The sequence below is a fragment of the Corvus cornix genome, chromosome Z (genome assembly GCF_000738735.6).
Source record: "Corvus cornix cornix isolate S_Up_H32 chromosome Z, ASM73873v5, whole genome shotgun sequence".
Taxonomy (NCBI): Eukaryota; Metazoa; Chordata; class Aves; order Passeriformes; family Corvidae; genus Corvus; species Corvus cornix.
Window position 1 is genome coordinate 1,966,465 of NC_046357.1, and position 72,089 is coordinate 2,038,553.

The window sequence follows — 72,089 nt, forward strand, 5'->3', positions numbered from 1 at the left end:
CTCACTCTTTTGATTGTGTGTGCAACTCTCTTTAATAGTAATGGATCTTGTCTTTTGCATCTTGGGGGAAGAATAATTTCATATGTTGACTTAGTCAATCTTTTCCAGTCAAGATTTCTCTGAACTTCATTACTTTATTGATTTGCAATGTGTCAATTTCCTCAGTGGTCAGGACAATAAATAACCATTGAAAATCACTGACAGTGAACTATCCCAGAATTATTAGTAACTCCATTTTAGTGGGATTTACATATTTGGTTCCTTTAACTGAACCATTATTTTGTAAGTCTCTGGTGCCCTGAAATTATGGAAATGTCCACTTTGATACTGCCTCAGCCTATGTATCATAGCCTAATCATTTTCAAAAAAGACATTTTCCAGTCTTAATTAGTACTATATTATATCCAAATATTCTCAGTGGAGGTGGTAGCTTTTTTTTTTTCCACAATACTAATAAAAAAACAAACCTAGGCAACAGATTAGAGAAACTCCTTCATGTGAAATGAAAATACCTTTACAGGCTGACAAAAATTCTGTCACAGGAGGTCAAGAAGTCATTTATTTACTGTGAAGGTGGATTCATTCTGAGATCCAAACTATCTACACTCTACACTGCAGTAGCAAAATATCCCCATTTTTTTCTGCAGTCACTATCAAAGAAGGATACACTATTTTTCTTGTCTTCCAAATACAAAGACAATCATGACAGAAGCTCAAAATGCTTCAAGAAGCAAATGTAGCATGGTACCGTATTCTAAAGATATCTCTGAAACAGTATTGTTGGACTCAGTGATATTTTGTAATGTTCATATATTTTTTATTGAATAAAGCAGCTTTGAAGCTTATCAGGCACTGCCCAACAAAATATTTAGTCAAAAAAAAATTATGAAATTTTTAAACTTTGAGCTAGTAGCTCATTCTATACAAAGAAAATTGTAAAGTATTTCATAGTTTTAATTCTCAAGCCAACTGTTGCTGGCTCTCTGTACATTAAAACAAAACAAAACAAAACAAAACAAAAAAAACCCCAAAAACAAACCAAACAAGAAAATTATTAACAAAAAATAATCACCAGGAAAAATATCCTTAGGCAAAAGAAATTTTAAAAAAAGAAGACAAAAAACCCAAGAAAAACAAGCTTAATCTGTAGATATGCTTGAGAGAAGACTACAGCCTAAAGAAAATTCAGTATTGCATAGCATAGTCTAAGAATTCAGCTTTTAGCAAACAGAAAAGGAAAAAAACGAAGCAGTTTGGTATTGACAGTTTCCATCAATGATAGTTAGTCATCCAGTACTATGTACATTATTATACACTGTATGCCATTGAAAATCCTGTTTTCTTCAGTCTTAAATATATTCTTAAAACAGGATTTTTAATCATCCAAGCAAAACACTTCCTGGCACTTTGCTATTACAATTACTCTGAACAACATACTGTAACTGAAGTCCTTTTAAAGTGTCCCTTAGAAATGAAAGTGCCACTCTGCTACATATCATTCACCAGAAACCAAAATAGAACCACAATGCTGTATGTCTGGATCCACTGAGTACAGCAACACCATTCCAAGTCAGATTGTGACCACAAAATGCCAATAACTGAATGACACAGACCTCTTATACCTTGTGTCTGGATAATCCAATGTTCTAGCTGGTAAAGCTTCAGAAGTGGTCGTAAACAAGCACCATGCTTAAAGGCCTCTATGTCCCTGCAGGGAGATCAGGTTTGGATTTTTCTCTTGTGTTTTTTCTTTTATAATTAAAAAAAAAAAAAAGCACTTCAGATTACAAACATACATTCACAGCATAACACTGTGATCTCTCCCTCTGCAGTTGTGAAGGAAATCTCTAGTCCCATTTGAAGATAGATAGCTTTCATACTGCAAATTCTTGAGTAAAGCTGAAAGGAGCCTTTTCTCTCCAGAGGCCTCAATGTTGCCAAATCATTTATTTAAAAAAACCCCAAACAACCCAGAGTATTAAGATCTTCATCGCCTTTGCTGTGCATATACTGGGTAGGCGAGTGTGACATTGAGAGAGTCATTGTGCTGCACAAGTGACGTGTGTTGGTAATGTAGCACCAGTTCTTTGAGCGAGTTGTACAAGTTATATGGCTCTGCAAATCCATACCCAGTAGGTGTCTTGTTTATCACACAGTGCTTTACTTCGCCATCCACCCTAAAAAAAAACCGAACAACCAGTTTTTAGTTTGTGAGTACAGTAAAATTAAGACAGAAAATAAGGTATTAGCAATAAATCTTAAGATGCTACTCAGTACATAGAATTCTTCTCTTCTGTGGTGGGATAATGGTAAAAACCTAGGTTTAGTCCAAATTCATGATGTCATGCTATCTTAGGGAGACAGGAGATAGGCAGGACTTAGCAACTGCACAGAAAGGAGTGCACACATTTTGGTTTCTCTTCTGAGTGAGGCTCCTCTGTGGGAGTGGCACAGGTTGGAGCTGTGTAGGAAATGGAGCAGCAACAACAACGGCCTCAGGACTCTGTGACCTGCTTCTAAGCCCAAAGGTCAAAGAGGAATGGTGCATATGCAAGTGTCTATCTGCCCCAAGCTCACATGTTGGTTACATCATTCACAAATTAGGGTACATACACAACAGAGCAGGCATAGCAGCCTTGTTTGCTGCTCTCTCGAACAAGGAATGTTCCATCTCGTTTTCCCCGCAGCAGGTTTTCAGCTTGGCTTCTATTGATATTTCCCACATTCCATGTTCTCTCATCATGATGGGGCAAGTCCTCATCATCTTCTACCATAGAGTATTGGCTGTCGAAAAGAAAAAAATGTGTTTATGAAGCACAGAACAAAATCCACCAATTAAGTAGTCTTTATTCCATATTACATATTTCCCTGGTAAAATTAGGGATTTAAACCAAGTAATACTGCACCATTTAAATGACTGGATAAAAGTAAAATATAAGCCCTGTTTCTTGTTTCTTTGAAGAACACTCACGTAAATTTTAGGAAGAATATAAAAAGATGATGTGTTATTTTTCAGAATATGCTCTGAGCACTTCAGTACTTCTGCCATTGCTCACTGTTTTGGTAAATAGCAAGTCAAACAAAATCAGTACCCTCTGAGTCAGCTTCATTTCCAAAGATCAGAACACTTGGTCAGCAGTGAAAAATCATGCAATGTATCAAGTACAGCTGCTGCTTGGAGAACCTCCCAGCAGTTGCACAGGGAGATATTAATTATTTATGGGGGAGATGGCTTTGTGAAAAGGTGCAGTAGTACAATAGTGCAGTAGTGCTTTCTCTCTCTGTCTGTCTCTCTCTCTCCCCTTATAAGCAGATTATGAGAATAGCATGCAATATATGCTTCTCTGTTAAATCAGCCACCAACTATAAAGCTGATTCAGAATTACAAAGAACCATCTGAGCTAAAGCCCACCATGAAAAAAGAAGCATCTAGTTCAGCTGTGTGGACATCACTTCGGAATTCTGCAGCTCCAGAGCTCCCCACTCCCACAACGGCCTGCACTGGTTGGCCCTGCCTGTCCTGCTCAGCTTGCAATCAGTCTGTGTTACGCTAATGCACTTATTCTCTCTGCAATAGGCTTTTAATTAGTTTTCCTTGGTATAAGAAAAGATGACTTCTCACTCATCCATGGTTCTGTCTGAATATCCTCAAAGAAGTCTACAGAAATCAGCAATCTCATACAGAATTCAATTTTTCATAAAGAAAAAGGGTTCTTTTGTTTCAGATAACACTCTCTCTGGGTCCCTTATCCCATCACTCTTTTGACCTGCATGACATTCACATACATTCAGTAGTGGCTCTGTTTTCAACCAGCATCTAGAGAAAGCAATTCTTGTTTTTCATCCTGCTTATTATATTGGGGGATTTTTTTCTGCAATACAACTTCAGAAAAAAAGCCATATTCTAAAAGTTTAATTTTTCAGCAGTTACTAGACTTGCTGGCAAAGAGTGTCAGAGTGAGAGAAAATGAAGATTTTCTTTAAACAGTTTCACTTACTATTTTGATGCTACACTAAACCCACAGAGTGGCATTGTTCTTTGTCTACTGTTCAAGCGATAGAAACACTAGTGGGGACAGATGCCTATGTATTTTACAACGTATCATCTTTGAGTTGTGCTAAGACTGAGAGAATAACATGGCTTTAAAAAGTGTATGTCATTTTTATCTTCAGCTTCTACCACAGCGATAAGCACAATTTCCAGGATAACAGTAGGAGACTCAATAAACCAAGCCAAATTAAAATAAATGGGGACAAGGCCAGAACGCAAATCCACTAGAGTCATTGTCTATTCCGCTTTCACTGTATATTCGACCAGGCAGCATAAAAGGCATGCACAAGAAACTCCACAGGCAGAAAATGTTGATACAAATACTACTGAGACAATTTTGATTTTTCTATTTGTTCATTTTTCACTGTTACTAAGCTTCAGATACTATTTTGTGTCTTGCTTTTGTTTAAATTTGGTCTATGTTTGCACAAACCAAGCACTTTTTGCCTTTTTTCCCAGGAATGAAATGAAATGTATTCATCAGCCTAGCCCCTGTCAGAACCTGCAGTAAACTGTTTGAAATGACAGAATACTATCCATTTTCCAGAAAAATAAAATAGACTACAAAACCAGAGAAGGATATTCCTCAACATATACAGATTTATAATCTCCAACAGCAATATGACACAATGATGTGGGCACCACTATACTGGATAACATCATGGTACCCACAATTGAGATTTGGAAAACGCCTGCTCATGCCTAGAGATTTTCTGAACAATTTATCCATCCATATGACATCTCTCCAAGATACTAACACCTTATGAACTTAATTTTGCTGGTAAGAAAAAAGACACAGGTTACATTTCAGTGCTTTGCTACAGTAACTTGATTAGGCACTTCCCTAAAAAAAGGAAGAAAGTAGAGGGTGAGAGAACATCCTTTCTAATACTTGTATTATGTAGGCTGTCGTGTCTTAACAGTGTGCATTGTTACTGCAGATCTACTGCAGGCTTGAGATTTCCTTTGTGTGGTCCAAGACTTAAATATGCTTTATCTCACTTTTGTATTTAGATGATTTGAAACAGCAGAAATACCTAAATCTTCCAGTACTTACTCTTCTGCATTTTCATTTCCAAGCCATTCATTTAGCTTCTTTTGCCGAACACCTTTTTGAGTCAGCCACCTGGACAATAATTGCAAATAAAATTAATTTTTTGTCATGAAAGTTGGATACCATTAAAAAACCAAACAGCTTAAAATTTGTCAATTCATGATACTCACATCAAGTACTGATCTCTTGTCTTCCTCAGCTGTATGAGGTCTGGCTTAATGCTGTTCATACGCTTGTCTATCTCTCTATATTCAGCTGCTTGTTTCTTTAAGTCTTCTTCTAATCTACGCCTGCTGTCCACAATTTCACTTATCCGAGACTTCAGTTTTTCATAGTTGTGCATGATTCTAGATGGAACAATGTGGTAGGTTACACTCTGATCTCTTATTCATAATTTTATAATCTGTTATTCAGAGGTGTAGATACTTAAGAGAACAGATTATTTCCCTAGATGTAATTATACATTTTTCCAGTTCACATCTACCTTGTTTGAGGCTTCTCTGCTTACAACTGAACAACTTCAAACTTGTCATCTTTCTTCAGTTTTAGGCAGACCTATAGTTGGCATTGTTTGTTTTTTCAAAAATCATACAATTTGATATGCAAAATAAAATACTGACCTTTGTATTTCTTTTTCATTTCCTTCCCGTTTAAATTTTTCAATGTATTCCTTACTGTATCTTTCTTGTGTTTGGCACTGCTCTTCAAATATTTTTATCGTTTCATTAAATGCCTCAATGGCTGTTCTTTTCATTTGAATTTCCTGAAAATAAAATAATCATTATTACAGTTGTTATCAGACAAAGGGGAAGATTTATTGGCTTGTATCACAGAAACACTTCAGTATATTGTAGAATATCCTTTCAATATCCCTTTACCAAAACGTATTCTGTCTGCGGAGCCATATGGCATAGAGACAACAGGCCTGTGCAAAAGGCTACCTGGTAAGATTTCCATGATGAGGTTTATCAAGAAGTAGAACTGCTAAAAATGAACCAGTTACAATCTTTACTTTGTATAAATAAATTGATTATTAGAATCTTACAGCAGTGCACTTTGCCCTTTGTACCAACTTAGGTCCTTAGAGGCACACCTGGCTTTCTGAAATAAAGGTGTCCTGGACAGGTCTCAGGAGGTTATCTAGTTTATCCTCCTGCCTCTACATACCTAGTTGATAGCCAAGTCTTAAGTCATTAGTTCAAGTTGCCAGCAATTCTCCAATTTTCTTCAATTATTTTTAGGCATATTTCCTGCACACTTTAAGAAGCAGTCTTGATTCTGGGTCTGTAAAACTGCACTAATTTACTGGCACTTTAAGGTGTGGCTAATAACTGATTAGGCTGAAAGAAGGACAGAGGCAGCTTTTCATTCCTGCATTGTATCTACACACATCATCTCTTTGTCCTGCATAGGTAAACCAGACCCTTGAAAAACTCACAATAAAATGCAATGCTTCCCTGAAAATGTGCCTTGAAAACCATAACTCAGCTTGATGAGGTCAGTATGCAGAAGTGGTGGTAAATCAAGATAGTTATGTACTTGCTTTGGATGGAGCTCTCAGACTTGGGCACAGGGTGGCTTAGTTTACAGGTGGTGGCTGTTCAAACATGAGTAAGCAATTGCACTGTTCTGAGTGAGCACATCAGGGAAATGCAGTGGTGGTGGACGAGAGGAGTAGGAAAATAACAGTATGAATTCACAATAATATTTTCAATATCTACAAAGTCTTCCACTCTCCCTTTAGTTCAAATCCAGCTCACCTGAGATGTTCTTGTGTAGTCTTCATAGAGTCTGTCATATTCTCTGCTTTTTTCTTGGAACTGGGTATTATATTCATGTAATTTCTTTCCCACTGCTTCAATGCTGTCTTCTTTTACAACTTGATCCTGGAATGATGAGCAGAAAGAAAGACATTCTGTAAGGAGACAATTCCATTGCACAGATCTTCTGGATAAAATTACTTAAAAATGCTTAGATAATTACACGGAAATGTGAATCCTCTTTCACCAATATGGAGATATGCTAAATGCATAATATGCAAATGAGAAATTAATGCAAAAAGGAATTTTGCATTGCAAGTGTTTAGCTTTATACTGAAAATTACATATCTCACCATTGAGTGGGCTACTTACAAAGATGTTTATTTCTTAACAGTGTATCTGCAGTATTTAAAGTTCTAAATATTTACATGCATAGTGTGGAGTTGGCTTTACACAAAAATATCAGGTTTTGTACCCACTTGCTTTTTCAAACATTAACAGAGCTGAAGTTCTTCATGTTCTGGAAGTGCTGCAATAATTTCTCTGTATTTAAGTGAAATGCAAAGAAAATAAACTAAATTACCTGCTGGTACTTAGAAACTGGGTAGAGTAATTTTACATCCAGTTTAGGATTATACTGGGCCAGAGATTCATTCCGGTAGTGGTTTATTAGCTCGACCACAGAGTTGAAAGTTAATGGGTCAGAAAAACCGTATTTTCCATCCCGATGAAAAATTTTGATTAATTTGTTATTTCCTCCTTTCCTGCAAATAAAGTATATTGAAAAGTTAGGCATGCTTCAAGTACTATTTCTTAAAGAATACTCTACATTAAGTGCAGGTATTGCATTTTACTATCGAGTATTACAGACCCAATGTAAGTAGTTTTACCTCAGTGTAAGTGTGTAGTCCCCATGCATTTTGGTTGAAGCATCTCGTACCAAAAAGGTACCATCTGCTGTGTCTCGAAGCTTCTCATTTACTTCTTCCCTAAAATGAAAGCAAAAGTAACCAATAATTTCAATTAGTTCTCACACATTTATTCTGCCATGGTACTCTAAATTCAAATTCAAATATTTTTAATTAAGTGAGTTTTAGAAGCCTTCTATGTCTCCATATTAATACAACTATTTAATAGCTTATTTTAAATTGTTAGAGAACAAGTGGGATAAAAAATGGCATACTCTGCACTCTCACTGCTGGACAAAATTATTATTCATGCAAAGGTCTTTCTGCTTGTTCGTACAAGCCTGTACAATTGGAGCAGCCAGTGCTGGTCTAATATACCTATATATAGTGCAGATAAAAATGTTGTTAATACATGGCACTTGTTAGTCTGACTTGCTAACTATTGTGCCTACAGTTGAGGTTCTGAATGAAAGACAAGAAGAAAATGATTTCTTTCTTAGTGCTATCTTTTCATGCTAGCATTTCATATAACTGTGTTAAAGTAACAGAACAATCATTTTGCATACTACATTCTAACTGACTGCCAGTAACTTTTTAGTCATGTTTGGAATTAAACCAACTGTAATATGTTTGTGGTGGAAACTATCCTAAAAACGGCTCTTAACAACAGTGAATTTTCTACACTCAAAGCATAATACATATACACAGAATAGCACAGCAAGAATAACATAAAGCCAAACATAGGAAATACATGTCTTGAGGTGATTTACCTTGAGATATCCCCCCAGTACCATTCAGCGTCTTGTAATGACATGTTGTTATTCATGCTATTGTTAGTTACGGTATTAGGTTTCGGTGGCTTAGGAGGCAGTGCTGCAAATGAAAGGAGGGAAGAAAAGTTGTAACTCACTGAAAACATGACCATATATTCCTTGAAATTACACATTATTAAACAATTTTATAAATCTATGAGTGTATTAAAAAAAAGAACTGGTTGCCAAACAGAGTTGTCTACCATTAACAGTCTTTAAAAGACATTACAGGAATCAAGATACTTGAAAATGAAATAGTTCAAAATAAAGTTGTACTGTTTGAAAAAATGATGTTATTTTGCAATAATATATTTTAAGCAGAATATAACACCATACTCAACTCCTGCCCCTGTGAAGAAAGCATTTGAGAAAAAAGAAATCTGAAGTTTGCTTTTACCTCCTTTCACCATCTTCAGGTGAACACAAGTAATAAAACATGCCACTTTTTTTTTATCCTTCTATGTAATGGTCTTAGAGGAATTTTGCTGTTTTCTTACCTAGAAGCTGAGTAATAAAAGATGCAAGCCCATAGCAGTACAGTATATTTGAAGAAGAATCAGGGTTTTGTAATCCTCAGCATTCTGTGCAATGATTTGCAAAAAAACCACCAAAAAACTAAACCCAACAGTTTAAGAAACCCATCTGTGACCCAAATATCCCTTGTGTTAATCTTAGTATTCTGCAGAATAAATTGTGTTCCAAATGCCAGGACTGATTAAAAACACCCCCCCCCCCCGCTCCCCCCCCCAGCTTTTTCAATGTCAAAGCTGCATATGTATACCAGTGGGTGCCAGAGAAGATACTGCAGCACTGACTTAGTAACGAGGGGGACTACACTGGAATCAGGATTAAAAATCAACTCAGCTCTTTCACTTCTCCAGTAAGTACATCATTCCTGTCCTGTATATTATGACCAGGCTCAAAAGACAATGTTTTAAAGTTGCAAGGAATATCAGGATAGCATAATACTTTCATATGACATGAACAAAATGATGCTATAACAGGCATTCAATTAGTATTGCTAGATTTTAAAAATGTTTTTTCCTAAAACAATCCAAGCAAATGGTTTGTAATCACTGTTTCAGGAAATATGAGTGTTACTACAGCATCTCCTTTTAGGCACTGTGTGGAACAGAGAGAGCAAAAATAGAAATACAAATTTTTAATGATATAATAGCAGGACTAGAACTACATCTGACATAATAAAATAAAAACAGAAACCGGTCAATTCAGTAAAAAATCAATTAAGTAAGCAGACAGGTATTTTAATATTTCAAGATTCTAATTACTACAACCATGCACTAATCCAAAATTTTATTCTAATTTATGAAAAAAGGAAAATTATTTGTATCAATAACAAAGTAAAGAAATCCCACATATCCAGTAAGATTTTTTTTAACAGCTAATGTAAAGACCAAAATTAATTAAGTCTTCTATAATAAGACTGCAGTTTTACCTGGTGGATCCATTTCTATGTAAAACATCAAGTCTGTGCCACAATTTATATCTGTCTTAGGATATTCTATATCCAGTTCTTCCATATTCCAAACAGTATTGTACATTTGTATGAGTTTCACTGAGTAAGCTCAGATACAAGAAAGGAGTCAGGCTGTCTTTGTAATGGTGTCTTGGAATTCATTTTAAAACCTATAAGGGGCTGCACTGTAACCTATTACATCATAATCCTCAGCCAATCATGTCAAAATAATGTCACCAAACCACTCCTGCTTCCTCATTTTGTTCTACATTAATCTTAAAACAATTTCAGTTTTGGGAAGAATCTACATTTAGCAGAATTGCAATATAAAGCTGGTATTACACACAAAAGGAGCAACTGCTCTCCTTGCCCATGTTCCTGGCTCATTTTCCTGACTTTGCAGCATGGTACAGTCCAATCCTGGCAGGATGACAAAAGGCTGATATGCTGCAGCACGTAGCTCTTACACACACGCGCACAAAACACACATTCACACACAGGGCAGCTCCCTTCAGAAGCAGGTCGGTCACATCTCAGGTGCATTCTCTGGCTTAAATGTCTCAAGTTTGCCATTCAAAAAAATTTAAAAGGATTCTACCTACTACACATATTAGAGATGCCATTAGAGAAGAGCATGACTCTGTGTGTATATCCATTGCACACTCATCTTACACAAACACACAGAGAGATGTATATATACACATAATGAAATATGGATTATGTTTTTAAACTCTACATATTTCTACTATTTTTATGGGCACACAGGTCTGATAGAGTTGAGATTATTATTTAAAACATGCTTACTGCAGAGAGGTCTTCCTCTCATACCATTATGTAATACTACACAATTCAAATCAATCTAGATTAATTAATTTTGAAATTGAAACCCCAAATATTGTAATCTCACATTCAGCAGATTCATTAAAACCATGGAAGAAAGTAAAAACTGAGCAAGATCTTGAACAGTGGTTTTGCTGAACATAAAAAAGGCTCTGAGGATACAATAAGATTCAACCTGCCTTTTCACATAGTTTCTCTACCCTATTCTCATTGATATATTTATCAAGTTAATTGTTTTTAAAAACAAGAGTCCTTTGTCAGTGTCTCTTTTGCCCCTTGACTTTATATCATCAGCAACCTCCAACAATTTAGAAATATTCCATCTTAACTCCCTCCATCACTGACTGTAACTCTCTCTAACCTCTTGGAAGAAACATGGACAGAACAGGCTATTAACTTCAGAGCAGAATGCTCTGTAAAGCAATATGAACACTTTATACTCACTATAATCTATGGGGAGGAGAAAACCAGAGACCAGAAATATCTACAGCAAAGACTAGCTGTAGCAACTATCTGGGCCTTATAGCATAAGAAATCCTGGAGCAGCTGAAATGTGCTCTACCTCACAAATACTCATTAAAAAAAATTAACACAATTTATATGCTCTCTAAATATTTCACCCCTGCCCTCCACCCTCACCCTGCACTGTCTGTGCCCCTGAGCAGGTTACCTCTTTTAGACAAGCATCGACATACAAGAGCATGTCTGGAGTACCAACATATACAAAAAGATGCATGCTAGTTTGCTTTGTACATTTAGAAACTTCATTTTGAAGTAGACTCTCCCCTTCCTGTTGAGATAGACATGCTCCAAAGATTCTTTCCATTTCCAAAATGAAATAGGATACTTAAAATCACTCCAGACACAAGTCTAACTACTGAACTTAGAGGTTTTGCACACCTGCTACCCAAACAGTTAAGTTGCCAAGGTAATTATTTAAATTAAGTTACAAAGATTTCCTACAAAAACTGCATTGCTGCTTTTAGGTCTCATGTGGGATCAGTAAGTTTTTTTTATTCCATTGAATAAAGACTTTCAGGAAAAATTACTTCCCTAGGGTTTCACTGGTGGCCAAATTTAGGACTGAACAAACTTGTATAATCAGGTTAGTACTCAGCTCAGACTAGCCTAGCCTGCAGGCAAGAAAAGAAAGGAGGCAGATAGGCTATTCCCCATTCTGTATATAACCTAGAGAGGTACTGAAGTACTTGACTTAAATTCATATATCTTAGGACATTTAAAGCTCTACCTGGTAATCAGTTACAGTACAATACTTCCATGAGATGATGAAAAAAACACAGAAACTCAAAATCACTTACTTTGTAAATTACGCATCGCAGATGATCACCCTTTTAATACAGTCGAAAATACGATCCAACATTGGTTTCCTCTTAAAAAAATCTTGCTTAAAAATAAACCCTAAAACCTCCATTTACTAGGAGGCTTCTCTGAAACAATGAAGAAAAAGAGATTGCTCTGCTTTCCAACCAGTGTTCCATAAAAACTCCTAAAAGAGCTGTAACTTGCAGTGAGAAAATCCAAGCCTTCTCTCTCAACTGCTTAAACCTCTGTGCTGTGCAGAAGGTATCCGCTTACTCTGGTTCATCATTAAAAAGTGAACCTGACTTCAGTACGGTGAAAAAAAAAAAAAAAGAAACCACCACCCTCAGTAGCTTGCACGTCTCTCTCAGATAAGGATCTCAGTTTCATGATTAACTTGGGTAGGTTCAAATATTTGCTGAGCCAGGGATTTCAGTTGGGGGATGGGAGCAAGATTCAAAGTAAAAGTTGTCATCAGCTAACAAGTGGCCAGTGCGGGGCTAACTTTCTCATTTTAGCTAAGTAAACGAGAAGACCATTGTAAGAGGCCTTAAAATAGTCCCTATCACTGGCTGCTGCATGCAGAAGATGAGAAAAGCACCATGAACAACCAAATACGGGAAGTGGCTAACTGCAGAAAGAACAGAGAATAAAAATTTTCCTTGAAAAGAGCTGCATCTCTAGAAGCAGCCCTGTGCAAGAAAAATAGCCTGCTTGCAAGCACAGCATCACCTCCTATATGCTCACGCTGGATCACAAATAAAGGTGCTTTTCAAGACCCTTAGTCTGAGGCTGTAGAGGCTTTTTATCAATTTCCTATAGAACTAAAAATATTAGACAAAACACTGCCTGTATCCATGGTGGTTTCCAATATATCAGGATTGTTCATTTCTTGGGCAGGCAGGTGGGTAAATGAACACAGAGAGGTAAAATTGTACAGAGAGGTAAAGTTTATTTTCTTTGCCTTAGTGTTTGGTGGAGATCAAACTTGCTAAAGGAACAGAGCAGCGACTGAAGAGTTTGCTTCCCTCTGCCTACAGAAGTTACATTCTTTGCCAGCTAAACTTCTACAAGGAAATAAATTCAAAGTAAAAGGAGAAGCAAACACATTAAGAGAAAGAGAGAAGGGGATTAGTATTTTCCTCCCATTTCTTGCCAACAGTGAGAATTTCTAATAAAAACACTGAGAATTTCTTTGAGATCTGCTTGTTGCTCCTTAAGGCAGTAAAATAGTATTGAAAAGTTTTTTCTTCCTTAATACTTCACATACCAAAATCCTCCTATGCTATGAAACACCACTTGCACCTAATAATGAAATCACAAATATCTGCAGTACATTTTTGATGTTTTGCAGTTGGTTGATTAGCTTCACCTAGAACAATCCCTTGCTTCCCTAGTTTTAGCCTCTGACTACTTGAACAATGGTCAGTTCTAAATGTAATTTAAAGCAGCAGTCATAAAGGTACAGACTACTTCAAGTGGAGATGGAAACCTGTGTTTCTGAACTAATTCAGCTTCAGTCTGTAGTTGATATACTTCTTTACTGTTAAAATTGCAGACGGGCTTGAGAACATTTCTTGGTTTATAGGGCCACAATACAGATGTATATAGTCAAAGGAAGAACAACAACCCAACCTTGGTTCACTGAACTTTTTTATCAGTTAAAAAAGCATAGATACCCACACAGAGATAATGAATTCCTCATTATCCTGCAGGAGAGAATCAATTATCTTGTCAAAAAAAGATACTGGCATGCACATGTATTTTCAAATATTGCCCTGTCTTATCTTTTTATTTAAATTTCAAAATCTTGAGTGGTGTCCATTTAATCTGCAGACTACTATTCCTTTCAGTCATATTCACAGTGTTCTTCTATTAACACAACACATTTTTTTCTAAAAAATGATGTCTGAAGCAGGAAGGGAACTGATCAGATTTGACATGCTTGCATGTGTTATACATACAAATACTTGCATATGGACATAACAATCCATAAAAAATGCTCACAACGTCATTTGCATTGTTTCACTTTTACCAAACACTTGCAATAAGGTATTGAGAAACATAAAGCACAGGCTTGTGTCAAAACTTAGACCAAGGATACAGCATTCCAAAGTACGGTGGTTAGCCAAGCGCTGTGCTTTCCGTTAGGTCACGGATAAAGCCTGGCTTTTATTAGCTTAGAAGGGCCGCCCTCTGCTGGGTGAGACACGGACGCACAGGATCTGCCGTGGGCACGGGATCTGCTGTCCATGGACTCGCAGCTTTCTGCACGCTCCAAACCACGCTCGGCGCTGCTGGCAGTCCAGCCAAGACTCTGACATGCTGCAGACAAGTTCTGACAACGGAGAGCGTTCCTACACATTTGTTTATGGCCCCAGGACACTACCGACAGGACTGTAGTCTCAGGCTGATGCCTACAGCAATCCAAGGTACCTTTGAGTCAAATTCCAGGAGGAACTGGATCGATCAGCCTTCACATTGCCCTGGCTCTAGCTGTTACGCTACCACTCGTGCAAATGTTTTATGTAACTAAAAGCAAAGTGTCTTCACCTTGGTGATGCTGCCAAGACTTTCACCTCATCTCCAACAAGCGAGCAGCTACATATAAGGCAGTCTTATTACCTCACTCATTCTTACCTATGATCCTCTCAGTAATAAAACCTACTTTTTCAGCCTGCAGTATTTCAGAGTCTGAGACATTATGTTACAAGCCTAGGAAACAGGGACAAACTGGGATGGACAGCCCAGACAAAGCAGCTCAGCTCTAGTTAGTGCACAGGCTATTAGAAGCTTTGATTCATTGATACAAGGCAGCTCTTTCCTTTCCTGTAGCTCTTTTTCTGCTCTTCACCAGCAATGCTACCAGCTCCCCACATCCCCTTGCTCTCTCTCCACATCCCACTTCCTCTTTCCCTTCCTAAGACACACCTTAGTCTCACACACCCAAAGCCCCTTCCCACTCCTCAACACCACCCCAACTCCAGAAAGGACCCCTATCTCCCTAAATTCCCCACCCAAAATCACCTCCCAATTTTCTCTGTGTGGCCTGCCTTTGCAGCTGTGAGTGCTAAACTGACCCTGTTGCCCCAAGCACCTACTGCCCCATGGGCAGCTTTGGGATCTGCATCCAGGGCAGACCACCTCCAGGAGACTTTAAGATCCTTGACAACTAACTGAAAAAACTACCCCAGTGCTATAAAACTACCCTATGCCTATAAACACAGCCTAATATAGCCTATTTTCCGCTATTTGCCTTCACAAGTCTGTATGATGTGTGATATTCTGTGAGACATGAGCAGCACTACTTGCTAAAATCTGTTACAATTAAGATATTTTCTTCTAATAATACTGTTTTGAATAGCACATTTAGAGACCTGTACTTTGTTTCTGACTGTACTCTTTAATTTAAAGTCTGTGCAGCTGTACATCAAGCTGGGGTGTTCAGACGGGATGCAAAAAATCACCTACCTTGCCCACCACCACCATCTTTTGTCTCTCATACTGACAAAGTTGAAGAATGAGACAAGAATCAGAAAATTGATCTCATTTTTTCCAGCCTTATTTCTCCTGCAACATTACTTTGTCTTCATCTGCTACACAAGAACCTACGATTCTATGGATAGGTATTGTTAACTTCAGTACTTTTGTGTAGGACTAAGCACTGTTCTAATCCACAAACTAGAATCTATAGCTTGTTGATGAACACCATTACAGACAAAAAAACCCAATCCAACCGTTTTGTGGTAAATCAAGTAATGGTCTAGGCGTAACTCTTCTGTTTGTGTTATGGCATCCAAAAATCATCACTCTAGCTAAAAGATGTCCAACTGAAGATGCCTAATTTAAGATACTAATTTAAAATACAATAAGATGTAAGGTCCAGTTCCTTACTTCCTATTGTTTTCAGGTAAGAAGGATAATTAGTGGGTGATGTGGTAAGGAAAAAAACCCGACAGCTGCGCAAAGATCTACTTGCTATTCAGATCAGTTACCTCTAACACTGCATTTACTGTATTTATATACTGCGTAAAATACCACCAGAACTTCATGCACAGCTTGTTTTAGACAGAATGTTCTCATCTTAATAAAAAGAATTAAGAAGGGAGGAAGCCATCACTCCAGCCTGTGAAAAAGAGAAGAAACCTGGCAGCACTGGCTTCCCTGTTGTCACTTACTCATGACGTTATTTTCAGTAAGTAAAATTCTTTCTGCTTAAAACCTCTCGAATTCTCCACTTGTAAAATTCTGTTAAAGATTGTAATTCTCAAAATACTTACATAACAAATAAGGTCTATTTATTGGAATCTTCTTTTTATTACAATGTATCTAAACAGTCTTTATGGAAAATCAAGCCACTACAAGCAATAATCTTAAAGATGACAATGCTGAAGAACACAGAGTGTTTTTAATAGTTCTATGAGAACTATAAAAACAGCCCTCTTCAGATGTTCCAGTCACTTAATGATATTGGTGTGGAAAATGGACTCGTGGCCTAATCCTGCAAACTTACAGAACATTCTATACAGATTCAACTTTTGAAAATGATTCAAACTTTTTACAGGCCTGAGGGCCAACAGACTAGCTAGCCAGACAGTACAAAGCCTGAAAATTTGTATCTGAGGTTTTTTTCCAGCATATTAGTACATGTGCTACTAAAGTGTTCTACTAAAAAACATTCCACTAGACATGATGGACTTTGAAATGCACAGGGAAGGAGTTCTGTTTTTGTAACAGATCACATGAAAAATCCTAGTAGGACTGTCAAGGTAAACTATTGCATCATGCTATATTAATTAATGTAGAAGTAATATTAAAAACAAACAGATGTTCAATTATAATTATTAATGTAGTGTCAAATCGTATAAATCTGATGGATACAATGGCATTTCTTCAAGCACCCTAATGACATTCTCAAAATGACTAGATTCCTTGTCCTCATTAGTAGTTCTAACACCTTTCACTTTTATACTTTCCTCACATGAAGCAACTCAGGCAGATATGCAACCAAGTGATCTCTTAAATGCAATTTATAAAATACTCGCATTGAAACTGAAGAAACCATTGACTCCACCTTTGTAACCTCCCAACCAGTGCCTCTAGGCATACATATTTACATACTCCAAAGCGTTTGCAAACATTCAACCATAAAAAATGCTATTAGCATTAGACTATTAGAATCTGTTTTGCTTTTTAAGGCTTGTAACATGTGACAAAGAAAATAATTCTTCTACAATTAGCAGCTATTTGCTGATTCTTAGTAAAATAGGACAAATACTGTAAGTTTGCACTCTCCGAGTTGTTACAAAGCACTAGGCAGAAAAATATACAGTGGTTCTGGAAATCCCTGCTTAATACTTTACCAAAATTGAACAAAACTAAATAGCAAGCTGAAAAACGGATGTACACGAAATGTTAGGGAAAGTTTCCTAACTAACAGAGCTGGCAAGATTAGAAAAGCCTTTCAAACAGAGCATTAGGAACAAAAATTTTAGCCATTTTAAATTAATCTTCATTAGCTGATGAAGAGGATTATACAATGTGCCTACCTGAAATACAGAAAATAAAGCACTTTTCTGCTGTGTTCTAGCTCTTCAGATCTTAAGCAACTCTGCAAATCCTACTGCCATGAACTTTATTTTGTGCTTTGACTACAGAGGTGGGAAAGGTACAGGCTGTCCAATGCTCTGTTCACCCTTTCCTTTGTTAGGATAGTCTCTGTTAATAAGCTGTGAAAGGAATTGCTTTCAGCTAACACGTAAAGTTCCCTGCATTAGTAATGTCCTTTCCACATAGTTAGCAAGCCTTGCTTCTACCAAATACCTGATTCAGACCCAGAGATTTTGCATAAATTAGAGGTGGGCTTTACTATTTGTTGACTTAATTAGATGTTAACTTACAGAAGCAATACACGTGGGATCTAACTTTCCTGCATGGGCTCTTAATATTTTTCACATTATTTATTGATATTGGTAAATAAATCTTTTTAGTATCTGGATTAAAAAATACATGTATGTAAATAATGTCTCCATAGGGTATAGCAAATCTAAGAAAATTTACCTGGGAGTAAATCAAGAGTTCAATAAAACCTGGAGAATTAAGCCCCCTACCACTGTATGATATGCATTCTATTGGTTTACAGGTCTCAAAAAACTCACAAATTCCTATTTGCTGTTTACTGAAAGAGAACAAAAATCCTAAGGGCTGTACAAACTATTGGCACTAAAATGACTTCAATGAAAAAAGACTATTGCTTATAAAACAAATACTGCACACCACTATAAAACATACGAGGAACTTCTACTTAGCTCTGTAATTGTACACTTTTGCCTTGCATTAAGTTTGATTTAAATAGAAAAAACAAAAGCATTCACCGTCCTTAAGTTGAATTTTAATATTTAAGAGAACAGATAACTTTTTAGATTAAAAATATTTTTTACCTGGTATGGGCTGTCTCTCATTCCATTCACTTGTGATTAAAACCTCTAGGACTTTTATGTGGTGTTCTGTATTATCAGAGCTGCAAGAAATGGATTAAGCAGTAAGAACTAGGAGAAATACAAAAGTTTACTTTAAAATTAAAAAAAAAAAAAAGGAAAAAATTTACCTCGCATCAGAAATAAGGTCAGAAAATTACTTAATCTATCTTATTTTGTATATAACTAATTCATATTTACAGTAAAAAATATGGTAAAGATGACCCACATACCTTGCTATCTGGAATTTGAAAAGCAGAGGGCTGAAAATTTCAGCCAGAGACCTTGCATTCAAGAGATTTTTGCTGGAGGCTTGACAAACTCTGAGGAAATGTTTGAGCAAATACTGAAGTGTGAGCCAATACTGGGGAGGTATATTTGGAGATCTGATCAGTTTCTTGAGCAACTGAGCATATTCCTCTGAGCTCTGCACTTCTGCAAGCAAACAGATAAACAATTCTTGAAACCAGCACAGGAACGTTCAAGTAAAATGAAACTATATGTGACTCCTTCAGAAGCACCAATTTTACAGAAAAAAATAATTCTGTCCTTCATTAGAGCCATACGATTTCTTTCTTCTTTTAAAAGAAATGAAATGCTCAGGGAAGAGTAAAGAGCAAGTATTTAAAAGTCAAATGGAAACAGATATGCATTTTGGTAAAAACCACAATGTGTTCAGAGTGTACTGGTAGAAGTCTGTCTTGTGTTTAGCGTCACACATGATTGGGTAATTCTGAGATGCACTAGATAAGTCTCACAGGTGCTGTTCTAACTTTGAAGGTTACCAGTAACAATATCCTGTCCTGAGATATATAACAGAATACTTGGCCCACGTGCTGAAAGCCTGTAAGCTGTACTTGTTTTAAATGACCACTGTAGATGATGAATCTCACATGCATGTATTTCTCACTTCACAATCTGCAGCCCCAATGTAATACAGCACTCCATGACCTCTAATACATTTACTTTGTCAGCACTGATAAAAAGTTAAAAATTAGCTTTCTGTATACAGGCAAGTCCTTGATTTTTTCCCCCAGTTCTTCTATAGTATTTCTAGTTACTAAAGTGAAGAGAACTGTGTTATCCCTTGTATTTTCCATTATGTTTACCTAAATAAGTAACCAAATAATGCAGAATAATGTCTAGATCTGAATTGAAACAGCTTTCATCGAAAGTGGTAAAGGCTTCTGTGAGGCTGCCAGGTTGTGCAGAATCTTTGCTGTTCTGTGGGTGATAGCTGAACCACCAGATATTCAGAATTCTAACAAAAGCTTTTTGTTTGACATTTGAAATAATGTGATAATCATACCTTGAGCTACAGAAATCATGTCACTGTAAACAGCTGCTGGAATGATGGGATTTGGCAGGTCCAGGATATACCTCTTGAGAGCATCTGATAAAGTATGGACATCAAATGTCTCTAAATCTAATGAAGAGGCATCTAAAGGGAAAGAGAAACATGCTTTTCAGACTTCAGAAACTGGAAAAAATATACAAGCTCATAATAAGCCAAAATTGCTAACTTTCACCTGGTTTATAGGGAACAATTCATAAGAATGTAAGAACCAAGAAACACCTTTGAGATGAAGAGCACACAGAGTTCAACACCCTGCTCAGTCCTTTGGCATCTGATGAACCAAATGGCTTCCATAGCTGTGTGTGGCCTTCCATCACATACAGCTCAGAATTGAACTCAGAGTAATGGTAGTGACTTGCTGCATCTTGGCAATGTTATGAGACATCAGAATATTTTTTACAGGTCTCTGTTTTATATGTAAATATTTTGTGTAAGAAGTAAGTACTAATCAAAGGTTTGGTCAAATGCAGCTTCTCTACAGGGAGCTATTTCTATTATGACTGAAAGTTTGATTAACATCTTGGGGATCCAAGTCTGCAAATATTTATGTAACTAAGTCGAAACAAATATACACGTGCAGAACTGTGTGTTTGGTGGTTTATGCAGCTGTTGGGATTTGTCTTGTAAAACTTGATACCCCCTTCCAGGATAGCTATGACTTGGGATAAGGTTTGGGAGTGTCACATAAAGGACTACTTGTTAGTGTCGGAGCAAGGAATATCGGCAGCAAAAATAAAAATGGGAAAATACAGAAATCCTTAGTTAGTAAAAGCAAGATTAGGGTTCATCCTATAACATGAAACTCTGGCATAGTAAAGTCCGAAGTGTATACAAAAAGATCCATATTTTATACAAGCATTTAGAGGCATTAATGCTGATCAACCTTCTATCTAGCAAGGTCCCTGGTAAAATAACTACTGAATCTGTTTGTCCAGTTTAAACAAAGGCAACGGGGAAGTAGAGCAATCAGATATATGGTGTGTCTACAAACACCGTGAAATAAAGCAGCCAAGAGGGGGTAGTGAGAAACTTTGTTGCTTCTTCACCTCCTTTGTCTTCCCCAACGAAAAGCTTGCAATATCAGCTCAAATCTTATCGGACACCAAAGAATTTGCATGAGAAAGAAGACATAATGAATGTCTTTGATGATACAAAACTTGCAGTGTGGGAATGAATTCTACAGCAGCAATGGTGTGTCAGAGAATCCAACCATAAATTCTTAAAAAACCAGTTTTTATTAGTTTTGTTGCTCACTGGCTGTTTTTTATTTCATAAACTAAGTTAAATCATGCTTCTTCAGTGTTGACCATTTCTCTAAAGTATGTCCCAAATTACGATAATGAATACATGAGTAATAGTACACTTTGCAACTTTCTGGGTGTAGTATCGTAGACAGACCCGAACTCTTCCATCTGCTGAGCTGGCCAGATGTAAGTCAGCTTTGATTTTGGAGCTAGATAGTATTGTGTTGATGCTAACAGACAGTAACCCAATTAAAAAATGGAGAGCATTCTAACCACTAGCAGAACAGCACACTAATGCAAGTTCACAACTTTGTGACCAAAGCTGACTTTGCCCTCTGCATTAGAATTCTGCTAATTCAAAGAGAGCAGGCAGAGGAAATGAGATCTGTCTGTATCCCTGCACCTGCATACTCCCTGCACCAGCTCTGTCCTGGAAGATCCCAATCCTATCTTAAAGAGACCTCAGAAAGAGACACTTCTACTAAAGAGTAAGGTTCTGTTTCTGTTACTCAAACATAACTACATTCTAAGTAAGAATACATGTAAACCACGAGTTTTTCATCTCAAGAGATAGATGAACCCTTCATAAAAGTATATCTCAGTTTAAAGACTTAAGAAAGGATTCAGATAAATTAAGAGATACAATCATATTGGTGCCACAGAAAATCTGGATTTATCTGGACTGAAAAACATAAATACGATACTAAAAATGTGACTGCTATCATGAGGCTGCTAGCACATGCCTATCTCCTCTCCCTGCTTGTACACATACACTTCACTGCTACCACAATCAGCGCAGGGGAGGATGCTCTTTTGTTTTGAAAAAACAAGGGTTTTTCTGAATATCATCTCAGAGTATCCTCTCTTATTCACTTTGTTAATGTTTGCAATTATTAAAAATGAGGACACTAATTCACTGTGTGAGTTTGCTTTCTTTGTCCCTCTGGCAACAAGGCACGTAACCATTTTCATTTTCTACCCCTTCTATTTTGTGCTCTTTTAAGCAAGTGAAAGCTCACACCACACATTGCACACCAGCTTGCCAAGTTGTGGCCAAACTCTCCTCCTACTCTCATACTGAAACTGTGCTGCCATGGCAATATATTCTGGCGCGAAGTAGAAATTAGGCATACCAAGAAAGAAGAGGAAATATATTTCAGGAAACTTGAAGGGGTATGTGGTGTTCCTGGTGTAGTTGCATTTTACTGTCTGAGAACTCAGCCTACAATATTGAATCAATTGTCTCTTTCACTTCAGTATCACTCTGCAGCAGGTAGATAATGGGCTGCTATTGCCACCTCACCCACTGCACCAAAAAAATGCACACACAGAACTGTATATAAACAACTGGCCATTTGTTTACAAAATAATAACCTGCAGCCTTTCAGGAATAATTATCTTTACATTGATTCTGAACAAAACACCTTATTTTTCTCTGTACAGCTAGATTGTCAGTCTTTGAACAAGCAAGAGGACAAGAAGAGATTTAAAAAATTATTCTTAGAAGAAAAACATGCAGTGGAGACATGAAAAAAGACAACTTTAAAAGTGAAAAATACTTTAAGTATGAAGTGTAAAATTTAGAGAACTTTTTTACTTATATATGTCGTTTTAATAGTACATTATTGAGAACCAGCATACATGAGTGGGAGTGGTCTGACCACAAAATCTGTCTAGTGCTTTAAGGAAGAGAACTGTACTTACCACATTCAAAAATTTGTCTTAATTCCACTGTGCTGTTTGAGCCTTGTGCTCCATACAAAGTTGAGCACTCCAGACCTTCAAAACAAAATCAATGGGACGTATTAATATTTTGGTGACTGTTGCTCTGACGCAACATATTTCTGTTTTCTTCAGTAAGTACTGACAGTATAAATTAGCAACATTCTTTTCACACTAAAAATGTGATTGCTTTTTAAGCCTGTAAGACCCCTTTGTGCATTTAAACTGCTGTGTCTACAGAAAGAGCTGGGCAAGGAAGATCAGAGATGCCAGTAGTCCCACATATTCTGTACTGGCCAACTGTAGAAGGCCAGGACTAGGAAACAGACTCACACTGGTGTCAGAGAAAATATCTGTATATCTTACGTAATATGTCTAATAATTCGCCTGAATTATTACAAAAGACATCACTAAATGTTTTCACATGAAAGATACTGTTTACAAGTTTCCTACATCAGTGAAAATAGAGAAGACACAAGGAAAGAGACCATGTGCAGGGATGCAGAGCAGTGACAATTTAACACTATCACTGGTGTCACCTGAAAGCAGCAGTTTGTTATGCAAACTGGTGCTAAATACTGGCCCTTCACGTTGATATCAGCAAGCTCCTACTCTTTCAGAAAAGGCTTACATTCTTCTAAAGTGTCAGAGGACTATATTAGAACCTATGTCCCCAAGGATAGCAGCCTAATTCTGATCAGAATACCACTTTTGCTCTTGTCCCCCAGCTTAAGGCTCCTGAATGAGTAGGACTCATTGAGCTGCTCCTTACCTCACCAGGTCTGTGAAGGCAACATCATAGTAGGTGCCAGGAAGACAGAAATAGGGCAAAAGAAATACAACATTGTAAAAGAAAGAGGAAAGCCTCAATAGGATGGGGAGACATCAGCACAGGAAAGCAGGTGAGGAAAAAAACCACAAAAGAAACTCTGTCTGGCTCACTATAGAGCAGCAGTAAAGAATTGACTCCTGAAGAATAAAACCAGTTCTTGTAACCTCTTCATATTTCATTCTTTTCTTTTTTCCCCTGCTTTGGGACAAAACATTACTTTTTTCCCTGTGTGCTGTGTATCCAACTCAATGTCATGCTGGCATTTCCATAACCAACTTAAGCTGCTTACTGGTTAGAAAAAACCAAAACAATACCAATACTTCTACCTTACCTTTCAATAATACTTATATGAGTTACTAAATGCCATTTGAGGTAAGCTTTGGCTTTGCTCCTACAGTCCCAATAGCCTCTAATAAGCAGAAACTAGTGCAACAAACCTTAAAGAAGATTATTTTGGATGTTAAGTAATGTGATGCATTATCAGCTCTAGAAAGAGAACATGCCAGCTCTGGATCTGATTCTGCAGTCTTGATTAACATAAGCAACAAAAAACGTAGGTAGCTCATTCTTCAGCTTACCTTTCTTTTCAATTGTCTCTATGATCTTGACAAGAATCGGTGGAGCAACATCAGGAGGTGCAAACTGCTCTGTAAGGTCTGGAAGTGAAAAAGCTGTAAAAAAAAGAAGAAAACTAAGCCAAGCTGGAGGTGAATCCAATTACTTTTATGAAAATGATGACATGTAATGCATCCAGTTAATTTTTAATTATAGAACAAGCATCCCACTTGTCAGGGCTATATGAGAAAATTCCATAGTTAATCAAAAATTTGAATAAAATTTATGACAGCTGCATTTTTCATAGCATTTTCTTTTAGGGACCTCAGTCCTAGATTCACTCTCCATATTGTCTAGGAAAAGAAAACACAATAAAAGTTTGCAGTCCATGGATGTGCAGAAATACAATGCAAGGAAGGAAAGAAAACATCTTTTGGTCAGAGACATTTACATACACTGTGCACCAAGTGAAGGTGCTAAACACATAACCGTCTGTGAGTGCCTGATCCCCCGGGTAAAACAGACTTACAAAGGCCTGAAACAGCAGTAGAAACAAGTATTTCACACTCAAGCTCAGTAACTTCTGTGCATTTCAATTTTCAAGCATCGTACTATTAACAGTATAGTTTACTTGAAGCAAGAATTTTCTTATCTACGTGGACTGGTTAGGAATAAACAGCAGTATAATTGGAAAGGGACACTTTGCAGATTCAAACAAAACTGCACACGAGTTTTATACAAAGTCAGTTTTCATGCAATCTTGTTTCCTTGTGAAGAGAACATACTCTGTAAAGGAATATTCTGGCTCTGTGAGGAAAGATTTATCTCTAAATACACAATTCTTGTCAAAAGAATAATTCAGAAGTTTTAGAGTGGTCCTGTTTAACACTTGGAAACAAGAATGTTTACATACAGATATTAAACCACTGCCAGAAACATCTGGCATAACTTGATGGATTATGATTGATAAACAAAGATTAATCACTGAAGTAAAAATTGCCAGTTGCCTAAGCAATGATGATGTTTGCTCAGTTAAACTCACCATGGTCAAACAGAAAGCAATTCTTAAACACACATACACATAGGTGCCTGCATGGTATATGAATCCATATATGCACATGCACACCCCTTGTTTTCAGAAGACTGAAACAAAATGATGAGGATAACTAAGTAGAAGGAGAAAAAAACACAACAGAAAATTATGAACAGAGAGTTTTTAAAGAAAAACTTTGATATAGCCAAAAAAAAATTAAATATATCAACTGAGAAAGAGAAAGCAGACAATTTTGGCTGGTAATTCACCCTATTTTGGATTACATAACTTCATAAAAATGCAAACCATTTTGCTGCAGTTTAACCCCAGCCAGCAACTAAGTCCCACACAACTGTTCATGCACTCTCCTCTGGTGAGATAGGGTGAGAGTGAGAAGGATAAAAGTGAGAAAATTCGTGGATTGAGGTTTAGATAGTTTAATAGGGAAAGCAAAAGCCATGCACAAAAGCAAAGCAGATCAAGGAATTCATTCACTGCTTCCCATGGGCAGCCAGATGTTCAGCCATCTCCACGAGAGCAGGGCTTTATCACTGGGTAAGGGTAACTTGGGAAGGCAAACGCCATCACTCTGTACATCTTCCACTTTCTTCTTCTTCCCCCAGCTTTACTGCTGAGCACAGTGCTCTGTGGTACGAAATGTCCCTGTGTCAGTTGTGGTCAGCTGTCCTGGCTGTGTCCCCTCCCAGCTTCTTCTGCACCCCCAGTCTCCTCACTGGTAAAGTGGGGTCTGAAGGAGAAAAGGCCTTTACACTGTATAAACCCTGCTCAGCAGTAATTAAAACATCCCTGTGCTATCAGCACTATTTCCACCATAAATCTGAAATGCAGCCCCATGATAGCTACTATGAAGAAAATTACTTCTGCCCCAGCCAAAATCAGCACAAATTTGAAAAACAGTAAAAGAGCAAGGAAGGGACAGAAGTTTGGAAGTGTAGAGAGATGAGAAGCAAAATGAAAGACAATAGTAGTAATGGAAGTGAAGCATACTTGCAAAAAGAAGGAAAATGATGGTACCATAATGACGGAATACTTTCTAATCCATTCATAACTGAGGATATTAGAAAAATATCTGTTAGTCATAACAGTTTAACTTAGGAGGCCCAGAAAATAACCATTCAGGAGTTTCAAAAGAGTTGTCTATGCAGATCTCTGGCCTCCTGATGCTTTTTAATGACTTGAGGAAATTAAGAGCAATTCCCACAGATCCGAAGAGTTCTAATACCCAATCCAGACTCTGAAAGGACAAGTAACATGCCTACATGCTAGTTTCATTTTAAGTCCTGGGCAAAATAAAGAAAAACCTAAAACTAGGCTCATAAAGACAGCAGATAGCACTGTAACTAAGGATTATCTGCATAGCTTTTCAGAGGACAGGTTCTTTCCTTAGTGGCACCTTTGTGAGCTGAAAAATGCAAATGAGTACACATAATAAACTCCAAAATTCTGTCAGATATTTGACTTAGTATGACACTCCTATTCAAGGCTAAATTCAAAGAAAGCATGCTGTATAGATGTATTAATGCAGAACAAGCTACTCAGGGAGCAAATGGACTTTTCAACTCTTTCCATCTTGAAATCACTTTCAGATTCCATTTGGAACATCTCTTTTACATCTACTTCATCAAACACATGATGGGCTCAAATGGAAAATGCTGCACTCCAAGCAGCCTCTGCTGAGGCATACTGAAATACAGACCAACAGATTTGTGATGTTCAGATCAAATAGTTCTTTTCAACCCCAAACTATGAAACTATCTTATGATGTAGACAAATCTATTGAAAGAATAAATGAAAGATCAGAGTCATATCAAAGGGTATGCCACGAAAATACTCAGATTGTGAGATCCTAATAGACTCAAGAGAATGCAAAGGGTTTAAAATGGGTCCGTTATATGGTAGCAGAGGAAGAACAGGTTTTAACAACAGTGTTTACATATTTTTACCTATGAAAGTAACTTTCTGATCCCTTAGGTAGCTAGTTACACTAAATTTTTCCCTCTTTCATAACAGCAACAGAATTGCATCATCTCTGAACAAAGATGCTCATCTCCTAATTCCAGCTGGAGGCAGCATGCAGCCATAGTCAGCAGTCTAAACTGAAATAGAGGAAAGAGACAAGGATAAATAGAGACAGAGAAGTCAAAACTGACAGACATTTGAACCTTATCAAGTGACAGCTTGGCAGTTCAGGGATGGCCCATCCAGGTTACTGAGCCTGGAAAAGCTACATGTGCTTTTACATATGAAAGCTACACTGCTTTGTTCCATTAACCAAATTGTGCCTGGAAATGATGGCAAGACATACAAATATCTATTAACAAGGTGTATTTAGAAAAATAATTTCAATTTCCAGTGATGTAGACTTTCTACATGATGGATGGAGTCCAAGGAAAGCAAAGAGGAGAACCCAGCATCAGGGGAAGCTGTCAGCTCAGGAAGAAGCCCCTTGCAAGGTGAAGACAAGACAACACAGAAGACAATTTGTCTCCATGGGACATTGGGATTGGGGTGGTGTAGACTTTACCTAAATTACCTAAGCAGAGAGAGCCTCTTCCTGCAACCTTTTTGGTGCTCCATGCTTTTCATCTAAACTTTAAGCAGAATTTTAGCTTATAAACTAGGTTTGTATCATAATCTGTTACTTAATATCTTTGTTGTAGAGTATTCATCAATCAATAATATTCCTACTTAAAGTGAAAGGCTTTTGGAAGCTTTGCATTTCCCTTTATATTTACACAAAATCTGTAATATATCTACAAAATGTGTATGCAAAGAAAACATCACATTGCTTAAAAGGAAAAGTTTCTAAAACTTCTCTGCTACCCTAAAATATACATTTTAGGAGTTCAGAGGATTTCTGATGTCTCTTCCTCCCTTAATCCCATTCTTTTCCGAAACTGGAAACTTACATAGCCAAAGACATTGCTGAACTTTTAGATGACATGAGACTTCAAATGAATTACAGTCTATTCCATAAATATGTAGTCTGTAAAATACTTGTGTATTTGACTGAAAAATCAGGTGTAAGAGTTCACCTCTCTTTTAATACTATGCACACTGGTCAGCACAAGCTCTACAGCATAGACAGCTTTACAGACATAAACAACAGAGAGACACACTGGCAGGTACAAAACCTGCAGTTATCAGCGACACAGCAGTTACAGAAGAAAACATCTAAGCCACACAGTTACAATGCTCAGCAACACAGAAAAACATTCATTCCATCAGCATGTTGAAGATAACATGAACAAATTAAAATCACTTAACCTCCCACCTGTTCTAGGATTTCCTACTCATTGAGTCACCTCCAATATAATTAACGCGTAATATCATAATGACTTTTGCTTCAAATTTCCCAACTTTTGCACAAAATAGAAAATTATGTTCATTTAAAGGTGAAAGGCGTCACAAGACATACATAGTCAGAAAAAAGCCCCAAAAAACTTAACAGTACTCAGAGAACTGAAGCCACTTTATTACATTTATACAGAGGACAGCTCAATTTGGCAACAGTGCACTTCAGTTTATTTAAAATGCTCAGAGGAAATCTCAGAAGCTAAACTGAAGAAAATTACACCTAATTTCTGGGGGGAAAGAAGAATTTAAAAATGAAAAAAAAAACCAATTACTTCAAGAACCAGAATACAAATTATAATTAAAGAAGTCCCAGTTCTAGATTAGGTGTTCCAGGAGAAAACCCAGCATGCATATTAAGATTTACAGAGAGAAAGGAAAACTTTTTAGATAGGTCAGTTTTAGTAAAAGACAACTTAGAAGAAACACTCACATGCAACCTGCATTTAGTACCTGATTTCAAAAGAATCTTTTTCTTTGAAGAATGCTGTAGGACAGCAAAGATGTTTGGAGAACCAAATCCACTTTAAAGGATCTGAGCAACTTTGTATATCCCTTTGCTAAAATTCCGCATGAGTTTTTCATTTAAAGCAATATTTTCCCCCAAATTCCTCTGTTTTGTTCTCTCTTTTTTTTTTTTTTTCCAATTCCAGGGTCTCCAAAATATAATGGTTCTCAAAATGGTCCTCTATTTAGGTCTAGCAGTGGGTCTCCAGATAGTGAGGAAGCTTCTGATGACACTTGATAAAAGTTGGATTTTCCACTAGCTCTACTTTTACCTTGTCACAGTGAGAACCAATGAGATGAACCACAAATCAAGGGTTCTCTCCAATCTGCAAACTCTTCCTTCTCCCTGTTACGGGCAGAACTGAACATCTCTAAGACAATGGCAATGTGTGGGAGATGAGAGCATACCTTACATTCAAGGGTTGCCAGCACAGCTACAAAGTGGAAGATGAAACCCGCACATAGCTGCACCTTTTGGAAGGGTTCTCAGTAAAAATACATAGAGTTAGTACCTGGCAATGACAAGTGGAAATTTAAAGCAGCAATTTGGCTTCAGATGCTTCTGAGACATATCTTTCATTACTGCTAGAAGAAGAATGAAATTGAAAAACATATATAATGCAGCCCCTTAGAAAGTACAGTACATACCATGAAAGGGAATTTAATTTCTAAACATTTACAGGAACTATATACTAACTCTACTTGAATTTAACTTTGAGTTAAGATTACTCCATGAATGTTCTTATTTTTCGAGAAACGGCATTAAAGTTTGTGCACACATTTTTCTTTTGATGAAAACAAATTCTACTATTTGAGAGCTCAGGTCTTAAGATGATCATAATACTTACGGTACGTGCAGATATACTCTTTATGCATGCAGTTGTATCTACTAACATAATGATTTTCTATAGATTTACAGGCATCCTTGTTTGAAAGTCATACAATAACTCCAGACATGAAAGGTTTTACCAGTACTTAAGTCAGCTACATTAAACATAAGCATATTAATTAATGCAAAAGAAGAAATGCAAAGGTAAGGATCATGGTCAAGCAACTTGACAGAACTTGTGATAATGGTCCAACAAGATTAGCCAACAAACTGTGAAGAAACGATGGCTGCTCAAGCACCTAAAATACTTCCGCCAGTGGCACCTTCAGTATAGTGCATTACCAGCTGTGGACAGCGGAGGGTTTCCTACAAAGTTCAATACCCATGCTTGCTATTGAAAATTCTGGGAAACACAGGAGCTTACTTTCTTGATTGAAATACTATTATTTCAGCAGTTATGTACTCTACTAGGTACAGGAAATGGAATTCAAACAATGTTCCACTATTATCACCTATCTTCCTTGAAACAGAATCCAAATTTAAATAAGGATCCATAAAGGCTGAATTTAACCGCTTAACAGTATACAATGTTGAATTCCAGTGAAGATGCATTGGAAATGAGGGCAACTTGGCAGTTCTGCAGGTCCTTTCAGGCAGTGGTATGTATTGAGCAGTCCCATGTACTCCTCCAGGGTGCTGGCTGCTAGTGACCCCCATATCAGAGACAGCAGAGCTTGGGGAGATTGCGCTTGGAACACACCAAAAGCCATCCCTGAGGAAACACAGGTCAAGAACCTGGAAAAGTGGAAAGCAGTAGGAGGTACTGCCACACAGATGATGGCAAAACCTGAAGCTTCTCATGGCCTTGTGGTGGCAGATGGTACAGATGCTGAGCCTTAGCCACTGCAGCCCTCTCAGCACCTGCTGTTATCAGCAGGGAAAGAAAAGGCCACATGAGCCTCACAACACATCAGAGTGAAAGGAGCCTTACTGACACAAAACTCTTAGTGAGAGGGAATTCTGTGATCCACGGTATGTTTCTCAATAGTCTTAAAAAGTAGCAAGTTCCTGAAAAAAGTTTTAGTACAACAGTATGAAAGATTAAAAAAACCCTGAACTCTAAACTCTATGGAGAAATTTTCCATAGAAGTCTGTGCTTTGGTTTCAGTATCAGACCAACACAGAAGATAAGTCTGGTCTTACAATTAAATACCAAAGAACAACTCACTCTGAGATTTGAAGACCGCAACCTTGCCTTGACATTTGCATTTTCAGATAACCTAATGGTATTTACCACAAGAACAATGTTCATAACTGCCCAACTGCCATTAGCAAAAGGTTTTCACTGGACAAAGATGAAAGACAAAAAGGTGAGAGTGAAGACAAAGTCAATGTCACTGTGTGTCTCAGATAAATCAAGGATAGCAATAGATAGTAAATTCAGCTGCAACTGTTGATAGAGAATACCTCTCTTTAGCCCCTACTGAGATGATTTGGTTTGGCTACAGTTAAATGCTACTGGAGGCTGAAAGCACCATTTAAAGTCAGGAGGAAGACCTGTTCAGGGCTCAACCACCTTCTCCAGTACTGGTTTAATTAGAAAGATTTTAAAGCACAACACCGTTCATGGAAAAATATGAAAGAGATTTAACCTTCCGTGAATTTGACCTATTGTTATTACAAGTGGCTTGATAAGTCTGTCAACTATTACTTGTCTCTTACTTTTGTGAGATGTCATCAGTCAGGCAAATTGCAGACTCAGAATACCACACAAGCCTTGGCAGTAGAGAAGACTAGATTAAGGACAACTGAAGACAGGTGAAAAGTATTGCAGCACTAGAAAAAGAAATGGTCATGCCCACCAACACTATGAGCCTTTGGGTTCAGAAGAAGTTCATTTAAGTGAAGGCAGAAAAATGTCTGAGACTCAGGATTTATTGTGATATGAATGGCCCCAGAGTTATGAAAAAGAATACAGAAACTATGCCTGCCAGTGACTTTAAACGACTGGGGTACAACTGGAAAGTTGAATGAAAATACCACCATTTTATAATCCTTGAATATTATGTACCCATCACAGTCTGCTTCTTCCACTGGTCAGAAGGTGCTGGGCATGAACAGGAGGACAAAGTGGTAACTGGATTTAGATGTTCTCTGTTAACAGAACATTGAAGATCTTAGCCAGGAAATACATATCTGTACTGAGAAAATGATTTATTTCATCTGCTGTCATTCTTCTTTTTACTTTGTCTTCAATGGAGAAACATCTGAATAAAGCAGAACAGAATAAAGCCTTCCTAGGGCATCTCAATGACAACATTTAACCCTCACAGCTAAACAGTATTCTGACAATACACTTTCAGACTTCAAATATCTTTGTAAAGCATTCATACTTCTACTGTGATCCTACATCAGTAAAACTGAGTGACAACAACTTACCCGAGGGGCTTATTCCAAAAGGATGAAAACAGCAGTTCTCATGAGCGTGATCTTCTGACTCATCAGTCCCAGTTTACTGCTCAAAACAAAGCCAACACCTACAGATTCCTCTGTGTAAGGTAGGTACTAACAACATAGCCTATACTGTTGAAAAAGGGCAACTCAAACCAACTTTTACAGAAAAATGTACAAAACGTGTCATAATATTGTGGCACTTAACAGAATAAGGCAATCATTTTTTCAGAAGGACAAACACATGTATATTAAAATTGGGCCATTTATAGTCCATCCCACTAAATCTAAGAGGGTCAGAATAAAAACTGAATGTTACTTCATTTTATCCTAGCTACGTATAGTGTGTCAAAAAGACATAGTTACCTGCATAAATCAATGCTGTAACTCCGATCAATAAAATACTTTGCCTAGATACTTCCCAGGGTTATCAGCTCACATGAAAGCAATGCCCTGGCTGATAAAGTATCATGTGCATGGTGACTATGCAGGGCATTTTGGGGGGCCAGGAGAACTAATTCCTCTCTTCATCCAACTTCATGAAGTTGTGCCAGCTGCATTCTCAGGGCTAAAAAGAACAAGGGGCAACTATGTGAAAAGGGGTGAAACAAGCCCTGGTAAATACAGATTAGTACAAGAAAATAATCCACGAGGAATAGATGGCAGGACTAGGCAGAAAAAAGCTCTGATTTGATCTAGAAAGTCTTACTTCATAAGATATCCATTCTCTGAAAGACATACAGGATCTTTGTAACCTTCTCTGTCACAAAAATGAATACTTGTCCTAGAGCTGCTGCACTAATCAACTAAGAATTCCTGTAACACAAAGCAAAATGAAAGCCGGGAGAGAAAGAACAAAGAGATTGTGTCTGGCTTGAGGAAAGTTTAGTTGCAGAGATAAGCAGAAAAACAAAACCACAAAGCAACATAGTATGGAGAACTGTATTCCTTTATAACAGTTTAATACTTTTAATAGTCTCTGATAATAATGTTTCACACTTATTAATTTATAATATTTCATAAAGCCCTATTTCTATCATCAATTGAAAGAGAAGTGATAATGTCTGTACTGGGAAGGAATTCTGTACATAATATTCTATCAGATTAAACCTCAGTAACTTTATGAATTATGAGCTGTCAGACACTTTTCTCATCTGCTATAGAACATACTTCTTAGAAATAGAAGCTATAATTAAGATAACAGATGTTCTTTGTTGGCTTCATCTGAAGCATGGATAATTTTTAAAAAGCAGCCTGTAGTTAAGACAGTATTCTGCTTCCCTCTATGGGTGAGCTTTTGCAATACTCCTTCTCCAAACAGAATTGAATTTAAAGTTTGAAATGGCTGCAACTATTTACAACTATTATTAACACAATTAGAAAACATGAGCAGTACTGTTCTGAGGAAAAAAATATTAACTAAGTAAAATATTCTGGCATGCAATACACTGCATTATAATGCCATAAATAATGCATAAAAAGTTTTGCAAAAGAAACTCCCACCCACAAAAATCAAGGAAGAGATGGGAAAACCACCTGCTCATTCAACTCTTCTTTCAAGGATCTGTGAGATAAACAGAAAATAATAAAATAAGAAATAAGCAAGAATGTAGTAAAAGATATCGTTCTGCTTCTAAGTAGAAGGGGCACTCGAGAAGCTGAGGAGAACAGAGTGTGGGTCAGGATAGACATTGCTGGAGCTGAAACCCAAGCAGGCTGGCACTGGGACTTTGACACTGCTGGCTTCCAGGAGAGGCGCATCTCACCTCCCTCACGTGGTCTGGAGCATTGGCACAGCTTGAGGCTTCCCATGCTTTTCTCAGGCGTGGCAGACTGGCAAGTAATTCTTTCTCACCCTTCACTCTCAGGGATCACCCCAAGCCCCGTGTGACATGCAGAACTACAGCAGTAATAGTGTTCTCACATTCCCTACAAGCATCACTTTAAATGGAAGGACAGGTTAATATCTCTAAATAGAACAAGCCAGCATGGGCTTCAGAGCATGATTCCAAGGACAGAGAAAAAAATATTTTAATAAGCCAACACCTGTTTTTCATGTCTTGTTGACATCTGCAGCTTCCCTGCCAGCAGTTTACAGTCAGAGAGGTATCAGCAGATGAGAGGTAAATTGTGATGCAGGTACCAAATTACTGCATCACCACATGCAAGGAGATGATGACAGAGATGACAGAAAGGAAGGAACGGGACAGGGTCAACCAAGCAGCTGGACCAATAAAGTGCAAAACTGCCTTTTTCATGAAGTGAGGCTTGTTGCATTTCCTCCTCCTCCTTCAAGATTGCTGTTCCAGGACTAGAAACGAGCTGAGATCTGCAAGAATTTGAGTAACTTGGCCTGCTCAGTTGTCCTCAGAGACACTAACTGACAATTTCAGCTTCTGGCAGTGGTTTGACATGAAACCATACATGCTATCAAGAAGGGAAATATGTAACACTGAATGTTCAAGTGTAGTGTGGATAGTGCTGGCGTGAGGACAAACAGTGCATTCCACTGGCAGCTGCATCTTGTGGCTTACTTATTGAGTTCCTGGTGCTTCAGTGTTATTATTGCCGTTAAACATCCAAATTTTGTAGTGGTACATAGAAGTCCTTGTTAGACAAAATTTTGATAGTTCTCTAAACAAAACCTCCCTTACTGGTACGATGATTAACTAAGCACTCCCTTAGAACTATTGCCAGCTGCCTTTCCACAAACTACCTCATCTTTCCCAAGGATATTTATGCCATGATTTCTATTAACTTCTGCACTCTAGACTTTTTTTTAATAAAGCGACAGTGAAACTTTAGTAAAAATAAAATTTATTCTAAAGTCACTAGAGGTAAATTAATGCAATTACATGGTACTTTTGCTACAGTCACTCTATAAGGAATCAGCAGCAAAGATCCCTCTGTTGCCTGCTATACTACTACACAGACACAGTAACAAAACTGCATTGTAAGAGCATCAAGACCACCCCCAAGGTCAAGCACTCAAAACCACAAAGAACTAAGGCTGCATGTGCAATTTCAGTTCATGCTTTGGTCTCTTTTCATAGAATGATACAGAATTTTTCCCAAGAAATTACACTGCCCATTTCAGTGCACAAAGACCAGAGCTCTCAAAGGATAAAACTCATCTGAAGAACTGAGTAATTTAGTACCTGGAATATTATCTAGATTTTACAAGGACACATGGTCATGCAGTAGGCTTATATTCTCCTGTTTATTTTCCTCTTCAAACCTGAATTTTCTATCATCTCATCTCAACACGGCTTCCCATGTAGAAGTATTTTGGTCCACAATATGTTCTTGAGTTCTTCCAAGCAAGTGGGAGAGGAAATACCTATCTGGTTTTTCCTGGAAATGTTTGACACATAGGACAGAGGCAGTTGCCTATCTTTCAAGGGAAAAATGCTGAGGTCCATCTCAGGAGGCACTTGAAAATTTTGGCTCTGGGCAGCCAGTGGAAAGTCATTGTGAGATGATTTCAATGACCTCTATCAGATAAAACTTCACAGATTGAGCAAGTTCATGTGCTGGCACCATTTTTATTTGAAAAGTAGTAACATGTATTTTCTTCTGAGTAGTCTGGTGCTATCCTACGAAGACTACTAACCTCAATTCCCTTTGCACCACGGATGGTGAGAAATGGTGCACCAGCAGCATCTGCTCTTTGTAACCAAGACAGGACTGTGGATGAACCATCACTATGAGATACCAGGGTTGCTGGAATACTGTTGAGAATGACTTGTCCCATCTCTAAAGGATCTTTGTTCCTTATTGCTATTTCCTTTTTTTTTGGTAACATAAAGTTTCTTACGCAAGGCCATCACTGGTTTGTGATAGTATCTCTGCTTGAGGAGCACATTTAAAGCATTCTCTTTTTATTCAATAATCGTAATACATAAAAATTCAGGGCAGTATGTTGTTTTGCTCTGAAAGAATGCTTTATTTTGCTACCTTTTTGCTGTAGAGAAACTAATGGGGGAAGAATGCCAACAAATCCCTGTCAAACTATTCACAGGCAAGAAATCTAGAAGAAAAGAATAGGCTCTTTACAACTGCAAGAAAAAGATAATGTGTATTACTATGCTTGAGAAGTCAAGTTGTTTAGATCTGGAAGATTTACATAAAAAGAACTGGCAGAAGCTGCTGACAGATAAAAGTCAACACTGCTCCTTCATCTTTTGGGAATTATGGGAAACATTTGTAAGTACACAGAAAGTTAAAAATAATGAGTGTATAGCAGTCACCCAGAAAAAAAAATGCAAACAATGGTAACAGCTCTCCAGCACCATGACTTTTATTCAAAAAACTAATGCGTTTCAAATCAAATCAAACATTTCTCCTCCTCTAGAAAAAAAAGAAAAAAGCAAAAGCTTAGAGCTGTAGCTGTAGCAACAGAATACAGCAATGCTGAAAGGCAGTCTTGCAAGAAAGTAAAACTGGGTTAATCCTTACAGCTATTAAACCATGGGGTGATTTGACATAGATACAGAAACAACATTATTAGGAAAATCCTGGACTGAATCTACAGAGAGTTAATCCCACTACCCTCGTTCTCCAGATGAAGAAGAAAACTCTAAGTCTGTATGCAGTAAGACTTTTTGACCCATATCATACTCCTGTCGAGATTTCTCTGAATAGCAATATGAGTTTTATTTTCTTATTCCAGTATATGTCACACTATCAAGATTCTGAATAAAAAGGATGTCATGCAATATCAAGTACATGTACTTATTACATGAACTTAAAGATCTCTCTTGCATCAATCATTGTTTGCTCACTCTCCACTGCTGAAGTAGCTTTAATTCAGACCTTAGCACTTAAGGTGACAAATGAATTTCATGAGCCTTTATAAAGCTGTCAGGGTACCAACTGGTTAACTAACTGGCAAAAGACCTCCATTTGTGTACTGACCAGTACAGTGTGTTATGAAATTCATATAGTGCAAAATCTGTTTATAGGAAGTGCTTAAGAAAATTGAAAATAACAACAAAGATGGTGCTCATGAAAAACTGGCTATGTTTTTATATCCCCATCTGCAAGCCAAAGATTAACTGAAGTCAGGGTAAGAAGGTATGGAACAGGATTTCAGTCTGCAATGGGAGCATTCATTTGCAAAGAGACCAAAAGCAAGGGACAAAGCCTCTCTAAGAAAATCCAAACACTTCAATTTTAAGAAATCCTTTTGTAACCTTACAGTGTTAAGAGTGCCTTGTGGTCTAAAACAAAGAAAAAGATCTCTCTCTTGAAAACGAGCGGTGTGTTGTAAAGGAGTGAGACTGGGTAGAATAGGATTAAATAACTGAAAGAAGTATTTTGTAAGTGATCTTGGAAGGTGTAAGCTGCAGTACAGCAAAACTAGAAAAAAAAATAAATCTGGTTAAGAACTGACAACATGTTCCCTATGATCTTTACCTCAGGTGGTTCAAATAAAAGCAGGTCTTTCATGGAATAAATGAGGCAGGCAGAAGCTCTTTTTAGGTCCTCTACAAAGACCCAAGACATGAGCAGGAAGCACTCCAATCCACTGCTTCCATTCCTTACTTCTGCACCCGGCAGCTGCCTTACACTGACCTACTCCAGCACAGCGGAATGTGCTGTAGACATTCTCCAACTTCCTTGTAGAAAATTAATGGATAACAGGATCAATGCCATCTCTGAACTTGGAGGACTACTAAGTGTATACATGACAATGACAAGAAATACTAATGTCTTGAATATTTAAGTGCTGCTGGTGTACAGACCTTCTAGAGGTCACACACCCAAAAAACCCAAACCAGTTTTTCCACCATCCTGCTCCTGCCAAGAAAGTTAACTGGTCTTCTAACCCATCCATATCTGAAAATATAGTGGCACTATCTATCTATACATCTATCTCAATTTCCACATACGTACGGAGCTTAGAGAAACAATCACTCAAGTTGACTTGGAATGTTGCTTATAAGAGTAATAAAGGAGTAAAAATACATTCCTGACTTGCACAAGATGTGATCAAACATGTAAAAGGGCCTTCTAGCTATGACTCACTAAGAAATGGGTGGAGGATTGAGAGGCTGAAAGGCTGCTGGTTGGCTGGAGTAAGCCTTCTTCCACACTGGCCAGCAAGGACTGAGAATTGGCTATTTTGTCAAAATACCAAGTATATCATGATTGTTTTCCTGCTATCCTATGGGGTACGGGGTGGTGGGGGGGAGTGAGAGTGAGAGAGGGGGGAAAGAAGAGAAGTCTTACATGTATGGTGTTTCGTTATTATGCTCCAGAGGAATCCGTTGGTCACCTTGCTAGAAGAAAGAACTAGTTACCTTTATTTGGCCCTAGCAGAAGGGAACACCTTCTCCTCATTTCATTTTATCTTTTCAAATGTATTTATTTATTTATTTATTTATTTAAATGTTGGCCATGTCAAAAGGAAAAAGGGTATCTCACTTGACTCCCAGATGGAAAATCGTTCCAAAAAAAACCAGTTCCCTGTTGAGAACAGGAGGAAGAGGAATACATTAATTTTAAACTGACCTGATTTTTTAAACAGGCATATGACTCCTTGTTTTTAGCATAGTTCACATGAATTGCCTGCATGAAGCTGGAAAAACTCATATCCTAATTAGTTCAGATGTGGCAACTTCAGAGAACTTTACTGAGGATTTTACAAGATAAAGGTCCTCAAAAATGGCAGACGCAGCAGACAGCTGGTGCAACTCGCCTAAGCTCTGCCGTGCTACCACAAGGAACCTACTTATTGTAGGACCTGCTACCTCCCAAAGAATTCTAGTCTTTCATGGTGAATGTGCCACCAGTAGCATCTAAAATAACTTAGACATATCAGTATGAGCAATCATCTAAACTGTGGCCTTATTTTAAGGGAAATTCCCTTTTATTTTTATTTTTTGGTGGTTTGGGTTTTTTTAAATAGGATATTTCTTGACGTCTCAGGGGAGTCAGCTCTTCTGCTTCTCTTTTTCTTGTTTCACTACATAGTCTGATTTTCACCTGCCAGCTTCCCACATTTCAAACCTTGCTCTCAAACTGAAAAATCTTAGGAGACAGAGCAAGGTGGCTGGTTATTCTATAATGGCATTCAGCTAGGAGTGAACAGTGCAAAGGACCAAGTGAATATGCTAACCTGTGTTGCCTGCGGTGGAGAAGGAAGACATCGATAAAGTGCAAGGTGTGAAATTCTCTAGATACACATACTCAAATTGTTTGGCTGCTGCTTCCAAAACCTTGCAGGATAGTTTTGTTCTAAACTTGTATCTATAAAGACTGTGTTGGGCTTTTGTTTCGTTGTTGGGTTGGGTTTTTTTTCCCCCTGGACAGCTACAAATTACCTATCACAAAATTACATGCAGAAATTTAACATGTACTGGGTGGGAATCAATAGTGTAGTCTTGCATCATGCTAATAAAGACAAGAAGAAAGTTTCAGAGCCTATTATAGTGTCCACTTATGTCACAGTCTGACAGTGCTCTGTAAACATCCAAAACAAGCTGCTTTTCTTTTTTTTTTAAATTTGAGTCAGAATATAAGCATGGATTAAAGATTTCTGACAAGCTGCAAACAGGTAACCAAATAACACTTAGCATGATAGAAAACACAGTATTTTTCAGAACAAGAGAATTTCATGCTTTTACTTTTGCATGACTATCAACTTGAGCCCAACAGAAAAATTGGATCCATATTCAAGTCCATTTTTTCCTGCTGGCTTTATAGCTTCCCCATGCTTTCTGCACATTACACATTCCCTCTCTGTTGCTCTCAGCATTTGGACTCTCTCCTTCAGGCATTCTGTAATCCTGCCAGCCAAAGAGCTTTGCTTTTAGTAAGTAGATCTGCCAACTTAAACACCAGTCTCCTAAGGCAATCAAATAATGAAACACACATGTATGTACTTGCACATAATCTGTCAAATACCTCTCCAGCCCACTAGAAATGATTTTTGCAATTCGGGGTTTTCACAGGAGCATGCATTCATACATAGCTTTCAAAGATCAAATGCCATGGTTCTCCAGAGTTCTGTGTCTTGTTTGTACATTCTAACCCAATGATCCTGCAATTTCTGTGTTAGCATCTAAAGATATGAAAAATGAAAAACTTAAAAACACAAAGGTTTTGCAGAAAACTTCATATGGAGTAAGTATACCCTTCAATTTCTCCAATTTGGCAGAAAGGTCTAGTGCAAGACAGCACAGATTCCTCCATGGAAGAACACTCTTTCCATGTTTCTAGTGTGTCTGGAAAGTTAATGAATAACCATTCCAGGTGTCAAGAGTATTTTTCATACCTCCCCCATTGCTCATCTATCATCCACACTGATGTCTTAACTTCCACTTTCTAAACCAATGTTTCCTAAAAGAGGAATCTAATGTATAATGCTAGCAACAGAGTAATCCAGGAAAAAACTTTGAACTTGTCATAGTAGGATGAAATTACACAGCCACACCTCTTGATTAAGGTTGCAGTTTACTACATGGCAAAATGAACATGGGAAGAAAAGCATCTTTCAAGGAAGCAAGTTGTTGATTAGTATTAGAAAAACTATAATCAAGTTTCACGAATGGTAATTTACTATGTAATGTCATCATTTGCAGAAATTCCTGTATTGTGAATCACAACTGTGATACAGCAAAAAACCTCTCAAAACTAATAGAGATGCACCATAAAAACCTAAAGCAAGGGGTGCTTTAAACACACGGGTCACTGAAACGTTCTATTGCAAGACATGCTTTACATCTACAACAAAGTACTGAGAACTTGAAACTCTGGATTTGCAGAATCATGAAACAAGTAAGCTAACACTAAATTATGTTACTGTATTTGTTGAATCTGTGCATTCACATTCCAGTAATTCCTTCGATTTGATGCTTATATTTGGATTCCAGCTGGTGCAGGAAGATTTGTTCTGCAAGGAATTGTTTTGGACGTCCAGTGCACAGTAACTGAAGCCAGCCATGGAGTGAGCAAAGAGTACTCACTCCTTGGGACAAAAAGACTTACAAAGTCAAACTTAATACATTCTTGGTCCCTGGTTTTAGTTACCGCAATGAAATGTAACTGCTAGAGTTCTAATATTTTAAGAGTTGTTAAGAGTTACTCCCCAGAATCAGCGTTTTGAAGTGATATCCACATCACCCTCCTATGACAAAGAGATTAATTTTAAACTATCTTGGAGCAGTAGGTTTGTTGGTTTGTTCATTTTCTGTCTGTTTTGTTTACCTCATTCCTTACAGGACCATGATAGCACCTTTGCTTTCAACAGTATCCAAAGGTGACTTAGTATTTGTCATTATGAAGTTCTATGAAACACTTATTAGTCATATCATATCATTGGAAAGAGCAGAAGTGTCAATGAAAAAACATGTTTCCAGAGAGAAGTCTGAAGGCTGTGAAGAACAGGTGGCTTAAGACCACAAACTGATCAAAGTGAATGAAGCAATTTAAATTTAGTGAAAATCTAAAAAAAAAACATTTAAAAAACCAAAGCAAGAATAAGTGGGGAAAAAGGTCAGACAACTATATCACTAAAAAATTGTATCAGATGGCATACACTAAAATAAGTTGTACTCATATGTACAAACACAAGTTTGAGATGCAGTTTTGAAACCTTAACAGTGTTCTCCTACTGTAGTGTGCAGTTCATTGTCTATATGCACATGCATCAAGGTGATAAAACTCTGTATTTATTCTAAAAATAATAATTTGTTACAATAACAGAATATACAAATAAAACTGTCATCATACCACTTCCTCAATTATAAAAGCCCCTCATTACTGTCACATTAGTTACCCAAACAGGCAGCCCTAAGGAAAAAATAAGCCGTGCCAAAGTATCTAGCAGCCTAGAGCAAATTTTTAACATGTATCAGTGAAGAGTTCTAAATATACTGGAAAAAAATAATTTCATGAAAATAATCTCTATACTGTCATTACCAAATACAATTAGATATATGTAGTTTCCCAAATGAAAAGGAAAGCAGTTTGGACTAATTAGTAACAGGCTTTAAATTTATCTAGAAGTTATGAGCTTGAAACAGGAATTACAGGGTGAAATTACATGCCCTGCATTAGCCCAGGACCTCAGAAGAGATGCTCACAACAGTTTCCCTTACGTGTATTCAAAATTCATGAAAGGACAGTCAGACTCTGTTCTTTACATCAGCATTTATGGTGTAGTATTTAATGTACATTCATTTTCTATGCAATCTGGTATATTAGAATCCCTTCCAAAAAGAGCTAAGATTTGTGCTCCAAATGCTGAAGATATTGGGAATTTTGCCTGACAAAACTAAGAGTAAAAACCGTGGGATTTTTCCCAATGCCGCTAAACCTTGACTATAGGTCTGATCCTGTTCCTTCTGAAGTCAAGCTGGGTTTTGTCACCAATTTAAGGGAAAGTAGAATAGTAACCTGCAGCTTCCTGTATGAACAAGTCCTTCAAGTAAAGAAAAATACCCCCAACCATGTATAATACTTTCAAGAACATCAGTACTTTAAAATAATTTTATCTTTAGTTTGCATCCAAAAGGATTTTGAACAAGGCATTTTAATACTCTATTTAGAAGAGAGCAGCTCACATTAACAAGCACAGGCATGTTCCCTCCAAACTACTAGACAATTTACCACCGTATTTGATTGACTGTTTAGTTCAAACAGACATTGAGAAGAAAAAATAAAAACCGCACACAAAACCCCCCCAACAAAACAACCAGCCTCATCTAATTGGCATGTTCTTACTGTGTCATAATAAAACTCTACATATTTGTCTTAGAGGAAACATCTGGAGAAAAAGCATAACAGTTGGTAACTGCCTTCCCCTTTTTTACTAAACTGTACATGCAACTCAAAGTCCTGCGTCCTAAATCACTCTGGAAGGCACCAACAGCCCACTAGCTTTTTCAGTGAAAGTTTTAGTATCAAAAATAGAAGAGACTTTCAGCTTCCTACAAGCAAGATTTTATTCTAGTTGCTCTGTAGTAAACATTGTTCAACCAACGGTTTAATATTATCCCCAAAAACCATCCTGGTAATAATGGGATTGTGAAAATCTCTCATTTCATGTAGAGGGCTATAGTTTACACAGGCTATCAGAAAGTTTTTAGAGTTGTCAGCACTAAGTTTTATCCAAGAGGAAGTCAGAAAAACATGCAAGCCGTGGGGAATGCATGCTAATCTTTCAACCAACAGTAATGAATTATAAATACAGCAAAGAGAATTCAAACATTCATCACTCTGTGCCCTAAAAACCCCTCACTCAATGAACAGAAGTCCTTTATTTTCTGTTATTTCAGAAGAAATTTTTGCTACTTGCTGTTTAGATTGTGTTCCTTAAAATTCTATCCATTGATACAGATTACAAGGATGACTTGAAAAATTATGCTCATAACTGGCTTGCACTGGAGCAAAAGGCCTCCCTAAATCTTTTTCTTCCTAAGAAAATTGCTTATCTAGGCTAGGCTACTAACTAGCTACCCTCTTCTGGCTTCAGAACAATTGAGTAGATTTGGACTGGCCAGAATATATTCTAAATTGTACTTAAACAGCTGTACAGATTTTACTTCAAAGTACCTAAAATAAGCTGTCACAGAAGACCCATGTATCAGCAGAGACTGGAAGGCCAAGGGAACACATCACACCTCACTGCACTCCATGGTGTCCTTGCACCTCACAGCTCTTTGCAGACCACATCAGGGCAGATGCCTCTCAAGCATGTGCCAGTCAACTAGGAGCAAAGCAGCAAGTGAATGGGGGGTTTTGCCATGGTCTCTATTGCTCCTCACCTGTGCCAAGCAGCTGTGTCTTGGCAAGCAGACAATTCAAGGATAAGGTCATAAACACAACAGACATTTTCTTGTCTCCAACCAAGCACAGCACATGAAAAATTGCAGTGAAATTTACATGAAAAAATAGCACTAGAGGACTGGAATCTGTGATCACAGGATTGAACACCATGTGCAAATAGGAAAAAGACTGAAATTTTTTTCCCATAACTGCTTATTTCTGGAATGTTCCTGGATAGAAAGATAATGAAACCAGACACAGCTGTGCAGCCTTATCTACCATGATGCATAATTAGCGGTTTCTTTCATTAATTCCCTAATTTAAGTGCTTTCATCTACCTCCAGCAAAAAAGAGCTGAGGAAGAGGACTTGGAAATAAAAAGACAACCTAAAAAACTAAGAGCCTTCTCTTTGCGAGAGACTGCTGGAGAAGCCGTAACATGCTTTGAAACACGGATTTACAGTGTATCATTCAAAAGTTTCTTTGCCAAGACTAGTCTCCAGGCTTATCTGCTATCTAGCAATGTTATCCAAGCAGGATGAAGAGACGTTGGAAGAAACAGGTGATAGCACTTAAGTTTTCTCTCCTAACCTCAACAAATAAATTTCACTGTTATATCTGTAAACAAGACATACAAACCTGGTGCAGCCATGCCTCCTGCAAGGTTGTTGTGGTAACTCTATCCTAGCAAAAACCAGCATAGAAGTGCATTCCCTCTCAGACTACAGCTCTCAAGTTGCCTGACTCTTCCTTCCTTCCCAGGTAGCAGGAGGCTACAGAACTGGAGTGTTCAAACATGCTGCATCCAACAAATGCAACTCCACAGGGGAGAAAGAGCAAGGTAGAGACAACCTGAACTATACCATAGTTTGGCTTTTGGCCATTACCTTTTACATCTTTAAGTGTGCATGTGCTTTACAAGGAAGTATCAAAATGCTCAAGGAAAGCAGAGTTAACTTTGATTTCCCAAAACATAGACACTAATAAAGAAACAACAACAACAACAAATACTGAAAATAATACAATAGCTGCTCAAAATGTTCTGGAACCTGAATGGACCCGAAGTAACTGCCATTCCTGCAACAGATCTCCATTCTGCAGCAGCATCTTCCCATCCCAGATGCCATCAAGTGATTTGCCAGCACAGGTGGAACCTGGCATGTTCAGACCTACTGAAGGCAGATCTCACTTCTTGCCCTCAACATCCACAACCTCCAGTGAAGAAATTATCTCAGATATTGACCTCTGGGAAATGTTCTAACATAGCAAATGATGAACATACACAAACAAAGTGGATTGTATGAGAAAATTGTCTCACAGCTAACTGAATTGTTAAAGACCTTTTTCATCATTCATGTCATAGTTTACATAGTAGTTTTGAAGCACAAGATAGTCTCAAAAGATATTTTTAAAGTGTAGAAACCATATGCAATTACATCTTACCCTGGCTCAGGGCAGTAGTGTGTTTTTGAAACTCTGCCTTGAGGATCTTATTACCTGAAAAGCTCTCAGCTTAAATATAATTTTTTAGTGCTGTCTTACATGCAAACTATTTTATAAAGTGGGTCAACATGTGAAAATAAAGAACAAGATTTGGGTGCTATTCTTGTGGACTGCTGCATACAGCATTTACAAAAGACTGAACAAAAAGCAGTCAAGTTAGTACAAAACGTTACACGCGCTAACATTTTACAAAACTATTTCAGGCAATGTCCAAAGATGCAAGCATTTCTACAACACAGTGGAAAAAAGAAAACAAACAAAAACCAAAACCTGCCCCCAAAATCTACAAAACTGCCTTCTATTAACGAAAACATCCCAAAATAGAATTGCATTTTAGACATGTACTTTGCTGAAAGCATGAACAAAAATTAGCAACTCTTAATCAGATTAACTACTGGTTTTTTAAGCCAAAAATTTTCTCTAAGTTCTCCCAAGTACTTAGATTCTCACCAAAGTATTCTCAGGACTTAATATCCTTCTCCAGTTAAAATAAGCATGTCTTTAATATCATGTAATTCCCTTTGTCATTCTTAGCTATGAAAATAAAGAAGTTCTTTGTATTCTAGCCTTCAGATTGATTTCATGGATGTTCATCATGGCGAGGAGCTTTGGAGTAAGACGCAGATGTGAAACAGTGCACTGCCAGCTGCAGTTCCAGACCTGTGTTCTTTCACACAAGAGAATCTGGATGCATATATGGCATCACACAACTATTTAAGTGGGCACAGCTATTTGCTCTGGGTGCTGAATGATCCATTCTTGGCAAACACTTAGTACCATGTATTGCTGAAACACACAAACTGATGTTATCATATACAAGCCTACGTAAGAACTATTTGCTAACCAGTGAAGGTTTTTTTCAGATGTTCCTGGATCACAGGTACAGGACCAAACCAAGATGATTCCAGTGAGAGGTGCAGGCTAATTCACCTTTGCCATGTTTTACATCTGCCCCAGGAACTTTCATGTCAGCACAAGGTATTAGCAGACTAAATCAGTATAACAGAAGGCTGAAGACACGTAAGCGAAGTCACTCAACGTGTGCCACTGTGGTAATCATAGAAAGGCATATTAAAATCAGTATGATACGAAACAGACAAATATTTGCTACAACATCAAAATAAGAATGTCTTAGTCTTTCAGCTTCTTAATGCAAAATGTGTAACAGAAGGCACTATTTTTATTAGATTCATTAGATTGAGACAGCTGGGGGAAAAAGATTCATCTCAGCCACACAAGCCTTTTCGGTCTAAGGTCACCTCTGAGGATTAAAAGAGGGTTTTGTGTGCCCCAAGTGATATATTTTTCACAGGAATATCTATTGTTCAATTAAAGTATTATTTTAAAAAGCTCTCTCTCTCTCACTTTAATTATTATCCTGTGAGGATTAAAACACAACATGGAAGATGCTGGGTTTAAAGGTCCTTCCTCCCTCTTGCTTCCTTCCTCCTGTACCAGCAGGTGGGGCCAGGCATCAACCATGAACTTGCCCAGGCCCTACTCTATCCACATGCAGTTTGTACTCGTACTTGCAAAGCCTATCCCTGTGCTTCCTGGGTGCTTACAAAGGCTTTTTAAGTTACTATCAACCCTGATGTTATCACTGAGAAAAAAATGCTCTGTCTCACTTCAGTGCAGCTTGCAAAAATCTTTGCAATCATCAGTGATGAAGCAGGTGGCAAGAACTCTGTTTTCAGATGCATGCACTTATCGGGCAGCTAGGAATTTGCCTAGAAATGTGATCACAAGTAGCCAGCAAGGCTTCATGGCAGGAACTTGCCCCATTTCTCAGTGCAAGTCAAAATCAACTGACGTGAAAATTCATGACTGCAAGGCAGTTTTGACAACTGCAGCAGGGCAAAGGCTTATATTCAAACTGGCTCTAAAAAGAAAGAATTCAAGGGCTCTGGTGTGAATGGTAAATATATTTACCATTTCTATTTGTCACGAGATAGTGACTCATCACTTCATCCCATAATTTCCTTTTTCCATTTGCCTAAATCAGGCAAGATGACTGTTTTCCTCCCAATGGAGGCTCCAGGTTCGCTGCATTTCACTCACTCTTATGTCCCTCAATACACAAATGTAAATAATTTCCACAAATAGATTGCTCCACTGGATTTACAGCAAAATTAGAGAAACAAATCCTACAACACATTCAGTTAAACCATGCACAAACAGTTTTATGCCCTCTGTCAGTTTGGATCTCTGTCAGATATTGCATAACCTGGTCGGTGAAAGGAAAGAGTTTCCAAACGTTCCATGTCATTATCTTTGTGCAACTTGCTGATCTGTATCTGTTCTAGAAGAGTGGAGAAAAGTTTGGGTTTTTTCTTTAAAAAAATAAATCTGTTTTATAGTTTCACCACAAGAAGGAAGAGCTTCAGATTATTCTTAGGCTCAAAATCAGCTGAAACAGTACAAAGTGTCAACATAAACAACCCTTTTCAGTTACAGGAAGTTGAAGGAAGCGCCAAAACATCAAAACTGACAAATTATTCATGTAAACTTCTGGTCTGCCCCTCTGCAATCTGATCTTCATTTCAAAGTGAGAATTTAGCATTCCAAGTTAAATCTGAAATTATTTCAGTCCATCAATCAAAGCTTTATGCTCCAAAGTCTGCTTAAGGTCAGCCTTCACAAACCAGGTAGAGAAATGATACTGTATGAATCAACTCTAAATATATGCAGCCATATCAGACGAGCTGAATCAACGTTTGCAAAACGTATCTGGACTTCGTACATCTTATGCATTTTTAATTTGCAAAGAATTGAGGAAAACTGGGATAAGCGAGAGGAACGAGCCTGATGTAGCTTCAATTAAAAAAAAAAAAATCGTTTCAAGGGAAAAAACCCCAGTCATGTAAAATCTTTACTGCTTCACATAAACTTCAGATGTTTAAGGGGGGGAGTAAGAAAATCCTATGTTGCGTGTCCACGGTTGCAAGCACCTCAATCCTCCCAGCAGCAGCCAGGCACCCTTGCCTGGTGGGGAAAAAAATCTGGCAGGTTGGGTGACTTGGAACCTCACAACAGCGAGAGGAATTAAATCTGCCTTGGCATAGCTCTGACATGCATCAGGCTCAAGACTGGAAGGTGCTAGAGTCTTCTCAGGCTTTGTTTCTCCTTTACTTTCATATTCTTTCAGATGCAATTAAAAAAAAAATCCCCACAAAATCGGACTAAATCTATTTTTTTATTGACAAAGGTAAGAGGAAGACAGGCAAAACATAACAGTCCTAAAATTTCAGCCAAGGAATGCCAATTCTTGTCTTAACCAATAGTTCTAGAAACTTAAATAAGTCATGAATAAAATAAAAATACGGGGAAAGTTTTGACTTAAAGTGTTTTAATGGAATTAGAGACCACCATCAAGGGGTTTTTTTTTGTTTTCAGACTGGCTTTTAATATTTAGGAAGCTCCCTGTTTATAAGAAAGACTGACTGCATAAGACATGGGCCTGATGAGCAGCTCTGCCCATGTCACCAGCCTCATTGACTACGAAGTCTGTTCAGATGTCTACGATTATTTGTGTATGAGTAACACACCATTGTGAATATTGGCAGCATTTTGCTTAAATATTGCAAATTAGATCTAATACGAAACAATCCAGACACTGATGAGAAAGTGATCAAGCTTAATAAAGCCAGGGGAAAAAAACATTCAGAGAGAATAATTAAGTATTAAAGAGTATTGAAATTATTAAAAAGTGTTTCCTTAAAAAAATAAACCTAGGTATAGGTCAAAATTAAAGGAACTCCTTAGATTATGCTTATGTATTCTTGGAAATCTCAAGTTTCTGATACTCTTATTCAAAATATACACAACAGGGGTAAATACAGAACTGACTCTTTACAGAATTAAAAAAGTATACAGATTTCAAATAACTGAGGTAGGTTTAAGAAGTCTTAAGTTAGAGTTCCCCATTAATTTGTCATTTTAATCCACAGTACTTTTAATTCATCAAGTAGTGAAAATGTAAGCTTGGCTGCATTTGGTCAGGCAAGTTTCACATTACACATTAATTTATTTTAAATGCACTCTAAGGGTGTAGAGAGAAGTATCATCCTGGGAAGAATCTTTTGGCCTACTGCCCATTACACTGGCTGCTGGACAATATTAACTGTGCTATTCCCTGACCCAAATAACATACACAAAAACAGTGAAGCTACCTGGAAGTGAAGCATATCTTGCTGCATTGTTCTTTATCTGAACTGCATTCCTGTCCTCACCTCTGGTTTTATCACAAGTTTTGTAGCTTTCTGCTAACTTAAAAATTTCACCTTTTGATTTTTATAATACTCTTTCAGTACAACATTTCCAAATTTGTTTCTAAGATTCAAAGCACTCTGTGCCTTAGATCTTTTCAGATCTGTAGAGAGACTACTTACAATTACTTTTCCTAATTTCTTTTAGGAAAGCATACTTTATTTCAATAGTAATTAAGCCTGAAATTCAAATTTCTATTCAGGAGGGTCTGATCCCTGATCTTAGGGCATTATGGAGGTACCTAGCCTCTTATATGAAGCTTAAAATCTTTAATTCGAAAGCAGCTATGGGAACTCCATTTTTTATCAGAAGAAAACATGGTTGGATTGCAAGCTGATTCTTAAGCATTTTGAAGCGCAGCAGGATTATGTATGGAGACTTTGAGAAGAAGATTCCCAGTTAAATCAGAACATTTTCTTTCCGGTTTCCAGTTCCCAGAGTTCCATGGTATTAAAAATAAACACATTGCATGTAAATACTGCTTCGTCTCAAGGCAATAAACCTTACCTACAAGGCTACATATAAGCAGAGCCCCCCCAAATCTGCAGCAGAATTTCCCAGAGTAACTCCCAGCAGCCAAAACTGCCATAAATGTCTGCTACAAACACAGTCCTGGGGCAGGCTTGGAAACAGCAAGATTAACCCAGGACTTCCCAGCGCAGGGCTGTGGCCAGCTCACAGCATGGAGCTGTGAACGGAAGGATCAAGCAAGCGTGACTACAGAAACCAAGGAAGTTACAAAGCGCTACTTTTAAATCAATAAACAGCAAAGCCTGGAATGCTGGTTGCTTCACCACAGCATGCACACGTAAAGAATGGGATTTTCTTTCCATTCTCTGCTGCTCATAATGATCTGTCAGCATTGAGGTGTCTATCCAAAAGCCATGTTTATTCTGCAGTTACATAGGATGATAACAACTGTCTCCACAGGTGGGTTAAGAAAAGAGTCAGTGTTACCTGAGCAGCACACATTAATATCCAATACAAGGAACGATCAAACATATAATAGTTTTTCTTTTCAAAGGAAATACCCCATTTTCAGAACTACTCTAATGAAAGAGAAAACATGAGACTCTAATGACTAGCAGTTAAGAGTTCAGAGACAGGGACAGTATAACTTCAAATGCCACTACACCCTCATCTGCCCCCACCTTCATCCTAACAATGATTTACATCTAGGCACTGCAGACTTGCAAGCAATGCTTGCTACAGCGCTTCAGAACACTGCTATATAAACCAGTTCAGATTCACTCTTTATTCCCCACCAACCTAGAAATGCTTCTGCCAGGTCAACTTGGTTGCCACATACATTTTTCTATATTTCTGCTCTTATCTTCGCTCGTTATCAGCACAGCTGAATATAAACTTACAATATGCACAGAAGGATGGAAGTTGATAAACTGATACCACAAATTTGCAAGTGATGCTACAAACATTTCTGTGTAGGCAGTGTGATGATACTATTCATTATTATGGTGTCACTGTGAAAATCATGATCACATACTACAACTCTGATTTCCTACAGCTAGAAACCCAGAGAATTTACGAAGTATTAGAAGTTGAAGAAATACAAGCCACTCTAGACTTCTCCAATAGGCTGTAAAGTTTATTCTAAAATGTACTTGGCTTATTGATCTGTAAAACCCAACTACCTGAACATCAGTACGTAAAGGAGAGAAAGTCACTTGGAAGGAGGGGTTTTTTGTTTTAGTTTTTTACCCCAAAGCTTTTCCAATTTTAAAACAGAAGACTTGTTTCTTCTTTTAACAGAAGAGTTCTGATAAAATTCTGAGTTCTGCCTAACATACTGTTGCAAATATAGGTTAGAAAGCAACTTAGGAAGGTATTTCCTTTGTTTAACCTTTTTTATATAAGGCTATTTTTTTCTACTGCATGCCATACTCCCTAAAAGTGATAAATCTGAATTTCTGTTTATTATAATCTCATTGTTCATTTTAAAATATTCGTTCTTACCTTTAATGCCACAGGTAACCCCCATAACCACAATATATTTTTTGCTGCTAGCAAGAGATTTGTGGTAAGAACTTAGTTTTATTTAGAATGCATACTATTGGACTCACCAAGAACTTTCTTAATAGTGAGTGTGATGAACCACAAAAGCAAACACTTCCATCAGTTTCTCAGAAACCTAAAATAAATGTTAAGTGGCTCATTTTTCATTTAAGTTTCTACAGTGGAGAATTACAAGCATTACTTTCCAACCTGTGAGACATACCTCACAGTAAGTCATTGGTCCCTGTGCCTGAGACAAACCACATGAAACTACAAAGTGTATAAGCTAAATATTACGATGTACAAACAATTCTTAACTGACTGAAACGAGCTGTAAACTAAAAAAGCTGACCAGCAGGTGCTATATACACGAATGTACAGTCAGACAAGACTGTGAAACATAAATACCTGAAACCATGGGGGATACACACACCTTCTGAATACTGACCTTGTTGCTCACTCTCTGATTCAGCTTTTGCAGGACTTGGTGCTACTGGAAGAGGCCGAGGAGGACGAGGCTTTGGAGTGGGGGGAGATATTTTTTTTCTTCCAATGTACTCTACGTAAGTTCCTGGGAAATCCCCCCTCTCCCCTGTGGTTTCATTAAAGCCATTCAACCAACCAATTTCCTCAGGCTTTGCTTCTTCCCCTTCACTGAATCCAAGAGCTAGTAAGGAACCTTTATTCACAGTTAATATATCTCCTAAGTGCAAGTCAATGTCTTCTTCTCGCTCTTTTTTGTAGTCATATAAAGCTCTGTATTGATATCCCTCAGCACTCATCTTGGCAAATGATTTAACATTCAAAAGTGTTATTAAACAGTATCAAAATGCAACTGTCCAGTTATAGTTTTATGCACTGAGAAATTCAAGATGTATTAAATGGGATGAAGAAAATATCTCTTAAGTAATAAAATCCACCAGAGAATGTAAAAACACCAAAGTTTGGCTTTTCACTGCTGATGTTTTTACCAATGTATTTATTCTGAGTCACTGTCTGTTGCAGAAGTTAAGTGTTCCACTTCTTCTGTGTCTAGCAATATTCTTCCAATTAGTTCTTTTCCTGGGCTTGCCTGCACTTCTGCATCTCCATACGCAACTTCAGCCGACTCCTTAGCCAGTCACGCTTTCTTCAGATGTATTTGCCACAGGCTGCTCATGTACCTTAAGTATTCTGCCACCAAACTCTGCACACATGCTTTTCCTGGAAAGAGAAGAGAAATCTGATTAAATCATCTCACACATTCTCTTGATGATTGTGAACTTGGGATTCTACCTATGAATTAAGCTTTCTGCAACCCTGGCAAAGACTGTGTCCCACATAAGAATCCTATGTAACAATAAAATCAAGCAAGAGCACAAAAAAATATCTCCAGATAATGTTTGCATTTTTATAAAGGATATATGTCAAATTACTTGAACCAAATTTGTACCCCTGCAGTATGAGGCATGCTTCCTTCTCTGTGACTTACGGCTGCTGAAAAGTCTCAGGGTGAGAGGGCTAAGCCCTGGAGCTATCCCTCTAGTGCAGTGTCTAACCTGGCAGCAAGATTTTATATATTACCCCCCTGAAGCCAGACAGCCACACCTCTTCTCCACAAAAGGTCTGACAAGACAGAGGAGGAGCTTACTGTAATTAGAACTGACCCCTGGGGAATTCAGTCTCCTCCTGGTTATGACAAGGGTGAGGATGGGCAACAATCCCCATCCCAAAGCCTGCATTTCAAAAAACCTTTTGGAGGAACGTGTCTTTTCATAATCTGTAAAAGAAGCAAAGACTCCAGAGTGCTTTTACTTGATGACTACCATATTTCCCTTTTTTTTCTTTTTTGAGGAGGGGTTTTACCACTCCCCTATCTTCCAGATGTTTTTTAATGTGTTTATGGTATAATACTAGAAAAACAATTAGCAACTGAAATAGGCACACCCAGACCACCTAAGCAGCCTTAGCAGGAGTAAAGTATCAGGGTGTATGCTTAAATTACGTTAAAGGCAAGAGAACACAGGCCTGAACTTTTGGCTCAAGCTTGCCCAACTATAAAGTAACAGGAAAAACATGACTAAAAACCTAATCTATTTAGAGAACAATTGCTTAAAGACATATAGAACAGTGAAAGCTTTCTAAACATTATTTCAACTGTTACTCATTTTCATCTACTTAAAAAGACAAGCCAAATCATAATTTGAAATACTATACTGGAAACCAAAAAGTGCTAACTACTCAAAGTTGCACTGAAACTCCTGAACTACATCTGAATAAAAGACCCAGGAGAGCTGTGTAATACCAGCAGGTAAAATATTGACTGTGTACTATGTACTCAATGTATAGAAAGCTCTTTTTCTTGTGAAACACTCCCTTTTCACATTGTAAGAGACACCAGTAGACAGGGCTGGAATAGGGAATATCTGACAGCTCTTTTCCACACTATTTTTTCTAATGTCTCAGTCATCAAGTCCTTTGAAATATGACTAACTGAAGCTAAGAAGTGTTTATAAGAATGCATATGGACTTTCTGTGCCAGTGAATGGACCTGATCCCTAACCTGTATGTGGCTCCTCTTCTGTCCATCAGGTCCCTGCAACATGTTGCACAACCTCTCTCGTGACAGAACACAGAAGAAAATCTTGTTAAGTTCTTGAAGAACTTCCTTATCATCCCTTGCAACCAGTTTTTGTTAAATGAAAGAATTATCTGAGCCTGAATTAGACTTCCTATTTCAAAAAGCTTGCATGCAAGTATTTAAAAACTTGCAAATCTATCTACATGTATTAGGCACCCAGCTCCCACCAAAGTTTTAATTAGAAATTTCTGCAGCCACTTCTGAAAAACCAAACTATGCTGCTTACCTGATGCTACCAAACATCACAGACTTTGCAATTAACATTAATAGTTTCACTGATATTTCATTTTGCCTCTTCTACCAGAGAAAAGTACAGACAAAAGCTGGGGAAAAAATACAAGTATCAGTGTATCAACCAAATAGCAGAGAAGCCTTTACAAAAGCATGGATCTCTCCTGTTTCATGTAGCAAGAGAAAAAAAATGCATTTACACACTTTAGATCCAAATGTTGGGTTAATATAAATGGTTCCAATCAAAATCAACTATGCACACAGTAAAGCAGGCTAGAAAATTACCAGTTTGACTACTTTAAATACTCTGAAATATTTATTTTCTTTTAAAGAAACGTTCAACAAGTGCTCTGTTACAACTACTTATTTAACTCCTACTGCCTAGGGGCATTTTGGCAGTCAACAAAGTCTTCTAAACACTGCATAATTCAACTGACTTGACCTATTCCTCTGATTTTTTATTATCAAATGTATCATAGAAACTTTATGACCATATATTTAAAATGAGTACTTGTGTCTCTTATGCATCTTCTGAAAATACAGAACTGGAAATGTTGCAGTAACATAAAAACTTATGACAATTTTAAAGCATATTTTAAAAACTCAAAACATGCATCAGACTAGAAAAACTCAATGATGTTATGGTAGCAAAGTTTCCCTAGATCCAGTTTCCCTGGGGCTCAGAGCTGCAGTACCTGTTCATACTCACTTATCAGCACCACCCTCAGTACAGAGTCCCCGGCATCTAACCTCCTGACTGATCTATGGTTCATGTACCTGGAGACACTCCTGTGAGTCAGCCATTCTGAACTTCTTGGATTCATGCCTTTTTCTATGGTTACTATGTGTCGGGTTTAGGGATGAACTAAGTCTCAGAGTTCGCGAACCTTGCAGATAGACCTAACCCTGGGACAAATACCAATTTTCACACCTGCTCAGTAACACCGTGGTGTATCCAAAAGCCCACTTAGACTGTTGTGCTAAGATCCTGTATTAAAAAATTCCCTTTACTCCAAGTGAAGTTACACAGCCTCTACACTCAGGCATTTTGACTTAAACTGACTTAAGCTGGCTAGTACTAAAATAAATAGTTTGGACACCATCTTAAATAGATTAAAACAACCAAATGAAACACTTCAGGGGAGAAACTGTTCAATTTGAGATGACGTATTACTGGATTTCCATTTGGCTGGTCAAATGGAAAAGGAGGAAGAAGTATTATAAGAGAATCAATGTTCATTTGTTTTTTATTTACTGTCTAAGAGCTCGATCCCACTGAAAGATTCCTGAGTTCAGGCAGAATTCCGGTCTCTCAGCAGAATGGTTTATGTTGGGCATTTCGGTGGTGATAAAATTTAAAATTCAACATAAAAACTCAAGACATTCCTACAAATATAGGTGGAAAAGGAAGGGGACATGAAATCTTCCCCTGCACGCTCCCCTTAAAAATGACATCTGGCTCCCACTTCACTGGTACCCAAGTGTTTCCTTCCACACAAGCTATCATTCCTTTGGTGCCGGAGAATACAAACTTCTACACTGCATATGCACACACACTGATACCAGAGGGGTGTGCATGTGTAACCGGTACAGCATCCCTAATACAAGATGCAAAGATTTTCCTCACCCTTATATTAACAAATTTAATAACCATAACTCCTTGTACTGCAATATCTCTAAACTAATTCCAAAAATCCCTAGAGAAACAGTGACTAACACAAGCTTCTCTTCCACTGCAGGATGAGTTTGACTAACATGCTCAGGGAGACACTGAAATAATGAGAATTGAGGGGTAAGCAGGGAAATTTGCTTGGAGACCGACTCTTCTCCCCACTAGGTGTCTATACACCTGTGACTCAAACTGCAGCTCTCTCTGAAGTACGCTCTCCAAGTGGAGACGACCAAGTTAACTACCACATCAGAACAGTATTTTCTTTAAGAAAGTGAGGTCCGTGATGTATCACGAAGTAATACCTTTATACCGCTTCCAAACTGAAATAATTATTTTGAATCTGTGGAGATTCTATCACAAGACTTTGAACGAATCCAAATACATACACATTGAATAAGTACTGTGAACACTGTACAGCACATCTATTCTGAAACATCTCAAAGATCTTATAAAGACTGCAAATTATGGACGAAGGCAGGTGAGCATCAAGACCACTTCAGCAGAATAATTAAATTAATAATGATAATTTAAAAACTTAGTAGAGCAGTACAGTCTGAACTTCCATCCCATTTAAGAGGCAGGCAGGTTAACCACTCCGGAGCCCTGCATCAACTGCAGTCCCCGCCACAGAGCAGCCGCTCGCCAGGGGTCGGTGCTCGGCGGGGTTGCAGCCCCTCCACCGCTGGGGCAGGGCTGCGCCGAGCCGGCGTTCCCCGGCGGCGCGGGGACGATGGTGGAGCTCCGGGCACAGGCGGGCAGGACGCCGCCCGCTCCCGCCCCAGCTGTCCCTACGGACCCCCCTTCCTCTGCCCCGGAGGCGTTATCCCGGCGCGGGCACCAGCCCGGCTCCCCACGCCACCCGGGCCGGAGCTCCCGGCAGCCGCGCAGCGGCCGCGGCGCGCCACTCGCCCTGCCCGTCCAGGAAGCGCCGGGCCGAGCCGCCCCCGGCCGCGGGGGAAGAGACTGCACCGTCCCCGGGGCTCGGCCCCGGCCGCAGCGGACGGCCCGCCCGGGCCTGCCGCGCCGGAGGGCTCGGCGGCGCCACAGCCGGCCCCGCACGGGGGAAAAAGTTGCACGGGGCGGCGCTGCCGCTCGGACTGTCACCCCGCAAGGGCGGCCGGTGCCCGGGTTCCGGGCGGCCGGGAGGCCCCGCACCGCCCCATCCCGCCCCGCTCCTCTGCCCCAGCAGCCGCCCGAGGGGCAGCACCAGCTGCAGCGGATGCAGCGGGACTCGCTTTACCTCAGCGGCAGCAGCGGGAGCAGCAGCTGCAGCAGGAGCGGCGGGGCCGTCACCACGTCCCTCCCGCCGCTGGACAGCAGCTGTCGCCGCGACGCCCCGCTCTCCGCCGTGCGCCCGTCTCGCCACGCTCCCAGACCCGCTGCCCCGATCGCGCTCGCCGCCTCAGCGCCTCGGCAGTGCCGTGCCCGCCGCCGGCTCTGCCCCCGCCCCGCCCCCGGCGCCTCCGCCAACCCGCTGTGGCACCGCCCAGCCGCGCCCGCTGACTGACGGCGGCACAGCCCGCCCCCGCCCCGCCGGGGACTCGGCGCAGCCCGGTCGGGGGCCCGGGCGCCGCTGGGCTCTCCGCAGCTCCCCCCGCGGCCAGGGGCCTTTGGGTCGCCGTCCTCTGGCGCGGCGCCCACCGGGCCCTGCGAGCCTCGGGCGCCGCCTCGGCCCGGGGAAGCCAGTCCGGGCCGGGGAGCGGCAGCGAGCGGAACACGTGCTTCTGCCTAGTTCCTCGTTGGGGACTTTTCTCCTCTCTTTTCCTTCTCCGCCCCCCGTATTGATGTGCGGTGTCACGTTGGTGGAGTGTGTCCAGAGCAAAACCAGGCGCCGTGGGCCGTGGGTGCCCGGCTGGGTGCGGAGCAGGGCCGTGCAGTACAGCCATCTCTCCCCCCTCCATTGACTGCTTGGGGCTCCCGCTGCAGGACTGCTCGCCCGGGGCCGCCTGGCAGCGGCAGGCAGTGGCCACACTCCTCCCCACGGCCCTGCCTGCCCAGCGCCATCCACCGGGAGCCGCGGGCCACACGGCCCTCAGCCTCAGCCTGGCTGGAGGTGGCAGCTGTCTGCAGCAAGGGAGACCACCGAGTTGATACTACTGATAACCAGAGCCCAAGTTTGAAGGGTTCCGTGCAGTGCAGAATAAAATTGCATATTCCCTGCCGCATGGAGCACACCACCTACAGTGGATCTGGCAACACCAGGGTGTGACACAACACCACGAGGTTGCAGCAAGACAGTCATGCTGCAGATGTATCTACTGCGTTGGGTCAGATCTCTGTTTAGATACCAAGTATGCGTACAAGTGTTACCACGACTGTCACTGTGAAAGAAGACAAAGTGGTCTAAGCAAAAATAAAACACACGCAGGGTGGCAGGGAAGGAATGCAAGTGCAAGAAGCAAGGTAAAGGTTCACAGAGGCCTGTGGTGTGAACACAAGTACAGGGGTTGACCTGCTTAAGACCAGCCAAAAGAGAGATAGCACAGAACATCCAAAGTGTTTGCTGCAGACAGAGAGCAAGGTTCAGGCCTTGAAATGCCATGTAAGAAACTGTACGTCTGGTGAAGTGAGACAGTCTGAACTTTTGTAATCTGCAGAAGAGTATGTATTGTCTGGGCAGAAGGGAAGAGTCCGTCTTGTTTTAATTTGACATTCTGAAACAGTGGATTAGCTTATGATCTGATCATGAACAGCAGAAAGAAAAAGTGGACCAGTTTTACTACAAGCTTCTGCCAAGTACAATAGATCAGGTTTTGGAATCCTTAGACTTCTGGAGGTATCTATGTAGAAAATGTTCCAAACCAAAAATTTTTATTATTCTGAGTATTGGGTAAATGTGGGAATCAATTATTAGTTACAATTCCTTTAGAAGATGCTCTTCACTGGCCTCTTATTCTTTGCAGAGGATTTTACTTGTTTCCCCATTGTGTTCCTAATTTTTTGAACTTCCAAGAGTCACTAGAAAGATGTTTTCTGGCACCCATTAATGGGTTTTGCCTTGATTCATTAAGATCCACTTTGCTTCATGACTGCAGATGGGAGAAGATGACAGTTCCTAAGGCCTTAAGGTTCCAGCATGGATCTGACCCCACAGGGGTGTGAAAGAGCACTGCAAGGCTGCATCCTTGAAGTTCCAGAACCCATACCCTGGAAGATGATAAAAATGCCTTCAGTAGTCTATCTGGCAACCTAAAGACACAGAATGACTTTTAAAATTAACACTCCTGTTGGAGTAGAGACTGCTGTTTACACACAAACAAAAGCATTGCTATAATTTAAATAGTGAACAGTAAAATTTTTGAGGGAAATTGCAGCTCTTGTCTCATACAGTTTTTTTGGGGGGTTTTGTGTGATTGAAAATGCAGGCAGAAGCAGAATTAAGAAAGAATGTTCCATTTCTTCTGTCCAGACTGCTGTCTCTGGCGTTTGCTATTGCTGAAGGCAAAAACAGCATGGATTTTGGAGGGGATTAGACAGACTGGCTGGTTGGAATGCCAGTCCTGGGCACTGGTCTAACAATGGGTATTTAGGGGAACTAAAAACCTCTCAAGTAGTGTTTCCCAGCTAGTGAGACTAGACTTGTCCCACAGGTGAAATGCAGGGCAAGAGTCGATGTCTGTGTTCCCTCCCTGCTGGCATGATATCCGTCAGTGGAAGGAAAAGCCTCCAGGGGAAATTCCAGTACCTCCTTCTTGCTTCCCCACTGCAGTAGCTGGGCATCTGGATCTCTGCTTTCTTTACAAGTTTTCTTCTCTGAACTCGACTTTTTGATTCTACCTTGGGCATCTCACCTGCTGTTTTCTCTGTCCATCAAGGAAAGAAAGGGACCCAAAAGAGGGAAAGTAGGCAATAGCAGCACATAACTGTAATGCTGCCCTTGCTGGCTTTGCTGTCATGCCTATTGTGACTTCAGTCTTGAGGTCACTCCAGCTTTTTCACACCTTTTTCCTCACAGATCCCAGCAGTATCCCAATGTCTCCAGGAATAATTTCCTATGTCTAATCTTGGTAGGTGAAAGTTATACAATTAGGTTTGCTCTAGGAATGTTGCAAAGCAGTACCGCAGGAGACAAAAAGGAGAATGCACAAGCTGAAAACCGTGTTCCTTCTTCCATCAGGTACTTCTCAGGGGGTCTTAAGGACTGCATAAAGCTTTTGCATATCAAGTTTACAGTGGGGTTTAATGCATGTAGATGTGTTTGATTAGTTCTAGGTTTGTTGAAAAGGATATTCTTGTCCAATTGAAAGGTTAAGTTATTGAGGCAGCATGTAAACAGGAGGGATTTTCAAGGCAACAGTGAGTGGAAAGCAGAAGACAGAAGGATAAAATATGGGTAAGAGGGCAGGATTATCAAGGTACAAGCCATACACCCATGTTTTTGCTAAGACAACTGTAGTTTCCATCTGTCAGGAGACCTTTTGAGCGTTTCTGCCAGAAGCTGCTTAGGAGAATGCAATAAAAAAATGAGCAGGTCTTTTTTTCAGTACTAGTAGCAGTTGAATGATTTGAGCCTTTGCATCTTATGTCTGGGTAAGCTTTCTGTGGTAAAGGTCATACAGCACTGGAGAGGATCTACCCTGGAAGTTCCCTTTCCTCTAGGAAAAAAGTTCAGCTAGATCTTAAACAGGAAATTTTAAAGTATGGAAACTGAGAGGAAAAAATGCACTCATCAGAGGGTTCGTGGAGAAAGCAGGGCTTCCAGAGTGTAGGATCTCTTCCACTTCAACTGACAAACTCCATATTCCTGGAGTATTACTGGCATATTTTAAGCAAGATGATTTCCTTCTGTTTCTTATAGGATGTCAAGGCAAATCCATTTGTGAAGTAAGATACCTAGATTAATGGACAGTGTTAAGTTCACGGTTGGACTCAATGATCTCAAAGGAGTTTTCCAATCTAAATAATTCCATGATTTTATCAGTGCTGAATCTGATCTCCTGGGATAGCATAGACAAAGGTGGAAGAGACTGTGCAGGGGAGTTTTATTGCAATAATTTTTAGGTGTGATGAATGCTAATAACACTGTAATTTGCTAAGTTCAGAAGAGAGTCCTGTGATTTGTGACATAATATCATACCATTCTGCAGCAGTGGGGTTTTCAGCCAGCTGAGTTGAGGGAAGAAATTGGATGAGAATCAATGCATACATCCTTTTTTACTCCCAAAGATGAAAATTATTTAATACAGTGTAGTTATACTGTTCTACTAGCACACATTGCTAAATGACTCACGTAAAATTCCCAAAGGAATGGGAAGTCAGGAAAACAACAGGAAAAAAATATCCATAGTTATTGTAGACATGAATTAAATGCCAAATAAATACAATGGATCACAAGAAGGACAAGCATCAAAGACTATGAATGGTGATGTTTTCCTGTCATAGCCAGGACAAAGAAACATTGCTGTTCAGAAATGTAGCTTTAAGTGTGTTTCAAAAGTCAAAACAGTAGTATGAAAAGCAAGTTCCTTCACTGCTTAAAAGCTTTCTAGCATGTAAAGGAAAAGAATGAGCTAAAAATAAGAAAGAGAAATTCAGGAAAGCAAGAAGCAAAACTTGCTATCTCATTAAGAATCAGAGAAGTAAGCCTGACAACTTTCATTTTAAAACTGGAAGAAAGCTGATTAGCAGCATGCCAGTCATGCTGGGCATCACAACGTGATTTGGTTTAAATTTATTTCAGTTCTGTGGGAAGGATAGAATGGTTTCTATCTGGCCAAAACTTTGACATCAGCAATAAATGTTGATATCTCAGCCAGTCAGACAAATCTGCCTTCACAGACATTTACAGTTTATGTTCATGTCACAGTTGACATCTAAGGCTGTTTTCCTTTCTTCAAGATACAAAGCACCTGAGGAGGTGGTGGAATCTCCATCATTAAATGTTTTTAGGAAGATAGTCAAACATCTGCCTGGCAGAGACACCGGTTGTCCTGACTCAGCCAGAGAGATGGAATAGGTGGCCACTGGAGGCCTTCTGTGGTTCTGTAAGTGAATGTATATATGAATTATCAGAAGGAGGCACAAACCCTGAGAAGTTATACTTTCTCTTAAATGAATTTTCCTATGAGAATCGAAGTGGACAAAAATCGCTCCCCTGCTCTCATCTGATATCTGAAAGCCAGATGACTGTAGTTGTAAAAAAACATAGGGCCTTTCTTCTGCAATATGATCTGATAGCAAGGAGTTTCTTCAGTCGGTTTTGGATCACATTTATGGAACACAAAAGTAGTGGAAAATAATATTTTTGTGTGATGATCACATCTGGAAAATACTTCATGTTCATGAAAAGTCTTCAAAATGTTTTGCTTGAAAAACCCCCCAGACTACTTTCAGTTATCTGGAAGTTGACTTTTAATTTAATTTTTTTCTTTAGTCTCATAATTTTGACTAACTGTATGAAAATATACATTTTGTCAAGAATCTTTTAAAAATCCATAATAATTAAGAAATAAAAATATACAATGTTTTTCCATGTCTGAAGCACAGCATAATTGATAAAATAATGTTATAAATACAATATCGGCAAATGCAACATCTGTGTTTATCTTTCAACCATGTAAAATTACATAAACAAGGATTCTGCTTTTTATGAAATCTATGAGTAATTCCTCCTCTGCTCTTTCAGTGCTTGTATGCTAAATGATAGAAAAGTCAGGTTTGACAGCCGTGTAAAACTCATGTCTTGTGTGCAGACAAGTGATGTAGAGTGAACAGAAATTTTAGAAATTTTCTCAGGCACTGTATCATTTGTGCACCGACATCTACACCAACATTTCAGCTCTGTCTGAATAAGACTGCTAGGAATAATAAAACCTCCATGTGTAATAATGTATCTAAATATTATCCAGGGCCATTTGTGGCTGTGTTTTCTATTAAGACTGTTTTCTTAAAGATGCTGTGTGTAGTTTTTGGTGTTTCGACTGATCACAAGGAAATTTTCATTATGCAGAAATGGACTCAGAAATAGATTAAGTGTAATTTAGGTTGAGACCATTTAGTCATTTTGTATCAGTTTTTACAGATTAAGAGTTGTGTAGTTTCTTCCAATAACATCAAGGTGGAAGATGTCACATATTGTTACCAATTGTCTGATATATCCTGGACCCTTAAATCAATTCTTCATAGGAGTCACTCATCACAGTACATCTCAGCATGGATATTTGATAGGTAGCACACTCCCTTCTCTTGCAAAGTGGATGAGATGCAAGACCAAGCATCAGAAAGCTTGCCAATTTAGATATGTTTTTGGAGAGCCTGTGAAACTCACTGCAATATGTGCATGAATAATCCAGATTCTGCCAGGCAGGAACATGTGCTGTTGCTCCTACATTAAATGCATCTACAGTGACATCTCCAGCAATTACAGCACTAGGAAGCAAATAGAAAATTAGGGCTCATCCTGTGAAGCTAGTAGGAGTTCAGGGCCAGAAGAAAAGTGTATCTAGTATCTTCTTGCTGCCTAGACTAGGAAAGTAGGTAGATGGCTTCTTGTTTTGTTTTGTTTTGTTTTTTAAGTTGCAGCAATAAATAAGTTACAATCCTTGGTGTTTAAACGGATGGGTCAGAGCTATCATTTTTTTAGTTTTGAGAGAAATTTGCAATGTGATTAATTAGATGTATAAACACATTCTACTGGTACCTAAGGGTGCAGCCCCAAAATTTCAACCTTTTTATTGCAAATATTGTAACACAACATGACAGCTGTCTTTCGAGTAAGCTCAAAATGATAATACAGGTGCTGTGAACTGCACCTTAGAAAGTCTGGCTTCCTTTAATCTCAGTTGAGAATGCTGTGAACATTTGCCTTTCACTTTTCCGTAGGAAAATGCCTGGCAGCAAATTGCCTTTTTTGTTCCTACCTACTCCTCTTCCCGGGAAGGAAGGAACAGCAAACAGAAGATTTTCAGTCCCACCTTTCAGCTATAGGACAGGATGATTCATCATACATCTCCTCAGTGCACATGCATACCAACCAACACATATGCACATGTAACTGATCATTATTTGTGCCTGTCATGTGAGTAGGGCATTTGTGTCATTTTATGGCAACAACAAAGTTGCTGTACTAAAAAATGTATGTCTTACTGTAAAAATGTTACAAAGCTCTTAAATGAATGTCACTGTAAAATAAGTGGTTATAAGAACAATTAGTATTTGGAACCTTCTTCTGTTTACGTGATCTAAATTTGAAGCTAGCCATGCTTGAAGCAAATTGCAAAGAATGGACTGAATAGCCCCCAGTGGTCCTTTCCAACCTAAATTATTCTGCAAGTCAGTGATTTTATGAAATTTTAATTTCTTTCATTTTGACTTGGAATGTAGTAGACAATATATTATATGTAACATTTCTTGGAGAATATTTATTTTGTATGTACTACTAGGAAACCTTTTTAATGAGATAAAAATAGGATTTGACAATTGCATGTGAGCTAATATATTTCAATATAAACTGAATAGGTGTTTAAATCATACTTTCTTTGAAAAAAAATAGGGAATAGGTTTTTTTTGAAAGGTTCATATCAAGGCAAATACATCGGGAATTTACTAAACTGAAAAACCCAACCAGAGAAGCCCTCAGTTAGTAGCAGAAAAAGAAAATGCTATCCTTGGTGTTCAGTTGTCATTTTCATACTATCAGCAAGCTTCAGAATAACAGAATTATTTAATGTTTTTACATGCAGCAAAAGTGGTGAAACCTCCCCCTGTTCTGACTTTATCTGTTAAGCCACAAAGAAAAGGGGGGGGTGCCTGGGAGGAGGGACAGCAAACCACAATTTTAAAGTAAGGTTTTGGGGTCTAAGAAAAGGAATGGAAATTCAAAGATAAGGATGGTAGTGTCTACCCATTACCCACCAATTTGTACATTGTTGTTGCATGTTTCATATGAGAATAAGTATTTCACTTCTCTATGACTTTGGAAACAGAATGCATTTTGGAAAAGGTGCACCTCTCAATAACCTTTACAAGACAGGAAAATGTACCTTGAATAGAGCCATCTAGTCTCTAGCAGTATTTGTTACTGGTGTAGGGGTTGGGTTTGATCTGTTGGTTGGTTTTGAACAAGCCCAGGTTTAGATGGCAAGCAAAAATCAGTGTCTGGTGCAAAGATACCGTAGTCCCCCTTAAATCATGATGAAAGTGATTTTTGTTGTCGGTCTCACCTTCCTTGTTTGAGTTGCCAGCTGCCTGAAGCAGAAACTGTGTTACAAAGGGCAATTTATTCCTGCAACTTTCTGCTGAAAAGACCTCCCTAGGTGTGATGCAACTGTGCTCATGGTAGGGTCACCAGCCTCTTAAGAGACAGGACTGCTTTCTGGCCTGTTTTCTTAAACACAGCTTTCTAAAGTAAAGCAATTTTGGGAACTTGCAGTTCATCAGCTGTGTCATATTGTAAGTTAGATCTCAGAGGGATCTTGTGATAGCCTTGAAGATGTAAGAACTAGCTGAAGTCAGTACAGAAGTGGATTGAGACAGTATCCAACATAAAAAGTGATACAGAAAATAAACTCCTGACATTTGTGAGTCCTTCTAGAGAGTAAGTCTTAAGGGAAGCAGAAAATGCTAATAGCTTGAGTTTTGGAAAAACAATGCAAAATGTACAGACTGTGGGAACAGAGCGATATGGTGAGGTGCACCATAGGAAACATCATGGTTAAATGCAGGACAGAAGAATTGCTGCTACAGCAAAACATTTTCTTGGAAGCTGATGAGAGGAAGTGCTATTAAAACAGTGTGACATGTTCTGAAACTGTGGCTATTATTGTATGAGACTGAACTGAATTACTGACAAGGCCTGGACTGTGGGAAGAAAATCTCCTGTCTCAGATTGAGCTGCAGCACCTGACAACTACAGTCTGCGGTTTTTCTGGAAGGCCAGGAAGTAGAAAATGGTGGTTCAAGGAGGGCCAGTATCTCTGCAAGGTTGCCTTCTCACAGTGCTCACTCAGCACAGATGCCTTAACATATTCACAACTAAAGTTGAAACTCCAGTCTGGATGAGCCTGTGGTATACCTTGCTCAAATTTTGTGCCCTAGTGTGGCCACAGCTGTCTCTCAAGACGGAAAGCAAATGGGAGAAGCTGGAGAGCAAAACTGTGGCTCATACAGGTAAGAGGAAGATTGAGATACAGGGGCAAGTGTGATACATTCACCTGTGAAAAAAGTTGTAAGCAGTTGTCCTTGGAGAGCATTTCTTCTTTGAGTAGAGAGAGACAGAGGGAGGTCTGAATGAGTAGTGTGCATAGTGTTTCATGTACTGCTCTACAGTTTTACACTTAGGAGAGCTGGGGGAGTATGGGGCCTATTGAATTCAGCATCAAATATCTCATTTTCAAATCACTGAAAGTTTCCCCTGTGTATTTTTTCTCTGTGTGTGTGCACATGTGTGGTTCCTAGTGGTTTACAAAATGTTGCAGAGAATGCTAGAATAGCATTCCAGTGATGGAGTAGGGAGCTGAAAAAACTTATTCAAAAGAAAAGCCAAGGAGCTTATAGTCTAGAGATAGTCTTTTCTGCAAGCTGGGAGTACTCCTTTATTTCAAGCTGGAGAGTATAATGTATTCTGAATTTTTAAAAGAGCATTTCAGTTCTCTGTTTTCATACAATGCAACTGTAATTTGCTTCCACTACTTGTAGTGGAAACCCGGACAGGCTGAATAGATGCCTAGTCTATGTATCAGAGTCCCACACATTAATGTAAAAACTAAAATGGGGATAAAGTAATTCCACTCAGCCTGGTGACCTTGTTTTCCACAAAGTGCTAATTTCATATTATATGGCCACTCCATGGAATCTTAGTGAGCCTTGGCAAGAAGGGAAGGCAATTTTTGAAGGTAGACTGCTATAGAATTCCCTTTCAATGGGAGTATAAATTCTGAAGTCTCAGTATTTCTTGAAGAGTTCACTCTTTTTCCATGAAGACAGGAAGATGTTCAGTTTGTTGCCCTGGCTGTCTCTGTCAAAGGACATCTTGTTAAGCCAGCTTATGCTAGTGATGAGGCCAGTGTGTTTACAGAAAAAAAAACTTTTCTTTCACAGTTTCCAAGTAAGTTGAAAGACACCTCTACAGTAGCTTTGCTCAGGGGTGTCTTCACAGAAATATATGTGATCCATTGCTCTCAATTTTTGTTGGCTTATATCCTGTGGTTAGATGTATGAGTAGGATCCAAGCCCCAGCTATTCTTATCTTTGAACAGGCATTGCAAAAAGAGGCCCGTTCTGAAGAGCTGTATGATGAGAGTTAGGTAAAGGGCTTAGGTCAACCAGTGCCTCCCTCTGTGCTCAGTACTGTTGCAGTGCTGCTTCTCTTTGTGGCTTCGTTCTCCATGAAAACCTCTGTTGACTTGAGCACCTTGACCTTGATTCAGTGTTGCTGTGTGGCAGGGCAGAGAAGCATGGTTGGCAGGGCAGAGAACCTCAGGGTTGTTGCTAGGACTGGACAGTCAGGCTTAGGATCAAGCTCAGGACTTCCAGAATGAAAAGCCAGAGTCCAGTGCTTTCCCTGCAGTCAGATTCCAGCAAGTGGCAGTTACTTCTGTTCCATAATGCATCAAGAAATACACAGATCCAATGGAGAAGAGTAGTGCAATTCTGAGAAACCTGCTAGGATCCTGCAGAGCCTGGTCTTTGGCCAGTGAGTTCACATTTTGCATATAAACTTATCCTGCACCTGGCCTATTGCAGTACAGTAAGTATGCAAATTTCTTCTTCCCATATGTGCTCACGGAACTTAGGCCTCAGTTAGCAGGTCTACAGCTTTACCAATTCAACAGTCCTGATGTCTCACCAGTCTTTATTTTTTCTATGATCTGAGCAGAAAGCTTAAAGTTCTGTGCTTGCAGTCCATCATGTCCAAATCACCTGGCTACAGCTTATGTCCTAGGGCCTTCTCATCTGCAGAAGAGGTGAACAAGATCTTGGTGGGGTACTGTGATGGATCACTAATTTAGTCCAGTAGGACTGTGTTTAATGTATAAAAAAGAAGAAAGAACATTCTCTGACTTTTATGTTCCAAGACAATTTTAAATTCATTGATCTAAACCCTTAAGAGGCATGTGCAGCCCTCTGTCATACCAGAAAATTGCTGTCTGATTCTTTATTTACATATGTCCACTACCTTGTGTGATAATTCTGGTTGGAATACATTACACTGAGCATTCCTTATAATTTCAGGACTTACTTTACCTGTGTGGAAAATTTACTTTACTCCATAGAAACCTATTGTCGTATCTTGTCCCACAAAGGAACCAAACCACATAGTTCCATGTCCTTGTGTTGAGTCCTGTTAAAGCCTACTTGTAGATCCTCACCTTAGATCAACCAGCACATATTTATTTAAGCCATTAGTTTACTTATGTATTTGAGTTTACTGATAGTAAAACAATGCAGATAGGTATTTTTAAAGGATTCACTTTCTGGAATGTTATGAATTAAAGTGTTAAATATTCTTGGCATAGTTGTTCACATAGTCAATAGGCAATATTTCATTAGATTTTGTTATTAAATTACCACACAGATTTATTAAATAATCACAAATGCATGTAAACATATTCTGTATCTACAAATAAAAGTACTCTCCACTATAGGAGGTAAGAAAAAAGAGACTTAGTTATAAGCACTACATACCACAGAAAAAGTGTCCTAAACACTGATCCATTTTTATATTACTATGTAGGAAAAAGAAGTCTTCAGCAAATCTTTTTTGTATTGAGAGTTATTCCTATGAAGAATTATTCCCCAAATCTCCCCGCTAAGTCCTAACATTGTTTCTGGTAGAATCCACTTTATATGCTTAAGTGCTAAAATTTACAGTGCATTTTCTCATTTGTTTATAAGCCATGCTCAAATAAGCAATTAACTAAAATATTTGCTCTTGTAAATGGAGTGTAACAATAGTTAATAATTTATATTTTTCTGATTCCAGTGTGCAAGAATGTGAAAATGAATGACTAATTTGTTGTTGATATGGGAAGGAATTTTAATCTTTTATGAGAATGTCTTGGCTGTTGGTATGCTTATCTCTGAGAAAGAGAGCTGGAATTCTTCAGTGGGCAGTCTGTGAATATTATTGAGGCAGTGTTGAAAATAAAAATAATTGAACAAGGATCTAGTAACAATTTCCTCCTCTGTATCTATATCAAGAATTTTCTAAGCAAATTTTTAGTTCATATGAAACAGAGTACTATTTCAGACCTAAACCATTAATTTATTAATTGAACATTAATTTTTTCTCTTGTAGGACACAAAGGTCCATTGTTGCAAACAAGCTAAAAGAGCAATTTGGCTCATTTTTAATAAACATTCTCGAAAAGGTGATTTAATGACCAATATGAGCATCATTGCTACTTTAATTGGGTTTTCAGAGGAGTTGGCTGTCTTTTTGTATTCTGGGGCCATTTCCCTGTGTCCTACTGTTAGGTTCATGTTTCCATTTAAAGTTCACCAGTGTGATTGAAAATCAGACCTGGTGATTGCAGGGACAAATCAGTGCTCTGCCCTCACCACCAGCACTGCCTGGTGCAATGCCCAAAGTATATTTTTATGCAGCCTCCCTTTTCATCAGTGTAGCTGGTAGGCAGAATAAAGAATGAAGCCCTGGTCAGCTCCAGCAGTCTCAACTCTGTTTGTCAGGTGTGTAGTCCAGAAACACCCTCCCACATGTGTACTTCCAAAAAATAATCAGAAGTTATTGATACTGCATCTACTACCTATCTCAGTGCATCACAGCATACAGAGGACAATTAATTTAAAGCACTGCCCCTCAAAGTCTTTTGGTGCTACTGTTGATGATATAGTGGTCAGCAAAGAAATGCAGGGAATAGCAAACCCCAAGAAAGATGACATGACTTGCCCCTTGCATGCTCACCCATACTACCTACATTATTTTCACACTCTTGCCATTTTCATGATCTTCTCCTGTACAAGCGACTCTTTTGTTCAGATAACCCATGGACAATGGGTTTAGCAGCACAAAGTGGAGAAAAGTGGACGTTATTGTCTAGGCAGAAAGAGTGACTTAAGACCTGTTTCTCAGCATCTTTCTGTGGTGTGTGCTCTAGCTGCTGTGTCCCTGCTCTTGTCTTTCACCTCACTGATTACCACATCCCCAAGACACTCATTTTACCTTACAATTCCTGCTCCAAGAAGAGGATGTCTTTCTTTGTGCTTACGTAGCACCTAGGATTATGAAGCTTCTGTCTACTCAAACCTTGTTAATGATATTGTAGCATGAATAAGTGATTGCTAGCCACTGCACTTGATGCCATGAAGATTTTTTTGCCTTTTCTTTTATACCCCTCTTATACCTTTCTTACAACTTCTGTATTCTTAGTGCTTTTTGCCTACACTCTTGGACTTGTTTGTCAAGCTAAGAGACTAAACATTTTAGAAGCTTCGTAGCTAGGGATCAGTGTGCCCCAGACCCCAAGGTCCTCTCCAGAGCACATTCTGTAAACTAAGATAGAACCATCCAGGGGAAGGTTCCTTGGGGAGGGGGTCTCACTCGAGCCTCTCATTGGGGAATCTTTGATAGATATGCTAATTAGTAAAACCTGTAATGTGATACCAGATCTTTTGGGGTGTGCATTGTGGTGTGCATTTAGGTGCATTTGACCTGGACGTGTGCACCTAAAGATCCTTAAAATAAATACCAAGGTAAAATCCCTTTTCCCCTTCTAACCATGTTTGAGTCTTGATTTTAAGACCAAGAAAAGGCGTTCACACTAACTCCAGTAGCTGAGGCAGATTTCCATTCTTTTCATATATTTGCATACCTCATATAGTGACAAAATCCAGATCTGTAGATCCCCAGATATAGTGGGGATATATATATCCCCAGATATACTCATGAAAAGTAATTTTTTGGTCCTTCTCATTACAGTTATCTTCTTTTGTTAAGGTGCGTCAAGACCAGGAATAGGGGGGAGTATGATGGACCCACCACTGGCCAAGGCCAAGCCAGTCAAAAGAGGTTGTAACGTCTCTGTGATATCATACTTAAGAATTAAAAAAGAAGTCATCATGCAGATGTAATTGGGCTCGGGGGAGAGCAGAGTGACAATATGTGAGAGGAACAGGAGGTGCTCCAGGCACCAGAGCTGAGGTTCCCCTGCAGCCCCTGGAGCAGACCATGGTGAGGCAGCTGTGTCCCTGCAGCCCATGGAGGTCCCTGGGGATGCAGAGATCCATCTGCAGCCCCTGGAGCAGACCCACGCTGGAGCAGGTGGGGGCCTGCAAGGAGGCTGTGAGACTGTGGGAAGCTCATGCTGGAACAGGCTCCTGGCAGGACCTGTGGATAGAGGAGCCCATGCAGGAGCAGGTTTGCTGGTAGGGACTGTGGCCCTGTGGGCCATGAACACTGGAGCAGGCAGTTCTTGAAGGACTGCACACTCATGAAGACCTGCAG

The 72,089-nt window shown here is 38.9% G+C and overlaps 1 protein-coding gene across 5 annotated transcripts; it reads right to left on the reverse strand.

Annotated features, from left to right (window-relative positions):
* Window positions 1-1,750: 1,750 nt before the first annotated feature.
* PIK3R1 (phosphoinositide-3-kinase regulatory subunit 1) lies at window positions 1,751-58,095 on the reverse strand. Of its 5 annotated transcripts, none has more exons than XM_039566707.1 (16): window positions 57,927-58,095; window positions 52,612-53,366; window positions 24,432-24,524; window positions 23,004-23,078; window positions 20,008-20,139; window positions 18,932-19,133; window positions 18,663-18,742; window positions 8,544-8,646; window positions 7,756-7,854; window positions 7,449-7,629; window positions 6,866-6,991; window positions 5,726-5,868; window positions 5,276-5,452; window positions 5,109-5,177; window positions 2,614-2,784; window positions 1,751-2,177 (listed from the first exon to the last, which is right to left on the reverse strand). In XM_039566707.1, exons 2-16 carry the CDS (start codon window positions 52,943-52,945, stop codon window positions 1,988-1,990), a joined length of 2,175 nt encoding a protein of 724 aa, XP_039422641.1. In that variant the 5' UTR covers window positions 52,946-53,366; window positions 57,927-58,095; the 3' UTR covers window positions 1,751-1,987. The 5 variants fall into 5 exon arrangements, with proteins under 5 accessions (XP_039422641.1, XP_010393663.1, XP_019138903.1 ...); XM_010395361.4 differs by lacking the exon at window positions 57,927-58,095 and adding an exon at window positions 53,635-53,653; XM_019283358.3 differs by lacking the exons at window positions 18,663-18,742; window positions 18,932-19,133; window positions 20,008-20,139; ... (2 more) ...; window positions 52,612-53,366; window positions 57,927-58,095 and adding an exon at window positions 12,222-12,537.
* Window positions 58,096-72,089: the final 13,994 nt, after the last annotated feature.

Coding starts and splice junctions, on each gene's coding strand:
- PIK3R1 (XM_039566707.1), bottom strand. CDS start 52,945: ATGAGTGCTGAGGGATATCAATACAGAGCTTTATATGACTACAAAAAA. Junction 24,525..52,611: donor ATCAGAGAGTGAGCAACAAG/GTCAGTATTCAG, acceptor TTTTTTTTACAG/CTTTTTCACTTCCAGACCTT. Junction 8,647..18,662: donor TGAGAGACAGCCCATACCAG/GTAAAAAATATT, acceptor TTTCATTTGCAG/CACTGCCTCCTAAGCCACCG.